The sequence below is a fragment of the Ceratotherium simum genome, chromosome 8, assembly GCF_057802395.1.
Source record: "Ceratotherium simum simum isolate JZ-2026a chromosome 8, ASM5780239v1, whole genome shotgun sequence".
NCBI classification, from domain to species: domain Eukaryota; kingdom Metazoa; phylum Chordata; class Mammalia; order Perissodactyla; family Rhinocerotidae; genus Ceratotherium; species Ceratotherium simum.
Window position 1 is genome coordinate 14,019,074 of NC_141907.1, and position 53,502 is coordinate 14,072,575.

General features: G+C 44.0%; 2 protein-coding genes across 3 annotated transcripts; both read left to right on the forward strand.

Moving 5' to 3' along the window:
• Positions 1-8,849: 8,849 nt before the first annotated feature.
• Positions 8,850-37,388, forward strand: LAP3 (leucine aminopeptidase 3). Its single transcript, XM_004432294.3, has 13 exons — positions 8,850-8,993; positions 12,120-12,235; positions 13,945-13,999; positions 14,450-14,555; positions 15,988-16,147; positions 17,518-17,682; positions 20,387-20,545; positions 25,827-25,951; positions 27,148-27,236; positions 28,340-28,442; positions 34,011-34,090; positions 36,229-36,338; positions 36,817-37,388. Exons 1-13 carry the CDS (start codon positions 8,892-8,894, stop codon positions 37,004-37,006), a joined length of 1,560 nt encoding a protein of 519 aa, XP_004432351.1. The 5' UTR covers positions 8,850-8,891; the 3' UTR covers positions 37,007-37,388.
• A 4,466-nt stretch (positions 37,389-41,854) lies between these two features.
• Positions 41,855-49,298, forward strand: MED28 (mediator complex subunit 28). Of its 2 annotated transcripts, XR_015552880.1 has the most exons (5): positions 41,855-42,051; positions 46,158-46,224; positions 46,921-47,033; positions 47,409-47,593; positions 48,870-49,014. XR_015552880.1 is itself a non-coding variant. In XM_004432296.3 (4 exons), exons 1-4 carry the CDS (start codon positions 41,893-41,895, stop codon positions 49,065-49,067), a joined length of 537 nt encoding a protein of 178 aa, XP_004432353.1. In that variant the 5' UTR covers positions 41,855-41,892; the 3' UTR covers positions 49,068-49,298. The 2 variants fall into 2 exon arrangements, 1 of the variants encoding a protein (XP_004432353.1); XM_004432296.3 differs by lacking the exon at positions 47,409-47,593 and having other exon boundaries at positions 48,870-49,298.
• Positions 49,299-53,502: the final 4,204 nt, after the last annotated feature.

Consider the following 53,502-nt stretch of genomic DNA (forward strand, 5'->3'; position numbering starts at 1 on the left):
GAGCAAAATTACAAACCAGCAGTGGTAGATAATTGTTGTAGAGATGTGAATGAAGGGCCTCCTTCTTGACAAATACAATGAAATGTTCTCGTCATTGTACTCCTTAATTTGGGAGCATTTGAAACTCCTGAGCACTCAATCGGTAGTCATGCTCCTTCCTTCTTTGGCTTTGGTGACATTACACCATTAATGTTATGGAGCTGAGGAGAGTGACCAATGCCAGGGCTACAAACAGGGGTTGTCCAGCCAGGAAGCTCTCTCAGCACACCAGTTTATAACATAGGGGGCAGGGCCAGCTTCGTGGGCGTGTGATCTGTGTGGCTGCACAGGTCCCCACACTTAGCAGGACCCCACGCCTGGTATAATGCTCTGCTGTTGCTATCTTGTAATTCTGAATGATTTTGAACAAGAAGCCCCACATTTTCATTCTGCACTGGGCTCTGACAATTATGTAGCCAGACCTGGTAAAAGACTCCAAAACACTAATGGACCAAATCAGAAATATGGTGCTGTGGAACTAAAACAAAAGATAAAGGAGGACCCCTAAGAGAGAAAGACAAAATGGATTCCGTGTGGCTAACAGCGACCTAAAACAAAACAGAGTCAAGCAGCCGTGCCAGAACAGAGGTGCAGTCATGCACTCTGTTCGCAGAAAAACCACAACTTGGACCCAATACTGAGCCTTCCTTCCTAACGGGTGGCCAGAAGCCTGATATAGCCGATTTTAGAACACCGGTACCTATAAGGGAACCAACGAATCACAGGGCTTTCAAAACAATCCCTGAGGTCTTTGGTTTTTGCCTTTATAAGCTCTCCCCTCCCACACCCTCCCCGCAGCCTACTTTGAATTTGTTCCAGAGGCTGCATCTCCCCAGTTTGCAAACTGTACGAACAATAAAGCTTTCTTAACTAAATTCTTGTATTCCAGATATTTTTTTGTTGACAGTGCCAATTAACTCAAATTCCCCCCACCTTGATTCTCATACATCTGGTGAAATATAAATTGACTTCTTGCTACTAAAGTACATAATACCCTCAACTGAAAATCAAACTCTCCTCATGATGCTACTCTTCTCCGTGGAGTCTTTTTTCTTTTTTTTTTTTTTGTAATACCTATGTGCAAGTGTTAAGGAGGAGCTGCAGACCACGCCTTCCCCCTTGAGACCAGCCCCTTTGACAGTTTCTCAGTCTGTGGTCACCAGCAAAGGAAATCAAATAATGCTGTGACGTAGTGATTTGCTTTATTATCTAAATTTTAACATTTCCAATATGCCCCACATGAATTTGTCCAGTTTGGAAAACAAAGAAGAAAACCAAAGTGAGAATGAGAACCACTCATAAGTGCAAAATACTTCACTAGCTTGAAACCAGGGTGGAGGAATTAAAAACACATTTTGAGCGAAACTTTGTAACATTATCTGTGTATATTAGTTAGAATTCAAGTTCAGCTGCTATAACAAAGGTCAAAATAACAGTGGCCTAAACAAGATAGCTGTTTGTTTCTTTCTTTAGTAACAGTCAGGATATTAGCAGTCCAGAAATGATTCACTGGCCTCAGCAGTTGGTAACCCAGCTTCCTTAGGTCTTGTGGGTTACAATGTTGCTGCTCTGGCTCCTACCATCATGGCTGCACACCAGTGACAGAGAAGGGGAGAAGGGGAAGAGGAAGGTTCACTCTTCCCTTTTACAGAAATCTTAAGGTTTTTTTTTTCAAGGAGCTACTTGTTCAGTTTTCCTCCTGCCCCACCGGTTACCAAGTTTCATTCCCTGTGCTGGTTCTTCTTTGTTCCAACACCTTTGTGTTGGAGGAACCTACAGCTCAGTCCTTGGACCTTTGCTTTTTTTTTTCCTCTATCCTTTTATGGACTGATGACTTTAGGTACAATCTTCATGCCAATGACTCCCACATTTATATCTCCAGCCGAGAGCTTCCTCCTGAACTCCAGACTCATATATCAAGCTACTTCCACCATTTCTCCACCTGGCTATCTAATGGACATCTCACACCCTGACCACCCTGTGCAAACCTTTTCCACCCACAGCCTTCCTAGTTGACGGCATCCTAGTTTCCATCCTCATTGATGGTAACTTCTTTCTTATGGTTGAAGTTATCTTTGACTCCTCTTTCTCTCACATGTGTGGAAATTAATAAAAGAAATAAAAGAAATCTTAACTAAATTGGAGTAGGGAAGGCCTGTAGCGGGAGCTCTCACACCCTGTCATACACTGTCAATTACACCAAACAGGAAGAGACAGAGGCTTGCATCTCTGACAGGAAGTACAGTAAAACTACTTTACTACTGAGAGAAGATTTCTCTCTTTATGTGGCAACAGCCCAGCCAACGAGAAATGCCACAGCTCAGTCAGTGAGAGACCATTGTCACCCTGAACTGTTGCTTTCCCCCTAGACTTTCGTTTAGAACAGCCTCTCCCTACTCCCCCTTTCTCTCTATAAAAGCAAACTCCCTTCCTTTGTTTTCTGGATTTTCCTATGGTTCACCATAGCATGCACATCCTGAATTGTGAGTCTTTTTGGCTATTCCCAAATAAACTCAAACTCCCAAATAAAATAAGAGGTGAATTTGCTTTTTAAGTTGACACACTCAACCTCCAGTCCATGAAGGAGTTCTGATGGCCTACTTTTACAATATACCCAGAATCTGACAATTTCTCGACACTTCCACTTGAGCACCCTAGTCTGAGCCACAGTCAATTCTTACCTACATTATTGCAATAGCCTAACCAGTCTCTCTGCTTCCACCCTTGCGCCCTACAGACTACTCCCAACCCAGCAGCCAGAGTAATACATTTCAAGTTAGACCATACATTCCACTCTGCTCAAAATCCTCTAATGGCTCCCACTGCACTCAGAATAAAAGCCAGAGTCCTTAACATGGCCTGTGGGTCCTACATGATCAGCCCTCCCCGTGCCTATCCATCTGTGAGCTCATCTCCTGCTCTCCCTCTTGCTCAACTCCAGCCACACTAGCCTCCTCACTGTTCCTCAAAGATACCAGCACGGTCCTGCCTCAGGGCCTCTGCACTGGCTGTTCTCTCAGCCAGGCATGCTCTTTCCCCTGATATCCATATAGCTCATTCCCTCATCTTCTTCAAGGCCGTGTTCAAATGTCATTTTCTCAACGAGGCCTAATGTGACCACACTATTGAACACTGCACCACAATGCCCCTTACTCATTGCTCCCACTCCCCCATCCTGCTCTACCTTTTTTCCTAGCACTTCTCGCCTTCTAACATACTATATAATTTAGTTATTTATTATGTTTATTATTTGACTCCCCCCACTAGAATATAAGCACCAAAGAAGCAAAGATCTTTGTCTCTTATTCACTGATGGATCCCAAGTGCCTAGAACAGCGCCTGGCACTTAGTAGATGCTCAATAAATATATTTAAATGAATCGATGAAGAAGTCCATGCTCTGGAAGTCACGCATGCACACTTCACTTCCATTCCCTCCCACTAGCTGGAACCTAGTCACAGAACCACCCTACCAGCAAAAGAGATTGGAAATATAGTTTTAGTTGGATGGCAATGTGAGTGGCTAAAGCTCCCAGTACTAAAGAAAAAGGGGAGACCAATATTGGGGGATAACTCACAGACTCTACCGCAAGGTGGAGGTTACCTCTATCCTCAGTGACTGCGAGTGACTAACATTACCCAGTTATGATTTTGGGAGGAAAATTACAAAATGAAAGAAGATTTCAAGCAAGTTAAAATATTATGCTTATGGTTAGTACATGTAGAGATTCCCTTAATTTGAACATAGCAGGAAATATACAATCCTATTACTAGAAAATGTTCCCCCTCCCTCTCTAAATAAATGTTGATATTTTAAACATGTCTTTAGCTGGCCCAGCATGACCCAGGAATGCTAAATAACCGTTACTCATCGATGTTTATATGATTACATCTCTTCTTGCCTCTCTGGCCACTCCCTGCTTTGCCTCTTTCCCCCATCACTCCATCTCCTGACAGAGGGCGTCTTCCATAGGCTCTGTCCCCTCCCTTTACTCCTCTTGCTCTATGATGGCTCCTTTAGGGAAACCATCACACTCCTGGCTGTTGAACTCACTCTGTGAAAGTCTGCGTCATCAGCTCGAGCTCCTGCTGGACTTTTCTCCACCTGCTTTCCCCTTCAACATCCCATTGGTACTTCAGAGTCACATTTATAATTAAACTCCCCATCACCCATCACCTTCACATCTTCTCCCTTCCTAGGCAAGAAGGGAGCGTTAGGGCCCTTAGGAGTTAGGAGTGTTAGGAGTGTCGGGGAGGAAAAAATTCTCCTCTACCCTTCTAAGTTCTTCTGGCTGGTCTAAGAATTAAATTGACACGAGACAGATTAACAGGAGAAAATCAAAGTTTAATAACGTATACGTCCTGAAGGGGTTCAGAATAGGCCTCCCCAAGACATGCCACTTTGGCATGTAAAATGTTTTGAGCTCAAGGTATCAGAAACCCTGTGGGCTCTAGAGAAATTTCTCTCTCTCCTTTAAAGATTTTAAATTGGGTGCCTTGCCCATAACAAGAGTTGTTATCAGAAATAAATTTTTATGACCTCTCTGTATGGCAGGGCAAACATCTAATTACTGAACATCTGCTGTTCTTATCATCCTTTGAATTACCTCCCTCCTCTCTGAAGCCCCAGGCTCCTATCCCATTCCTTGGCTCAAGATGGTGTGGGAGATCAAGATTTGGCCATCCTGAAATATATCTCTTTACCTTGATTGTTTTCTCTGAGGGACATTTGACCTCCCCCACTAACTACCTAAAGAATTTGACATGGTGGCTCCTTCCTGGAACAGATCTTCTATCATGATGGCTGTAATGATAATGTAAAATAAATGTTACAATGGGAGGGGCACCAAGCCCCTTTTATTAAAAAACCCTATCTCTCCCTGACCACATTATCTATAGATGACCCTGAAAAGAATTGTCTTCTTGCCCTCTGAAGTCCCAGACCACTACCCACCCGCAATACCTTCCTCGCCTTTAGCTACAATACTTAAGCAAGCAGCTTAGACAGAGGGACGAGTTGCTCATTTCTGAGTTTCTCCCATGTATACATGTTATTAAACTTGGTATTATTTTCTCTTGCTAACCTGTCTTGTTAATTATTTGGCCAGCCATAAGAACCTTAGGGGAAGCAGCAGAGGGGGATTCTCCCTCTTCCCCCAACAATGGCATAAATACCTCATTTCACCTTTCTGTCTTCAGCATGTATGTGGGTCTCTGACTCTCCCATGTATGTGGAATTCCCATGTGTATGTAATAAATTGGTTTTTCTCCTGTTAACCTGTCTCATTTTAATTATTTGACCAGCCATAAGAATTAAGAGGGGAAAGGAGGGAATTTTCTTCTCTCCTACACTCTTGTATACATGGGAAAGACCCAGAAAAATTGAATAACTCACCAAAATGGCCAAAGCCACCACCTTAAATACCATCTTCAGCTAAAGACAAAAGAAGATGTTGGGGGTGGGGGGAGTCAGTTATGGGAGGTTACCAGAAAAAGCACAGTAAATAAGGGTAAGTTTGTTATGCAGATTTAAGTTGCTGTCTTCTGCACTGATAAGAGTTTCTAGAGATAAGGTCCTCCCTTCTTTCTGGTACAGTGAGAGAGATATCCCTACACATGGAGATTTCCCTTACAAATGTAAATGTCTTTACAAAGGGTAACTTCTACCTGGTTTTCAGAGCTTCTCCCATGTCTGCTGTTTCTTAAAAATAACCAGCCTAAAATAATCCTTATGCCAAAGAGACAAATTGGGGTGACAAATTCGTTCCCCTACACTGCCTTCCATTTCCCAAATGGAGTCATCTAGCAACTTCTGTCAAAAACTCATGCCTCCCACCAGCCAGCTTACCTGCTGTTAAAAGATAATTTTCCAAAAAAGTTAAAATTGTGACTCTCATACAGATATAAAAATCAATACATTCTAAAGATTTTATTTAACTCATGCAGAAAACAGATAGTTGTTATAACTACAGTCATGCATCGCTCAAAGACTGGGATTCGTTCTGAGAAATGCATCTTTAGGTGATTTTGTTGTGTGAACATCATAGGGTGTACTTACACAAACCTAGATGGGATAGCCTACTACACACTTAGGCTATATGGTACTAATCTCATGAGACCGCTATCGTATATGTGGTCCGTTGTTGATCAAAATGTCATTATGTGGTGCATAGCTACAGTTCAAAAGAGAATTCTGAGATCCCACATATCATAGATCAGGAATATTGAAATGAACGTGCAAATGGAGACAAAACTGGTTTTTCCACAGGAGAGGGAAGGCTGTTAATTGAACTTCTACAAGACAAGACATAATTTGCATATCTGTAGACAAACCTGCATTGCATTGCATAACAATTTACAGAGTTGTGAAAAAAGTTCCATAGAATCTGAATCAGATAACCAAGAGGAGTCTCCTCACAGTCTTTCTGGACAATGCCTAGTTTTCTGCTTAAGCACTACTTTCCCCTACACTGTTCAGTCTTTCTTCACTCTTGACTATAATCTCTATCAGTTGCACTAAAACATAGCTTTTACTTCCCCCAGCTTCTACAGAGAACATTATTGAGTTCACATTGACTCCCACATCAATAATAAACTCTTTCAGCCTTTCAAGATTCTCTTTAATCCAGCATCACTCTTTTATAACCACCTTTTATTCTAGGTGGGTCTGATTCCCACACCCCAAGCCAAGCCAATGCCCGCCCACACACTCCTCCATAACCTGATGTCCTTCTCAATCATCTATATCCTTCTCATTCTACTGGCTCATTTCAAGGTTTTGGTTTTTGTTCTTGCATTTATTACCTGAAGACCACAAGTGGAACCTATCCTGCTCTTTAATTATCAATGCTACATCCCTTAGACTTTGATCATGCTTAAACATTTTATGAACAGCCTGTTTTTGTGCCAGCCACAGTCTAGACTCTAAATCTAGTCACTAGAAATCCAGAGATGAAAACCATGCTTCCCAAGATGCCTTGGGGAAACAGACAATGAGAATACAGGTGATTAGCACTTTGAGACAGGCTGCTTTGGGAGCAAAGGAAGGGCACATAACCCGAATGTGGAATGTTATTGAAGCTTTCCTGGAAGATGTGGCATAAGACCAAAGTCTTGGTCAAGCAAAGAAAGAGGCAGAATGAACTGGAGCATATGCACATATAACTATATGAAACACTGTGTACTTTAATCTCTTTACAGTCATGATATATCTTGCCTCTACTAGATAATAAAGTCCTTGAGGCCAGGGACACTTTTAAATTCTGTTGTACCCCACGGTTTCTAACAGAAAAACACAGTAAACACTTCATAAACTTAGGGTTTGATGGATGACTAAATCTTACATCCCAAAGTGGTCAATAATACTGTTTATTTCTCCCTTATCCCCTTAGGCATATGAAAATGTAAATGGTGTGGTCCTTGAAGCAAAGAGAAAAGTAAATGAGGATATGCCAGGAAGCAAGTTGTCCCTGGCCGGAGCAGCAGATAAATAAAATGAAGGGAACATACTCAGCTGAACGTAGATAGTGACAAGTGTAACCTATAGCTCTACAACACAGTCATCTCAGAAGCTCACAGAGACCCCCTTCACAGGGTTAGGGGACAGGTTCCGGCACTCCATTTTTGGGTTGTGGTAACTGCAGCTTCACCTCGTTGGAAAGAGAAAAGAGCAATAAAGTGAATACAAAGATTTCTCTCTCTTTGAAGTGAATATAGACGAATTTTGGTGAGTTTTCTGAGTTTATGATGCAACTCTGCTTTATCTAAAGGAGATGGAGGTAAGAGCGGACCTACCATCCCCAACTTGCCCAGCCTTCAAGATGGACCATCAAATCTCTGCTCTGAGTCCAGCCCTTGGAGACTGAAATAGACATTCCTTCCTGCCAGTGAGACCAAGGTGGAGACTGCGTACTTCAGTTGGTGTGCTCCACCTCCCATCCCACCTATCAACCCTGCGCCCACAGCTAAAATCAAAGATCCAGCTAAAATTAGGATCAGACACTGGTGTAACATTAAGGATGGTTGTCATATCCCTCCTTGTGCTTCCCATGTGCTCTGAGTATCTTTTTTTACAACAAAAATTTAAAACCCTTTGAAAAGTACATTAAAACATTGAGCACTCTTCACAAAGCTGCTTTTTTTTTTTTTGCAAAGCTCCTATTTTCAAAAATAGTATTTGGGCTAACTGTCTTACGGCGTTGCACCCTTAGACCAAATGGAATTTTCAAAAATAGTATTTGGGCTAACTGTCTTATGGCGTTGCACCCTTAGACCAAATGGAAGTTTCAAAAGAAGGGATAGGAATAAAAATAACTCGGTGAGAGCGTCTTCTCCACCCGGTTACACCTCTGCGATAAAGCCACAAGCATCCTCCTATTTCCCTGGTTCCCCGACGCCGGGTCTCCATCCCCGCCCCTCGCTGTACGTCAAAACCGAAACCCCGCCCCTCTCTAGCACGCTCGTCGGAGAGCCCCGCCTCTTCGCCCTAGTCCGCACGTGCACGCGCACGCTGGCACGCCCCTGAGCCGCCGCCAGAGGCGGGCGTCCATTCCAGGACGGCCCTGTCCGCTGGCGCGTGCCCGCCCGCCCCGGCCACTGGCACCCGCCCCGTCCCAGGCGCACGCACACTCCTTCGCTCCGGAGCCCGTCCGCGCGCCGAGACGCGCCCGAAAGCCCCGCCCCTGGGCACCCGCCCGCCACGCCCCTGGCACCTGCTAGCCATGCTCCCTGGCACCTGCCCCATCCCCCGGGCGCGCGCCCGCTGCCCCCGAAAGCCCCGCCCCCAGGCGCGCGCCCGCCCTCCCCCGGCGCCACGTGCTGGGGGAGGGCGGTGCAGGGGGCCGAGCTGACAACATGTTCTGGCTGTCTCTTCCGGCTGCAGGGCTAGTCGCGGTCCGACATTTCGGCTTGAAGCGCTTCTGGGGACGGGGTCTCGCCACCGCAGACATGACGAAGGTGAGAGGCCGGGGCTGGCTCCGGGCCGGCCTCAGGAGTCCTGCCCACGGGCGACGGGGGCTTCGGGGCGGGTCGAGGCCGCGGTGTCCCGGGCTTCTGCGCCAGATTGCAAAAATCGGCCCAAAAGATAAATTCCTTCTCTTTGCAGAGCTGCGCTTTGGCACGGGCGGGCGGCGCCGGGCTGCCGGTCCCCCCAGGGGTTCTCCAGCCGGCTCCCTGCCTGGGTGCGCTCTCTTCCTTCTCCTGCTTCGAAGAGTCCGAGGCTCCGAACTCTGGGCGAGAAAGAATAATAGCTATAGCTACCGTTACCTGAGCTCCCACTCTGTGCCATGCCCTTATTTTATGATTTAGTTTAGTCCTCGCAGAAACCTAGGGAAGGACGCTGCCAGTGTTGTTCCCACCTTGGCTAGGAGGAGGAAGCCCCAGTTTGGGGAGGTGAAATGGCCTCTAAGGTCCCGGAGTCGGCCAATCACGGCCCGGGGCTCCACACCTCCCTCTCTCGCCACGCCGAAGTGGAAGGCCGGGAAAACTCAGGGCCTCCGGGAGTACGTTGCCTGAAGGGGTTTCTGGGGAAAATAATCTTTCTCTAGGGAAAAGGGCTTTGCAAAGAGTTCCATCTCTTCGTGAAATTAGAAGAATGTCTTCCAGAAGAAAAGCCTTCTCCACCTAATTGAGTTCCAAAAAATTGTGAGGCTCACTGTTGGGACGGGGAGGATCTGGAAAGAGGAATGTCTCGGTGGAAGGAGAACGAGCTTGGGAGTCATGCTTAAGGACCAGGAAGAAGTGACTGTCCCAGGCAAGGAATGTTCCTAGATAGTGCTTGAGCTCAGGCCTCCTGTCGTAGTGCAGAGGGTGGAGGGACCAGACGCCTGTCCAGTGCTCTTTCCAGTACGTGCAAATCCTACCCAGGTAACAGCGTGTCCTTTCTCCCCAGTTCCCCACTTGGTTCCATGGAATTCAGGGCATTGGGCAGCCTTAGGAAAGTTAGAACCTGGAAAAGTTACCAAGGCCAGGGAAGCCTATTTTCTTTGATAAAAAAGACAGAAAGGACACGATTTGGTCTAAGTACTAGTGTGATTTTATGGAAAGGACAAAGGACTGTGAAGGAAGGCATCAGAATTCTCTCTCGGTTCTATTGCATACCGACTAGTATGTCAGACCAGGTTTTGGTTTCATTATCTGTCAGGCAGGAAGGAAACTACATGTTCTTTCCACCTCACAGAGTTGCTATAAGGCCAAAAACATTTTTGAAGTCAAAATGCCATGCAAAGGCCAACGGTGATTTCTTCCTTATTTCAGTTGTCTGAGGGGTAAGCCACTAAGTGCTGGGCAGAATGCTCTGCTCCTGCCCCTCTCTGTGAAGATGCATCCTTTTTCTCTCTTTCAGCCCGTGAGTTAGCCAGAGTTCTTATTAGTATTGGCAGGTGCACCCATTGGCTTTACTGGGATGGCATCTGAGATTTGCATTAGAAGGTTGTAGAGGAGGGAAAACTTCTTTCTACTCTTCTAGGTTCTGTGGCTGAGCCTAAGAATGAAATGGACATAAGACAGATTAACAGGAGAAAAGTATCCACGTTTTATTTGATATTTTTACGTGCATATGGGAATCTTCAAAAGGAAGATGAAGACCCAAAGAAGCATTTAAACCCAAAAGCTTATGTGCCTTTTATCAGAGATATATGATTTATGCACAAAGCAGAAATGCTTTATGCAATTTATCAGAGACTGATAAATTGTGGGGATGTGAGAAGACAAGGGGGCTTGGGCTAGGGGCAGTGAATTGTGAGTAACTAGGAAGTGTCTGGAGGACACTAGTGGAAGACAAGGGTTATTTTAGTAGGTTTCTTTGTACAGGTCCATTTTGGTGTCGAGTCCCAGTCTCTGGTGATAAGAATCTTCTGTTCCTGGTACAGGGAGAGCACCTTTCTCATGGGAAATTTTATGACCTGCTTTTGGGTAGAAAGAGGGAGGTCAGAGAGCCCTTCCTGTGTCTGCTGCTTCTCAGGTGCCTTCAGCTTAAAATAGTCCATATGCCAAAGTGGCATATTTTTGGACGGCATGTTCTGAACCTCTTTGAGGTCTAAATTGGTTACAAATGGCTTTGTTTTCTTAAAACACCTTTCTACGCTTTTTTTTTTTTTTAATTTTTTGTTTATTGCAGTAACATTGGTTTATGACATTGTAAAAATTTCAGGTGTACATCATTGTACTTCTATTTCTGTGTAGATTACATCATGTTCACCACCAAAATACTAATTACAACCCATCATCACACACATGTACCGAATTATCCATTTCATCCTCCTCCCTCCCACCTTCCCTTCTGGTATCCACCAATCCTGTCTCTGTCCCTATGTGTTTGTTTATTGTTGTTATTATCTACTACATAATGAAGAAAATCATACGGTATTTGACCTTCTCCCTCTGACTTATTTCACTTTGCATTATACCCTCAATGTCCATCCACGTTGTCACAAATGGCTGGATTTCATCGTTTCTTATGGCTGAGTGGTATTCCATTGTGTATATATACCACAGCTTCTTTATCCATTCGTCCCTTGATGGGCATTTAGGTTGCTTCCAAGTCTTGGCTATTGTGAATAACGCTGCAATGAACACAGGGGTGCATGTACCTTTGCAAATTGGTGTTTTCAAGTTCTTTGGATAAATACCCAGCAGTGGAATAGCTGGATCATATGTTAGTTCTATCCTTGCTTTTTTGAGGAATCTCCATACTGTTTTCCATAGTGGCTGCACCAGTTTGCACTCCCACCAGCAGTGTATGAGAGTTCCCTTCTCTCCACATCCTCTCCAACACATGTTGTTTCCTGTCTACTCTTTATATAAAAGTGAAGGAAGCCTCTTTTATGTTGTGCAAGTCCTTTCTTGCAAGGGACCGTGAAGACCCAGGACAGGTAGTAATTTCAGTCTTGGAATTAGGAACATTTCGGTGTGATATGAATGTGGCTCACTGCCCAGTACCTACTGCTTTTCGGGTTTTGTCTTTCTGTCCTTGAGGGGAACACGGTTTTGGTGGAATTATTTGCTCCTTCTGGAATTTGGGGACCCTTGAGTCCCTCTAAGGGATCTACTTTAATTATGTTCGCTTTTTTTCCTTGTTCTCAGGGCCTTGTTTTAGGAATTTATACCAAAGAAAACGAAGATGATGTGCCACAGTTTACAAGTGCTGGAGAGAATTTTGATAAATTGGTGTCCGGAAAGCTGAGAGAAATTTTGAACACGTAAGTATTCACCAATGGTGCCAGTTTTTTAAATGCCCTGAAATTGAAAGAGAGTATTTTTTCTGTGCTTTACTGTTAGTAGATAAAAATGCATGGAAGTATGAAGTAAGCTGAACAGGATCTTCTCAATAGAAGTGAAAGTATGTGTCTCTGGGCCACACTTTCATTCTTTGTGTTCAGTGTGGGTGGGTCTGCAGTTCTGGGAAATCAGGCCACTTAACCAAATCACAGACTTATTGTGAAAGACTGACCCAAAGGGTCTGCAGAATACCACATTTCCTCACCCCACCATCCTGGCTCGAGTTCATTTCTGCCCACTTTGATCCTACCCGCCTGCCTTCCCACCAGCCTCTCTACCTTCTTTAACTCCCCTCACTTGTGGGGAACAGCATGTCCCTGGACTTGTTCAGAACAGCCCGAGAGTCCTGCTGCTCTTATTGCATGCCTTGAGTTTCATGGGCTTCTAAATCTGAAAGTACATGTGAATCGCTGATTCTAATTCAGTAAGTGTGGGTGAGGCCTGTGATTTGGACCACTTTTGGATTAACCAGAGTTTGGAGAAGATAGGGAAACCTTGGCGTTTCCAAGTCCTTCTGAGCTTCAGGCCACATTTGGCAGAAATAGAATTGTCAGCATAAGCCACTGCAACTACATGTTATTTGGATTGTAGATAATCGATTAGAATCTAATAGATATAGTCTAATAAGTATAGTAAATTATGTCATTATTGGATAACAGGATTTGCATCCCCTCTCAATTACCAGTCCTTCACCAATAGACAGCCTACTCAAGTGCCTGGGCTAATTCATTAATCCGAAAGCTAACTTGTTAGAGTACAGAACAATCTGTTCCTGACTGATAACTATCGGCTGCGGCACCAGGGCATTCCGTCCTCTGGCTATAATCGTGTATTGCCACCCATTTTGTTTGGAAATTGCCCAGTAGCTCTTCTGTAGATAAGCCCCTGCAAATAACCTCCAAGCTGAACATGCTGCAGTCAAGTCAACCACTTAGGTTGGTGTCTTGTATCTTTTACTAGAAAGATTTAAGAATCAGGTCAGCCCTCATCCAGCGCTCAGGTCTCCTCTGCAGCCATGGATTACCCATCCATGGCATCTCTTTCCCTAGTCGTTTTCAAATAAATATGTATTAAATCTAATCGGGGGGGCTTGCCCCATGGCTTAGCGGTTAAGTGCACGCGCTCTGTTACTGGCGGCCTGGGTTCGGATCCGGGCGCACACTGATGCACCGCTTGTCCAGCCATGCTGAGGCGGCGTCCCACATACAGCAACTAGAAAGATGTGCAGCTATGACATACAACTATCTACTGGGGCTTTGGGGAGAAAAAGGGGGAAAAAAAAAGGAGGAGGATTGGTAATAGATGTTAGCTCAGGGCCGGTCTTCCTCAGCAAAAAGAGGAGGATTGGCATGGATGTTAGCTCAGTGCTGATCTTCCTCACACACACAAAAAAAGAAGATGGTAATTCAAATCTAATCTGGAAGTTTGCTAAATAGTGTTTGAGCTAGAATTAGAAGTGCTGCATCTGAGAAATATGACCTGAGAGAATTGTTTTTTGATAAAAACATAAATGCAGCAACTTCACAGAAGCAGCAGAATATTGTAATCATGCTAAAGGTATGTATATGTCACTTCTCCAGGGAGCAGAGCAAACTGTAATTTTTAAAACAATTATTTCCTCTTGTTTCAGATCTGGACCACCTCTGAAGGCAGGCAAAATCCGAACCTTTTATGGTCTGCATAAGGTATGAGATGCCAATAAGGTTAATTCGGCAAACCCTTAGTGAGCACCTACTGTGTGCCAAGTACTGTGGCTGCATAGTCGTGCAGAAAATTTTGTATTAGATTGTATGTACATTTTTACCCCAGTATTAAGCCATAAGTATTATTTAAGTTTGAAAAGAGACAAATTGCTGTCAAAAAGTCCTGCGTCTCTTGTAGTCAGTTTGCAGGCCGTAGTGGTGGTAATTCTTACATAGAATTATTTGCAGGATTATCCTCACTCTACCTTTCAAACACACACATTATACAATTTTACCAAGGTACAGGGCTGAAAAACCCAACAACCACAATTTCCCAGTGATTTTGTCCTGTGCCAAGGTTAAGGTAGTCCTGCGGGAGCTCATGTTCCATTCCTTGCTGGAAATGAATGCTTTAAAGACATAACTGGCTGATTTTGTGTGTTTGCGGGACAGGACTTCCCCAGCGTGGTGGTGGTCGGCCTCGGCAGAAAGGCAGCCGACATTGATGACCAGGAAAACTGGCACGAAGGCAAAGAAAACATCAGAGCTGCCGTTGCAGGTTACTTTTCTTTTGAACTTTAATCTTGGTAACGATTCCTAGGGATCTACTCTTTAAGATGACCTGTCTCCCCCTCTTCTTATCCTCTTTCCATCACCACCCCTCCCACATACACACAGAAGTGTCTCATCTGAACAAATATTCCATTCCCTCCCCCAGCATGCTTGGCCTTATATTAGATACAGAAGGTTAATTTATGGAACTTTATATTTCTTTGGCTTGTGTTTGGAGGTTTCATATTTGTTCACTTGTGCAGTATTGACCTCAGAGCTCTATTTTATCAGAAAGTTCTGGGGTGTGGATTTTTTCGTTTTTGTAATGCAACCGTGGTGTTGCCCAACTTTTAAATCACATGGAGTCGTCATATTTACAGATCAGAGAAAATGGAAGCAAAGCGTGGAGTGCTTTTCTGTCACTAGTTACCAAAGGTGTGTGCCTGCCCCACTTTGTCACGTGGATGGTGTAAGAGTTGAGGTAGAGGGGCCAGCCCCATGGCTTAGTGGTTGGGTGCGCGTGCTCCGCTATTGGCGGCCCGGGTTCGGGTCCTGGGCGCGCACTGACGTGCCACTTGTCCGGCCATGCTGAGGCCGTGTCCCATATCCAGCAACTAGAAGGATGTGCAACTATGACGTACAACTATCTACTGGGGCTTTGGGGAGAAAAAGGGGAAAAAAAGGAGGAGGATTGGCAATAGATGTTAGCTCAGGGCTGGTCTTCCTCAGCAAAAAGAGGAGGATTGGCAAGGATGTTAGCTCAGGGCTGATCTTCCTCACAAAAAAAAAAAAATAGTTGAGGTAGAGGCCGTTGGGTCCCTTCTGAGCTGAGCGGCAGGATGAAGCCTTCACCGCGGAGGCTGCTTAAAGATGCTTTGAAAGCATTGCTGAGCCGGTGATAATTGGCTTGATTGATCGATCTTTGGCCCCCTATATATTGTGTGTGCTTGTTAAATTTATTTTCAGCATTCATTTTGAGTGATGATTTCATAACTTTTATTTGGGAGTTTTTGCTGACCCGATCTTAATAAAATGCTGGGTTAATAATGGGTTGTGCTCAGTTCGTTGGATATAATTTCAGTGTCATCATTTTTCTGTCATTTTTAATCTGGCAAGTTCTTGGGGGTTGGGATGCTTCATCAGGAAATCCTAGATTTCAGAAGTAATACTTGTAGTAGCAGCCATTTCTGAGGGCCCACTCTGCGAGGAGCTAGACCAGTCACGTTGTCCGTCGGTCTGTCCTCCCACTTCCCGTGAGGGGTGTGCACATCCTCATCTTACACAAAAGGAAACGGGGGCTCAGAATGGCCAAGTGTCACAGCTGAGATCTGAACCCCAATCCTGTTGTTTCCTCAGCACACCACACCTTGCCTCTGCCTTCTGCTATCCGAGCTGTCTCTGACTGACTCCGATTCTCTGGTTCCTCTGTCCTTTTGAAGCGGGGTGCAGGCAGGTTCAGGACCTGGAGCTCTCTTCTGTGGAGGTGGATCCCTGTGGAGATGCCCAGGCGGCTGCGGAAGGAGCAGTGCTTGGTCTCTATGAGTATGATGACCTCAAGCAGAAAAAGAAGCCGGTCGTGTCAGCGCAACTCCATGGAAGGTGAGGGAATGAAACCACGAGCAGGGTTGCATTCCCTGGCGTTCTGACTGAGGGGCCTTTTGGATACGAACTGCCTGCTTTTCAGTCTCAGGCACCGCTGTGTGGCTTGTCTGTGACCTCCTTAGCCATTGTTAGAGTATAACCATCCCCACGTTCTGCTCCTGGCTTTCATTATATGCGTGTTCCCCCATGAGTCCCTAGACCCCTGCATGCATGCTGGTTAGTAGGAAGCCAAACCAAGTTGGCTCCTTGAAGGAGGAGGGAACAAGATGACAGACAGGTCTCAGCAGGTTTTAATCCAGATAATTCCATTTAACCAGCATCTGCTGGCCCTGTGGTAAATGCCAGAGAGCACAGATGGAGGGATATGGTCCTTGCCCTCATGATCTAGTAGGGACACTCATCCTGCAGCAGATTTATTGAGCGCCTACTGCATTCCAGCCCTATTCTGGGTTCTGGGAGACAAGGGACCTGCTGTCGTCAACAGTCAGTGTGAGACCTTCAGGAGAAGGTGCTGTGAGGACAGTGGGGGTCTTGGCACGGCCCGGTGGTCGGCACCTGTGATGTAGCAGTTAAGAGTGAGGGCTCTGTGACCTGGCTTTGAATCCTGGCTCCAGCCTACACACTGGGTAACCTCAGTTAAGTGACTGAAATCTCTCCATGCTTCATTTTCTTCATCTGTTTAGTAGAGTTGTAGTTCTGATTTCATAGAGCTTTTATGATGATTGAAAGCAAAACCTGTCAAGTGTGTGGCACATGATAATCCCTCTAAACAGAGTTGTTGTTTTCTCCATCGCCACGCTGCCCATATTAATTCCTGTTGTGCACAAGGAGAGCTAGGATCATGAAGCGCATGCCTGTATCCTTTCTCTCCGAAAGCTGATCCTTGCCCTCTGGTGGCTTGGAGTTTAGAGCCCTGACTCAGGCAAAAAGAAGGCAGAACGGTCTCCAATTCCACATCAGGATCGTAGGACGCTTGCTCTACTGTTAGCACTGGGGCTGTGCCATTCCTGGAGCAGTGAAGGAGGACAAGACAGGTCTTTCTGTGGAAACCTCTTCCATTAATTTGTGTGGTGTATTTAGTGCTTCCAAGACCCATCAGTCCAACCCCTTTTTATACATATGCGGATTCTGAAGTAAAATGCTTGCCCAGGTCTCCTCTAGCTCGGCTCACTGGGGCCGTGTTTTCTAGCTCTTCGCACCCTGCTGTCTGCCGCCTGGGTCAGATCACCCCAGGTCCCGTGTGTCCATCGTTTTTCACTGGTAGTCTTCCTCTTTTGTTTTTATAAGGTAAGGGCCCCTTTTAGCTGTGACATGGTCAGTGTTCTGGAGAGGTTGTGTGACAGTGACCCTGTGCTTTCTTCTGCCAGCGGAGATCAGGAGGCCTGGCAGAAAGGATTCCTCTTTGCTTCTGGGCAGAACTTGGCACGCCACTTGATGGAGACTCCAGCCAACGAGATGACGCCAACCAAATTTGCCAAAATTATTGAGAAGAATCTCACAAGTGCTAGTAGTAAAACAGAGGTCCACATCAGGTAATTCAGGATTATGTCGTAGACTCATAGGATGTTGCAGCCCGAGGAGCCTTAGAGATCCTACAAGTCCAGCTCCCTCACTCTTCAGAGGAGTAACTTGAGACCAGAGAGGTGAGATGACCCACCAGCAGCCCACCCAAGCTGGGATAAGGGCTCAGTTTGAAGTTCTTTCCATCATACCTTTCCTTTGAGAGCATGCCATGAAGTGTCATGACTTCACACTGCGTACTACAGCTTTATTGAAATGTAATTCCCATACCTTACGATTCACCCATGTAAAGTATGCAATGCAGTGATTTCTAGTATATTCACAGAGTTGTGCTACCATCACCACAGTCAATTTTAGAACATTTTCATTACCCCAGAAAGAAACCTTGTACCTATTAGCAGTCACTCCTCATTTTCCTCTCCCCCACCCCCAGTTGATGGACATTTAGGTTGTTTCTACCTTTTGGATATTGTGAGTAATGCTGTAGGGAGTGAGCATTAGTGTACAAGTTTTTGTGTGGACGTATGTTTTCATGTCTCTCAGACATGTACCCAGGAGTTGAATTGTTGGATCAAATGGTAACTCTTGTTTAATTTTTTGAGGAACTTTGTTTTGTTCTGGTGAATTCTTCTTATCTTTTCTCGTCTTGACACAAGTGAAGAACACAGCATGCCCAGCTTGGCATGGCATGCGAGTTTCTGACTGGTAGATTCCCTGAGCTAGACGGCAGCGCTGGTGTTCCCAGGCAGTCCTGAGGTGCCATGCTCAGTAGCTGGGCTGTTGGACATAAAAGGCTGCCTGTCCAGGTTCCGGTACCCTCTTGGGATCTCTCCACAGCCCTTTAAGCAAACCAAGTCTGAGCATTTGCAGATTTATATTTAAAATAAATTGCCTGTTTGCTTTACCTAAAGAATTCTTCAAAGTTGTTTCTCCAGGGGGCTTCCGTTTACAAGAATTCTTCAGTACCTAATTGTGATTAGAGTTCATATTTTTCTGGAAAACCCCTATGGTCTAGACAGAGTGAAGAAAAATGGGTGATCTATAGAAAACACAGCACTTTGAGCTTGATAATATGTTTGGAATGATTAGCATATATTTAACTGGTAGCAATGTTTAGACTCTATAAAGGTGTCTTGGCAAAAACTATTCCTTCTTTTGTTTGAGGAGACACCACAGCCACTTTGTATCAGCAAACAGTGGCTGTGGGCTTACACATCAGTGACAGCGCCTCCTTTGTGCCTGGGAGTTTGGCAACAGGGATGGATGATGGTGGTCCTTGTCCTCAGAGAAGCAAGGACCTTATAGGAAGGAATAGACAGGTAAATGGGGTATGCAGAGGGTGCTACAGGAGGAGAGAGGCGAGGAGGATTGTGGGAGAGTTGAAAAAGCTTGCCAACAAAAATGGTGCCTAGGCAGAGTCTGGAAGTTTGCTTAAAAGTTAAGAGACCAAGAGAGTGGGGCAGGGTGTTTCAGGTGTAGAAGCCCGTGTGCAGTGACCTCTTGGGGAACTGCAAGGCTAGTGGCTGAGCACAGGGAAGGTTCAGCCAGAGATGAGGCGGGTCAGATGGGAGGAGTGTAACTCATTAAACCAAGACGAGTGTGCCAACCCTGCTCTAGTGTAGGTGGTCATAGATCAAAGAAATACAGACAGTACTTCCAGAAGGGCAGGACTTTAATAAAACATCAAGTACTGCGTTTATGATTAAAAATACCCACGTTATACACCCTTACTTCTTTTGAAGTGATTTTTTTTTATTGTCATACCTTCCATTTTTATATTCTTTTCCCTCTGAAGTTTGGTGGCCATTTCTCCGTGGTGCAATCCTAGTTTAATAGTTTTAACAAATGGATAGGCAAGTGCAGGAGGAGCGTTCCTTGGATGTGGTTGTTGCTGGTCTGTCTGTAGGAGTGTAGAATTTCTCTGCCAGCCTAGTTACTGTGGCCAGAAATCAATACAAAGCCCTTTTGTACCCCCAGCCTAGAACAAATAGCGATATGGCATCTGTTTTCTGTTGGCACCGAGGACTATTCCCATTAAATTACTCCCATTGATCCTGGTCTATTAAGTACTAGCTAATTAGTTTTCTTGCTTCAGGCAGACATCTCAAACTGCAGTTGAAACTGTGACAAATAGTGTCACCAACATTGAAAAGATCGAAATCCAGCAATTCTAAAGAAGCCAAGAAATAGGATATTTTAATCCAATCAGTGGAGGGATGGTTTTGTTGGTTTTTTTGTTTGTTGGTTTTTTTTCATTTTTCTTTTTTAGAAATGTCAAAAATAAAACAAATGGACCCCTTAACTATCTCTAAGCACCCTTTATGGTCTCAGAGCCTTGCTAATTTCATGTTTAAATTAAAACTTTAGAAATATCTAAGTAGATTAGGGAAAAAATCAAGTAGTAATTATTTATTGTCTATGCACTATTACCTGACACTATATTGTGTTCCATGTGTGAATTCTCTTAATAGTTCTATAGATAATCTTTTGATGGATGTATCATTGACCTCATTTTATAGATGAAGAAGTAGGCTCAGAATCAAGTGGCTGGCCCAAGAATATACAGAAGGCGAATAGGACAGGATAATTGATGGCTTAACATGTGTGTATATTTTAAGAGTTGTATACTTTTTTACCCACAGATGAGCTTTTTCTAAGTTATTTGGAAATAGAGATAAGAAAGTGTATTTACTTTTTTCCCTTTCTGCCCTATAGACCCAAGGCTTGGATTGAGGAACAGGAAATGGGCTCCTTCCTAAGTGTGGCCAAAGGATCTGACGAGCCTCCAGTCTTCTTGGAAATTCACTACAGAGGCAGCCCCAATGCAAGTGAACCGCCCCTGGTGTTTGTTGGGAAGGGAATTACCTTTGACAGGTACTTCTTTACTGTATCTGTGCTTTGTATTTTGGTCAGTGCTTTGTATGAACTTGTATCATGTGGTGTAAACAGTGAGTGTGCTGCATAACGACGTTTCGGTCAACAATGGACCACATATATGATGGTGGTCCTGTAAGGTTAGTACCATATAGCCTAGGGGGGTAGTAGGCTGCCATCTAGGTTTGCATAAGTACTGAGGGGAGGAAGAAGTTTTCCTCTACCTTTCTACCTTTTCCTGGCTGGTCTAAGAATTAAATTGACGTGAGACACATTAACAGGAGAAAAACAAACAAAAGTGTAATAACATGTATACATGGGAGAAACCCAGGAAAACTGAGTAACTCACCCTAATGGCCGAAGCCCTCACCTTAAATACGATCGTCAGCTAAAGACAAAAGATGGGGGTGGGGAGAGTCAGGGACTTCAAAGAGAAGGAAGGCAATTCACAGGTAGGTGAAAAGGAACAAACGTTTGGAAAACAAGTGTTTGGCCACACAGAAACAGAAGAACACAGAGGGGAGCCAACAAACAGGCTTCTCTAGGTTCCTCCCTGTCTACCACCTAGTTCGCGTTATGCTAAGGTGATAGCTCGCTTCCTGAGACAGGTTTTTTTTTTATCTTAATTCTTTTAGGCAGTTGAGGAGGAGGTAACAAAAACAACTTTGAGTCTTTTGCTGCTTAAAAATAATCAGCCTAAAATAATTCTCATGTTAAAGAGTTACATTTCAGGATGGCAAATTTTGTTCCTCTTCAATACAATTTGTGATGTTTGCACAATGACAGAATCTCCTAGTGATGCATTTCTCAGAATGTATCCCCATCATTGAGTGACACATGGCTGTAGTTTGCTTCAAAAGCATGGTGTTTGGTCAAATCTTATAGGTTACTTTAAATGTATTAAGCTACCACTATAAAATACTTATTATGTGTCAGACACTCTATTAGGCATCTTAAATATATTAGCCCTGTTCTTACCCCCAGGAGCCAGGCATTGTGGACATTCCACAGGTCAGGAAACTGTGCGTCAGGGGTTAAGTAATTTGTTCAAAGCCCCACGACTAATAAATAGAGTCAGAAGTCGAACTTGGGTCTTTCTTTAAAATGTCTATACTCTTTCCAGCACATGCTTTGATTCTCCTCTGTAGATATGAACGAGTCCCCACGTGGATAATGGGGATGCAGCTGTTTGGATTATACTGTCTTTCCCTTTGCTTGCTTCAGGTTCCTCTTTTTAGCTGACCAGTCTAGCTCCCATTGATCTTGTTAAACCGTAAGTATTCCTTGGAATTGGAAACTCGCTCTGGTTGTTTCAACCAAGGAGCAGCTGAGTTGGAAAAGACGGTATAGCTCAGTATTTCCCATGGAAAGCATTCGCTGCTGAATACTAGTATCAGGGATGCTAATTACGTGTGAGACTTAAAAAGGATTACTTGACCAAAAAACTAGATTACTTGACCAAAAAACTAGGTTAGATAAAATTTATCCTTCAAGTGTTCAGTTCAATGAGTTTTAACAGATGCAGGCACCCCTGTAACAGCTACCGCTATCATGAAAATAGAACATTTCCTTGGCCCCCAAAAGCTCCCTTGTGCCTTTCTGCAGTTGTTCCCTCCCCACTCCCTGCCTCAGACAGCCATCATCATTCTGTTACTCTAGATTAGTTTTTTTTTTTTTTTGTGAGGAAGATCAGCCCTGAGCTAACATCCATGCCAATCCTCCTCTTTTTGCTGAGGAAGACTGGCCCTGAGCTAACATCTGTTGCCAGTCCTCCTCCTTTTTTTTCTCCCCAAAGCCCCAGTAGATAGGTGTATGTCATAGTTGCACATCCTTCTAGTTGCCGTATGTGGGACGCTGCCTCAGCATGGCCAGACGAGCGGTGCATCGGTGTGCGCCCGGGATCCGAACCCGGGCCACCAGTAGCAGAGCGCGCACACTTAACCGCTAAGCCACGGGGCTGGCCCCTAGCTTAGTTTTGACTGTACAGAAATTCGTATACGTGGAACTTTTCATGTTTGGCTTCTTTCTCTCAGCGTAATATCTCAGAGATTTATCCGTGTTGTTGGTCATATCAGTAATCTGTTCTCTTTATCACTGAGTAGTATTCCATTGTATGGAAATACCAAAACTTGTTTATCCATTCATCTGTTCATAGAAATTTGGGTTGTTTCCAGTTAAGGATTATTAGAAATAAAGCCAAGATGGTCTACAAGCCTTTGTGTGGATATCTGTTTGTCTTTCTCTTGGGAAAATATTTAGGAGAGGAGTCACTGAGTTGTATAATAATGGCATGTTTAACTTTATAAGAAATTACCAAACTTTACCAAAGTGGTTATAACATTTTGCATTCCCACCATCAATGTACAAGGGTTCTCATTGTTCTACATCCTCCCGACATTTGATATTGTCATTCTTTCTAATTCTCGCCATTCCAGTGTGTAGTGGCATCTCTTTGAGGTTTACTTTGCATTTCTCTGACTAATGATATTTAGCATTTTTTAATGTGCTTGTTGGCCATTGGTATATCTTCTTTAGTGAAGTGACTGTTCAAATCTTTGGCCCTTTTTTATAGGAGTGTTTGTTTTATGTTATAAGGTTTTTTTATATTCTAGATATGTCTTTTGTCACGCGTTAAAAATATTTTTTCCCACTGTCTTGACTTTTCATTTTTTTAAGTGGTGTCTTTCGAAGAGAAGTTTTTAATTTTGATAAAGTGTGATTTATTTATTTTTCATTTTATAGTTCATGCTTTTTTTCCCTGTTTAAGAAATTATTGCCTATGCCAGGGTCTCTGTTTTCTTCTGTAAGTCTGTGGTTTTAGCTCTTAAGGCTATGGTCCGTTTTGAATTTCTGTGTGTGCTGTGGAAAGCATTGAGGCTTGTTTATTTTCCCTTTCCGTATGGATATTCATTTGTTTCAACACTATTGGTTGAAAAGACTATCCTTTCCCCGTTGAACTACCTTGGTACCATTGTTAAATCAGGTGACCATATAATTGTGGGTCTTCCTCTGAACTCTGTGTCCCACCACCAGGACCTTGTGACCAAGTAGCTTGATTACTACAGCTTTGTCTTGAAATCTAGTAATAGGAGTCCTCCAGCTTTGCTCTTCTTTTTCAAAATTAGTTTGGCTGTGTCCTTTGTATTTGCATATCAATTTTAGAATCTGCTTGCCTTTTTTTTTTTTTTTTTTTTTTTTTTTTTTTTTTTTTTTTTTTTTAAAGATTTTATTTATTTTATTTTTTCCCCCCAAAGCCCCAGTGGATAGTTGTATGTCATAGCTGCACATCCTTCTAGTTGCTGTATGCGGGACTCGGCCTCAGGATGAACGGAGAAGTGGTGCCTCGATGCGCACCCGGGATCCGAACCCGGGCCACCAGCATCACAGCGCGCGCACTTAACCACCAAGCCACAGGGCCGGCCCTGCTTGCCTTTTTTTTTGAGGAAGATCAGCCCTGAGCTAACATCTGATGCCAATCCTTTTCTTTTTGCTGAGGAAGATTGGCCCTGGGCTAACATCCATGCCCATCCTCCTCTACTTTATATGGGACGCTGCCACAGCACGGCTTGGCAAGCGGTGCGTCAGTGCGCGCCCGGGATCTGAACCTGCGAACCCCGGGCCACCGGAGCGGAGCGTGCGCACTTATCCTCTGTGCCACCGGGCCGGCCCCTGCTTGCCACTTTTTACACACATAAAAAAAGTCTACTGGGATTTTGATTGAGATAGATTTTTTTTTTTTTGGTAAAAATTTGGTAATTGTGTAGGTAATGAAATGAAGGGAGTAAAACTGATACAGGAGACCTGAACGTATAGGAGCCATGGCAGACATCCGAATGACAAGTGGTGGCAGACTCAACTGGGATGGATGCAGTAGAAGAGAAATGGGTGGATTCGAGAGAGATCTAAAGGGTGAGCAAAGATAACTGCTGATCTTTGACAGCGGCTACTTTAGAATGATAGCCTTACGAATAGAGTGGAACTCCCAGAACAGAAATGGCCTTGAGATAGATGTGGCGAGTAGAGAGATGACAGCCTCATGCACCAGCCTCCTCCCTTTGCCCCCATGGGGTTATCCCTGGACTTTTTGGACCAAGAGTGTATTTCTTTTCTTATTCTGAGCCACTGGATAATCTATAATTCTGGGTGTAAATGACAGCCATCTAATTACCAGGTGCTTCTGAGGTGAGTGAGAATTAGGATCTGATTTCTAAGGAAAGCTGACCTCGGGCAGGGAGTAGGCTGGCTCCAGGGTCACCAGGGCAAGTCAGCAGCACATCGCAACTAAAACTCAGAGTCGAGCCCCTGGCTGTGCACAGCCTGTGAAGCAAGTCGCTTCTAGACTCTTACAAACCAGAAGCAGAAAAGTCACTAGGTAGTTATAGAAGCTGCTTTGGGGAAGTAGTTGGGTATCTTGCTGATTGAAACCCTCCTCAGCTCCCGTGGTTGAGTGCTGTCTCTGAGGCTCCGGGCCAGCACCCTCCTCGTGCCGGTGCCTGACCCAGGTTGTCCTCGCCGTCGGCAGGATCTACCACACCTTGGGGGTGTCGGAGGATGTTGTCCTCCCTCTGTCCTCCTCTGGGTGGAGAGGGATCCTCCAGTCTTCCATGAGCTTGTCAGCTTTCCTTAACAGTTTGTGACCTTAAGGTTCAGTAAGTTGATCGATTCATAAAATTTGCTGAAAAGACAAATCTGTGTGGCAGTCAGAAGTTAATGAGGGGCTGGCCAGGTGGCGTAGCAGTTAAGTGCGCGCACTCTGCTGCCGTGGCCCGAGGGTTCGCAGGTTGGGATCCTGGGCGCGCACCAACGCACTGCTTGTCAAGCCATGCTGTGGCAGCGTCCCGTATAAAGTAGAGGAGGATGGGCACAGATGTCAGGTCAGGGCCAATCTTCCTCGGCAAAAAAAAGAGGAGGATTGGCATTGGATGTTAGCTCAGGGCTGACCTTCCTCACAAAAAAAAAAAGTTAATGAGCTAATACAGAGATGGAATTTGAGCAGCACTGATTGCATGATGTAGTAATGTTTCCAGTGGCACTGCGTAACTGTCATTCAAATAGAAATAAAATGAGCTAAGACACCCATCTATATTTTTATAAAGACTACAATATCATCTTTTAAAATGTTGAAATTATTCAGACTCTCAGTTTGGAAATTTGAATTTTCTTTGCCAGGTAGATGGTGCCTTTATGTGGTAGTTAACCCTCAGCTTATCTGTTCTTTTTTAAGAAAGTGACTTTGGCCTATTCTTTAGTATTAATATTGCACGTTGTCCTTCCCCCACAGTGGTGGCATCTCCATCAAGGCTTCTGCAAACATGGACCTCATGAGGGGTGACATGGGAGGAGCTGCCACTATATGTTCAGCCATCGTGTCTGCTGCCAAGCTCGATCTGCCCATCAACGTCATAGGTGAGTGGGCGAGGGAGTGTGTCTTGGAGAGCTTCTGGAATCCAGTCACATGGTAGAACAGACAACAAACCTGATTTCCTCTAACCTGCAAGAAATGGTTTTTAAATAGCTTTTCATCAAGCAGAAGCTGTTTAGCTAAATGTTTTCTAGTCTGAGCTGATCGAGTTAAATGTGTTTTACAGTCATGGGCTGTAGCTAGAATTGATTTGTTGTACTTCTGCGAAAAGTGGTTAGCAGTCAGGGGCACATAATGTCAAGTTTGCGGCTTACTCCAGTAAAAAATGCTCAGTAGTCAGGGTGGAACGGCATTGCAGACTCATTTAACAATTACCTCATAGGGGTTATGGCCGATTAAATGGCATGATACACAGAAAATGCCTGGGACAGGAAACATGCTCAGTACACGGCAGCTCTTCATGTAGTTCAGGATGCCAGACACAATGCTGGGAGTTTGCCATGTTTCGGGTGGGAGCTGGGGGATAGGTTAAATGACTTGTCCAGTGTCACATCCATTGCATGGGAAGGTAGACTTGGAACCCAGGTCTGTTTGACATGTGTCTCCCTCCCCCCCTTTACTATCATAGTCCTTTTTTTGCCAAACTATTTGAAAGTAAGTTGCAGGCAGCATGACATGTCATCCCTGAATACTTTAGCATGTGTCTCCTAAGAACAAGGACGTTCTGTGTAACGACAATACCATTATCATTTCCAAGGAGGGATATAGTAACCTAATTCAAACTTCCCAGTTGTCCAAAAAATGTTCATTTTATGTATGTATGTTTATACACATGCACACCTATTTATTTATTTCTACTTATTTTTTAAATCAAGGAGCCAATCAAGGATCACACATGGCATGTGGTTGCTGTGTCTCTTTAGTTTTCTTTAATTAGAACCCTATTCCTGAATCTAGGCTTGTCTTGTGATGTTCCATGATTTGGATTTATTTGATTCTTTCTTCGTGAAAGAATCAGGTTAAACCTCTTTGGTAAGAATGCTACATGGGTGATGTGTACTCCCTGCTGCTGATGTACATAATTTTGGTTGGGTCATTGGTGATGCTCACTTTGATCTCTTGGTGAAGGTGGCGTCTGTGACTGGCATGCCTCTGATGCCCCACCAGTGGCCTCTGTCCCATGGGTGGTGTAGTTGGACCCAGCACATTCCATGTTTCTTCATATATTCTTTTCCAATAGGTTTGGCCCCTCTTTGTGAAAATATGCCCAGTGGTAAGGCCAACAAGCCTGGGGATGTTGTTAGAGCCAGGAACGGGAAGACCATACAGGTTTGTAAACAGAAGACATAGCCCTCCCTATTCTGGTATTCCTAAAGGAATCTCCGAGTAGCCACGTAAACAAACCTTGAACGAGTGCAGAGCACAGGCTCCATGTAGGGGAGGGTGGTGTCTTTATTGCTGGTGCTTTTCATGCAAAGTCAGAAGTATTTCTTTTGTTTTTGTTTCTTTTCTGTTTTTTAAAGCTTCAGTGCATGGTTGTGTATCCTAGTTGTTAGTTTAATTCTCCATGTGAGCTGCCGCCACAGTATGACAACTGACAGACAGGTAGTGTGGTTCCACGACCGGGGGATGAACAGTGGTGAGAGTGCTGAATCTTAACCACTAGACCACTAGGGCTGGCTTCAAAAGTATTTCTTTATGGGAATTTTAAGAATGTCTTTCCTGTCTTATTGTTCCTCCTACTTCGTGTATGCTGTACACACAAATTACCACGAATTTGCAGCCAGCCCTGCAGAGCATGGCAAAGCAGTAGAAGTATGGTCTGTTTTCTGGATACACCTGTGCCATGATTTACTTTTTCCATTTAGGTGCTCAGGTGGAAAACACTGTCCTGAGTCATGGATTCTGCAGTCCTGGGGCACGTGCATGCTTGTACACGCTGCCCATAATAATTGGGCCTCTAGTTAAAAGAAGGGAATATAAGATATATGAAGTTGCAAGAGTTCTCGTGTCTGGAGATCCAGGCTGCCACTTCGCTCCTGCTTCACACCGCACATGCACTGTTACAGCATCTTTGCTGTAACTTTCTTAAACTCTTTAGCCTGTTTGTTTTCAGAAATCTTGAAATTTTTCCCCTTCCTGTTTAAACTTGTTGGTAAAATGGATCAGACATTTTCTATTTATTTCAGCTTCCAAAGTCATCAGCATTCGGTCATCAGCTCTAGTACAGGGATTATTAAATTATATTTGCTCTTCAGATTAAATATATTCCTATCCTAATTGAAGTATACGTATGTTTTTGATACTCCATGACAGATGTCACACTAGCTTTTCTTACTTTTAAATCGAACATTGTCATGAGTATCTAGTTTTATATTCATCACTTGCATTATCTATTATCTTACCTTTTTTCTTTTGATCCTCTTCTGCAGGTTGACAACACCGACGCCGAGGGGAGGCTCATACTGGCTGATGCACTGTGTTACGCGCACACCTTTAACCCAAAGGTCATCATCGATGCTGCCACCCTAACAGGTCAAACAGCGTGCTTTTCCTGCTTTTGTTTGAAGCAAGTCTTATTTGTTGGCATAGAGCGCACACATTGTATTCAGGGCATTATTTTGCTGAATTTGGCTTGCTCCATTTGCATTCAAAGATCCTTCACCAAAGGAAATGCTCTGCAGTTGTAAACTGTTTTGAATATTATGTTTGTTGTTTTAAAACATTCCAGGCTATACCTTTAAAAAAAGAAATAACAGTGGGTCAGATCAGCCCATCCAGGGTGACATCTAAAAATGACACTAAGAGATATCTTCTGGTACAATTGCTATTTGATACAGGTCTGAAAAGATTAGTGATAAATCCCAAAATCAGTAGTTGCTTTTATTAATCATAATGTATCTGATGCCCACTGCGTTTTCTGAACTTTCTGTACTTGATATAAAGAAATAACATTTGGGGGAGGTAGCAAGATCCTCATTTAACAGAGGCAGCACAGTGCATGTGTGGCGTGAAGCAGGAGCTTTATGGCCAACCCTGGGTGACACCCAGCTGTGCCACCTACTAGTTGGTCAGCCTTGGGCAAGTTACCTGACCCCCTCGAGCGTCAATACCTGGGGACAAGTCTGTTTGCCTCGCTGAGTTGTGAAGATTGGAGGGAGTTTTTGGAAAGCCTCTTTAATACAGCGCCTCCACGTGGCAGGCCTGGGGTGAAGGAACGCCATAACACCACCAGCTCAGTAGAGTAACGAATGAATTCCTAAATGGATGACAACAGGTGTTGCCTTATTGCAAAAACCCAAGGTTCATAATCTTTGTCCATCAGTTCTCTTTCTAGGGATTCATTCTATCTCTGCCTCTTCTAAGATTAAAATTCAGGTCATTTTCTATCCTTTGGTTTTAATTCTTCCCCTGGTCATGTGAGCCTTTACTTGAGCAGAAATCAGTTCATGTTTCCCTTCTATGTGGGTCTAACAAAGGTGCACAAAGTTATTGCTGAGTCCTTTTTTTAAGCTAGCGTTAGAGTATTTTCATGGTCTTTTGTCTCCCTTTTCAGTTCAGCAAACACTGTAAGCTGAACGGCTGGTGTCTGGGGGACGGTAGTGAGGTGGGTGGTAGTACACTCTCTCTGTAAATGAGGAGTCATAGCCCACCCCCTTTTTTTAACAGTCTGAAGGGGGTTTGAGAAGGTGGTAAAGTTGGCCCAGAAAACGAAGGGCAACCTGATGGGTCAGCCTTCCAGTTGTCCCTGCCATTGCCCTGGCTGCAGGCTGTCATAGTTCACTTCAGCTCCCCAGATACCTGCTGAGCCCCTTCTGAGCTCCAGGGGCTGGGACCAAAGGGGAGAATAAGAAATAGTTTCCAACCCCGAGTTCATGGCAGTCTTTAGAGATAGAAGACCCGATTTTAAAACTTGTCTTGCCTCTTAATAGCATGTGATTTTGGCCAAGGCCTCAGTTGTCTCATCTGTAAAAGGGATATAACAGCACCTCACTGACAGGAGGTGTTTCTATAAAGATTAAATGAGATGATGCAGGTTGATGTGCCTGGCCTGGCAGACCCGAACCCATGTTACTGTCCTTTAAACAGCGGGCCTGTAGCAGACTGTGGGAGCAGTGGTGTGTTCAGGGGGTGGCCACTCAGTCATGGTACCTCTCTCCATCTTTTTAATGCATGGTTGTGGTTTAGGATGGAACAAGAATGGGGACAGCATCACCTTCCTTGGAGGTTTGATGTTTCTTCTGTAGTCGGAGCCATTCTGGTAACACTGATCAGTTAGCACGTCAATATATGGCTCCAAATGTGCCTTGTAAAAGAAAATGGAAAGTAGGCCTCTGCTACTGGTAATTCTGAAATCGCTGGTGGTACTAGTTCTGTAATTAGGTAGAAAATAGATTATTTTATAAAGTATATGATAAAATCACCTTTAGAGCCATGAACCCTGTTGGATCACATTAAATATTTATGTCTATTGTTTTCCATTCTTTTAAGAGAGGATATCATGTTCTTGATTGAGGTTAATGCTCATCTTTTCTATGAGAAATTTATTTATTTATTTTATAATTTTATTTTATTTTTTTCCCCCAAAGCCCCAGTAGATAGTTGTATGTCATAGCTGCACATCCTTCTAGTTGCCGTATGTGGGACGCAGCCTCAGCGTGGCCAGAGAAGCGGTGTGTCGGTGCGCGCCCGGTATCCGAGCCTGGGCCGCCAGCAACGGAGCACATGCACCTAACCGCTAAGCCACGGGGCCGGCCCTCTATGAGAAATTTAAACACTGATGCAAGACTCTTATGGGGTTGATAGGAATGTTTTGAGGATAAGTGAATAGTATGGAAAAAACCACTAACTTGAAAAATAAAGTATTAATGAGTACAAGAGGTATCCCCCAATCAGATAGGTGGACTATAGGCAGTGAATAACCAGCATCTGTCACAGTATCTGGTATATAGTGGGTGCCAAATGAACGGTTGTTGACACATTTGGCACATATTTAACTCCTGCTAGTGGCTAGGGCTACAGGAGGTGAGTCAGAACAGATGTGAAGCCTGTAGTGTAGTGGAGAGTCAGCAGATCCTCACACTGACAGATTTAAAGTTGCAAGTGACAAGCACAGAGAAGCAGAGTTAAAAGGAGTCTGTAGGAGCCTGTGCAGTTGGGGATTTCATGGGTCCAGGAGGTCAGGCATCTTGTCTGAAAGTGCCGTCTGAGCTGGCTCTGAAGGACGAGGCATCTCTGGGTGGAGGCGGGAAGGAAGAGCATCCCAGTGCAGAGGACACCGCGAGGTGGGGCCCGTGGGGGCAGCAGTGAATAGGATGGAGAAGAGCACAGTGTGGCTGGGGTGGGGACGCACAATGCTGGGAGGTGCCAGACCCTGGCTGGCCTTTGTGTTACAGGCTTTTGTCCAGAGCCAAGTACAGCAGGAAGCTACTGAAGAGTGTTAAGCATGGGGACGATGAGATCATGTTTGCGCCGTGAAAGGGTCCCTGGCCAGCAGTGTACACAGTGCCCTGGAGAAGGGCCCGGGGAGACGCTGGCAGGCCAGTTAGGCTAGTGAGTGGTGTGTGGTTGTTGACTCTTGTGGATCTATAAGTGTGTGTGTTAAGGATGAATATTACAGTATCTGCACTTGGCTTCAAAATAATCTGTTGGGCATATAGATGAAACAAATTTGCCCATGAGTTGAGAATTGTTGATGCTAGCTAGTGGGTACCTGTGCATTCGTTATATTATTCTTTTTGCTTTTGTGTATATTTGAAATTTTCCACAGTGTTTTTTTTTAGACTCTCACCACAGTCCAGGTGATAGATGATGATGGTAGCAGGAGCGGTGGTGGGAAGTGAATAGGTTTGAGAGAGAATTGGGAGTAACAAGAACCAAAACCTGAAGCAACAGATGACCCAAACAGACCCGAGTTGCCCAGATGTTGTGCAGAATCACAGGTTTTCATATATGGGTCACCACCTCAAAACTGTGATTTGTTTTAAATTGTCAACTGTTGGTAATTTCTTACTATTAACTAATTATTAATGTTATTCACTTGTGATTTCTTGGAAAAAATGTACAATCCAACATCCTAATGGTACAGTTATCTGATACTGAAGGAGTGCTGCTCCTTTCCCCAGGAAAGAGTCAGTTTAATCGTTATGGCATTGTGTGGGGTCAGTGACCAAAATTCACAAAATGCAATGATGACTCTAAGCTTTATTTCTTAAATCAGAGATGTGTTGCAAATATTTATCCACAAACATGGAGGATTATTCAGTTGTCATCCAGCGACTAATCCCAACTGCAAAGATATGGAAGGATATAGAAATTTTATATATTGTTAGAAGAAAAAAGAAGTTTACAAAACAGTGTATATAGTACTGTCTTCCAGTTTCAGTTTTCCTTGGGAGAGATGCTAACGAACAGTTCATGCAAAGCCATGGGTAAGGATTAAGAAGCAACCTGGGCCGGCCCCGTGGCTTAGCAGTTAAGTGTGTGTGCTCCGCTACTGGCGGCCTGGGTTTGGATCCCGGGCGAGCACCGACGCACCGCTTCTCCGGCCACGCTGAGGCCACGTCCCACATACAGCAACTAGAAGGATGTCCATCTATGACATACAACTATCTACTGGGGCTTTGGGGGGGTGGAAAAAAAGGAAGAGGATTGGCAATAGATGTTAGCTCAGAGCCGGTCTTCCTCAGCAAAAAGAGGAGGATTAGCATGGATGTTAGCTCAGGGCTGATCTTCCTCACAAAAAAAAAAAAAGAGAGAGAAGCAACCTGGACATGCCTTATCGGTAACAAGTGCCATCTTGCGAAAAGTATAGAACTTCCCTCGACTTCAGTAGTGTCTCCTCTGACGTTCCATATGAGTGTCCTAGAACTGTACTGACCAAGAGTGGGTTTTGCTTTTTCCTGTTAATAAATACTGAGCTGCTATGTGCCAGGCAGTGTGCTAGGCCCTAAGTATATGCCTAGGAATCAGATGTGATCCCTGCCCCAAGCGTACAGCGGGGGCCAGGCAAACAGCAGGCAAAACTGCCAGGAAATAATTCCAGAACCAGTGAAGGCAGCACGATGCTGCCGCACCTGATGGTTGACATGCAGGGGTGTGTGCTCAAGAGGACCTGGAAATCTGGATTTTTAACTTGATTTTTAAAAATGTGTTAATTTTTAAAGAGAGATCAGCCAGTGGGACACAAATTTGTCAGAGAAGGAAATGAAGATGAAACAAATAAATATGATAAAATAATAACAGAAATTTCTTTTAAAGGCATCAAAGTCTCATAGCAGATACTTACTGAGATATGATTAAAAATATTGAAAAATTAGGAATGCCTAAATGTGCAATAGTAAGTAAATTATGATACCTCTACCCAATGGAATTTTTTTGTGTGTGTGTGAGGAAGATCAGCCCTGAGCTAACATCCATGCTAATCCTCCTCTTTTTGCTGAGGATGACCGACTCTGAGCTAACATCTATTGCCAGTCCTCCTCCTTTTTTTCCCCAAAGCCCCAGTAGATATTTGTATGTCATAGTTGCACATCCTTCTAGTTGCTGTATATGGGATGCGGCCTCAGCATGGCCGGAGAAGCGGTGTGTCCGTGTGTGCCCGGGATCTGAACCCAGGCTGCCAGTAGCGGAGCGCGCACACTTAACCGCTGAGCCATGGGGCTGGTCCCCAATGGACTTTTAAAATCATTAAAACTACTTTCAAACATTTGTTTACAAAAGAGGAATAAATGTTTAAAGCATAAAAGGAAGAATACATACTTGGACATATACAGTATGATCCTAATTATGTTTTTTAAAGAAGTTCAGAAGTCTGGAAGGAAATATTAAAAATATATAATGGTTATCCCTGGGATGAGATTATTGGTGATATTTGATATTGTTTCCCTTTTTCCATTTTCCTTAATAATTGAAGGTGAATTCTAGCTTGAGAAACATACAAAGATATTAAATATATACAGTAAGGATTTCCTAAGCTTATCTATTTTTGAAAATGAGGGAGACATCAAAATAGGGTTAAAGGCTAAACTTTGGTTTGAGCAGCAGAGAAATCCATCATGTCTGGAAAGAATGAACACTGACCTAAGGGCTTGTGTCTTGCAGGTGCCATGGACATAGCTTTGGGGTCCAGTGCCACTGGAGTCTTCACCAATTCATCCTGGCTGTGGAACAAACTATTTGAGGTAGGAATAATATACAGAGACCTAAGTTATGGAGGTGGTGAGATTATTCTAGCCTTCTTCAACTCCGGTTTAAAGTGATTTTTATGTTGTAGTTTTGCCTTTCAATTGAAAATTCAGTAAACTCAATTCGTTGTGCTTTGGGTTTTCTATAAATGTTCCAAAATTATGGGTGTGACACCACATTCTTCTCCCCCAGCAGCTTCAGAGGGATGTGAAAATGACTTACAAATACCATGGCCACAGTGTAGAATCCCTGAGGTGGAAAAGGTTATGAGGACAGCTTTGTAAGGGAAGGAATGGCCTTTGTTTTGTTTTGTTTTTTTTAACAGAACAAGGCTTTTGACTTTTTTTATTACTCAAAAAAGCTTCATTTTTTTTTAATTTAGCGTTCTGACTCGGTGCTTGTGCCTTCAGCACTTTCACGATGGTTTTCTGCTCCTCAATAAGGAAAGCATGCTTGATCCTGTCACGGACACATTTAGCACACATGAACCTCCACAGGCCCTGCTGACCTGTTTTTTCGTTTTAGACAGCCTCATAAGAAGGAATGGCCTCTAATGAATGTGAGTTGTGAGTGAACAGGGCTGGCCCTGGTGCACTAGTGGGCAGTGACAAGGACGTCTTCCCACAGCTGTGCTCTGTGCCTCCTCCGTGCCCTCGCCCAGCCAGCCAGCCTCTTCCAGACACCAGTCCCCCATCAGCAGCCCCCATGCTTTCACTCAACACCATAACGTGACTCCGTTCGCCTCACTTAGCCTATCTGGAGGCAGCATGTAACTGAGCTCTGGGTGACACCCCACTCTTGGCTTCTGGGATAATCTCTTCTGGTTCCCATCTTCGCTGACTTCTGTTTCAGCCTCCTTTGTCGTCCTTTTCCTTTGTCTGCCCATTTGGGTGGTGGTCAGTCCTGGGCCACAGGCTCTTCTTACTCTCCACAGCCCTCACCAGGAAGCTCATCTCTTCCCATGGCTTCAGCTAGCACCTCTCTGCTCATCACTCCCATCTCTCCCCTGAGCTCCAGACCCTGTGCGTCCGCCTGGCTACCGGACAGCTGTGTCTGGCACCTCATTCTTTAACAAGTAATTGACGGGAGCTTACTCTGCACCAGTGGGGAACAAACACAAAATGTCCCTGAGTACGTTCTTGATGTTGGTTTAAGGTCCTAAACTTCTTTTTCACCCTAAACTGCTTCCCTTCATGTCTGCCATCTCCTCATTTGTGAGGCCCTACCCTCCCAACCTCTGTGGTACTTGGCTCAGTTGTCTCCTTCCAGGCTGGGTGAGGGACCTTTCCTCTGGCCTGTCGTGCACCCAGTGTCCTCTCCATCATAGCACCTACAACGTTGTTGTTGTTTTGACTTTTTTTTTGTTAAATTTAAACTTCTTAAAAAAATCAAAGTTATATGTCCATAAACCTTATTTAAATAACAGTCAGCAGTCTACAGTCTGCGTTCCTGGAGGCAGCCACTTTCAGCCTTTGGCTGATTCATCTGATAGTTACTTTTGTCTCAAAATAACAGCTTCTGTTGCTGCTTCCTGAGTTTTCACTTTTCGGTCTTATCTTTGACCACAGTGTATTAAAACAATCTGTTTATGTATCTGTTGCTCCCATTTGCCTGTGGGCCCTTTGATGGCTCAGATATTAAATTTCTTTATATCCCCGAAACCTGGTGGTACTCTGTAGACATTCAGTAAAAGATGAATGAGTGTGTAAATGATTGCATGAATGGACGAGGTCACCTTGTCTTAGGATCTGGTCTTCAGTGGCACAGTTCCAGACGTGTGTTTCCCCAGCACACGGAGGTGACAAGCATCACAAAGACTATTTCACCCTAATCAAACCCGCAGAGCCTGTATACACTACAGGATACCAGCTTATTAATTTAAACTGAGACCTGTAATACTTGTTTGATGATTTTAACAAATGCCCTACAAATTTGTGGGACTGTTTTACAACATTCTTGGTTTCTTTTATAATTCTTAAGTAAATCTTTTAATTAACTGAAATAATTCTGGAACCTGTTGTTTAGTTTGTTTTAGAGTAAGACGTCAGAACAGCTCTTTCCTTCATGCATTGAACACGTCAGTGCTGTGAATTTACCTGGAGTCTTCCAACTTTCATACCTATTTCTTCTTTAGGCCAGCATTGAAACAGGGGACCGTGTCTGGAGGATGCCTCTCTTTGAACATTATACAAGACAAGTTGTAGATTGCCAACTTGCTGATGTTAATAACATTGGAAAATACAGGTGTGTAAAGTGAGCTGTAAAAATACATTTTTTATAATCATCACTGGTTGCCAAAATGACCATTTTCAATTTTATCCCCTTTCACAAAACGTTTATCTAATTTCCTTTTGATGTAGTGCTTGTGAGCACTAATATCTATTGCCTTTAATTTTGAAGGTACTCCCAACTGCTTCTCAAAATTTTGCATGTTTTCAAATCTAAAGGTCATTTTAAACAAATGGTAAGGGAAAGAGATAGATAGTACGGGAATTCACTACCATGGGAAAAAGGAATCTAGAATTTATCCTTTACTGTTTAAAGCTGTGTTTGAAAAGGAATATTCTGAAAGTGGTTTCTGGGTTAACTTCTTGATATTTAAGATCTCAGAAGCTTTTGCTCTCTGGTCATAGAACCTACTTACCAAGAACCGAGGATCTTCATGAAGTGTTCGGTGCACATTTACATGGGGTTAAATAATGATTTTTGTCTTTCTCTTCAGATCTGGAGGAGCATGTACAGCTGCAGCGTTCCTGAAAGAATTTGTGACTCATCACACGTGGGCGCATTTAGACATAGCGGGAGTGATGACCAACAAAGATGAGATTCCGTATCTGCGGAAGGGCATGACCGGGAGGCCCACGAGGACCCTGATAGAGTTCTTGCTTCGGTTCAGTCAAGAAGATGCTTAGTTCAGATACTCTAAAATGCCTTCCTTCTGTCTACAGTGAGCATTTGAGCTTCAAAATATTTTTGAATGAATAGATGAAAATCTTTTAAAGGAAACAAAGGATGCTATTGAACAATGTAGAACAAAGTGAAATTTGTATGCTTTGATTTGCTTTTTCATTTTATGCAGATGTTTATTAAGGTAAAGCTAATATCTTGCTTGGCAAAAATTTTAAAGATATTCTATGAATGATGATTAATTTTTTGAAAAACTACCTAGTCACTTTTCAGAGTGTATGTTTTTAATTGAGCAAAATTGTATTTTGTATTTGTGATGCTAGGAACAAACTAAAAGTTACTATGTAGTTGTCAGAAACAATAAATCCAGCTTTTTGTGCTCTCCGATGTGGCTCTGGTATTTACTTCTATTACTGTAAACCCAGTGACTACTATACCATAACTTGGTCTCTTTGGGCTGTGTTATGTGAACTAAGGAATTAAGTCGGGGCATGGTGATATATGTATTTTCTCAATGTTAATAATCACTTAGGGGCACTGAATGAGGAGCTTATCCGTTTGTGAGGTAGGTACTATTATCCCCATTTTACAGATGAGGAAAATGAGGCACAAGAGAGGGTTAGTAACATGCCAACATGTCACCAAGCTAGGAGCTGGGAGAGCAGAGATTTAAACCCAGGTGGTCTGCCTCCAGAACTGGCATTCTTCATCGTTACCCTGTAATGCTTTCTTTCAGTTCAGTGACTTGAATGGATGTGGAGTTTATTTTGAAATACTGTAGTAAGAAACGAAACCATAAAAAGGACTGTCAGTGGGTAAACTATTTGCTTACCACCTGGGACTACAGCCAATCAACAAAATTCCATTTGTGCAGATTTCGAAGAAAGCTCTCCTCTTTTTTACTTTTGTATCGGGTGAATCAAATTACCTGTGTATAGGATCTATGCCTTTTTTTTTCAGACTTTGAAAACGCTTGACAGGAAAGCTCTTTATTGGTGTTATTTTTAATATTTTAAAAACTTGACATGTAAGAGGGTATTGTTATGTGTCTAAACTGGTTTATAGAGAGGAAATGGAAATGGGCATGCATGTTCTTGTTATTAGAATTAAAGAAAATCCAGGCAGAAATAGTAAATACCGGTTCCTCTGGCTATCCATGTCCAGAAACTACTTTGTCAGGAAAGATGGAATCAGAAGGTAGAACTACTGGCTGTGAAGGGAAACTGAAAACATTTAGATTTCTTCTGGGTGACTCAGAAGGCCAAGAAGGGATTTATGGAAGGCTTGTTATCTTTTACAGACCAAAGAACAATAGAACTCCTGTTACTAGAGTGTGGGCTACAAGAGGCTTGACAGAGCCCTGGATTCATGTGCTTAATCTGGTTGAGACAAAACGTAATAGTTGTCATTGCACATGCATCTCGCTGCCAGGTATTTCACAAACCCTTGCCTGATGCTCAGAGCCATGCTCTGAGGCAGGCAGCAGTATCTGCATCTGTATCAGGGAGGACTAGGCGTGGCTGCGGAGCGCAGCAAATCCAAAATAGCAGTGGTCTAGAACACGATAGTGTTAAAGGGCAGCTGAAGTAGGGAATCCAAAACTCAAGCAGCCCCACGGCCATCAGAAACTAGGCTCAGAAATGTGCATCACCACCACGGCCTCAAGGCTCCCTCAGAGTCCCAGGTGGCTGTTGGGGTTGGAAGCTAGAGGAAAATGAAAGGGAGCAATCGCAGTTAAATTAACACATTTTAAGGAGCTTTCACTGAAGTCCCACGTAACACTTGTGCTTATATCATCAACCAGAGTTAAGCCACAGTTACTGCAAGGGATTCTGGGAGATGTAGATTAAGATGAGGTGGGTGCATTTGTCACCCTGATAGAAAAAGAGAGAGGACGGGAGACAGGCAACAGTCTCGGTGACACCATTGCAGAGATGAGGAACCTAAAGCTCAAAGAGAAGTAAATTGCTAATGCTTGTGAACTAGAAAGCAGAAAAGAGGTTACAACCCGCATCAATGGATCTGCGAAGCCCAGCATCTGCAACCCAACACGTAGCCTTGAGCACAAGAAACCATTACTGAATATAAAGCAGTAGATAAGCCCTTGCTACAAAGGGACGGTGCATATTATAAGTGCAGTGAGGGCAGGTACCATATCTCTTGTTTATTACTGTATCTCTGCTCATAGCACAGGACCCAGACCACTGTTGAGGGTCAATATTGGCTGAATGAATGGATGAGAAAGGATAAAACGGGATGGAAAATGAACTTGATGAAATCTTAGCAGTTAAAAGGAGATTTTAAGATTACAGCAGAGTAAATCCAAAAATGCCCTCAAACCCTGCATGAGGTATGCAGGAAATAACAGGAAATGTTACTATTTTGGAGAGGATTAATTCAGCAAATGTTTATTCTGTGCCTACCCTGTGCCAGGCATTGTAGAAGGTGCTTAGGATGGCAAAGTAGACAAGATGTAGTCCTTGCCCTTTGAGAATTCAGTCTAGGGTCAAAGAGAATTCTGAAGCCATGCCCTATCACTTGGTGGTACGTCAATTACAGTATTGGCCTGACCACTTCCTTGGGGCATTTTCTCTGCAACCCGCCATAGTCTATGGCTGCGGCTCTGCCACTCTTGAGCTTTCATCATGATCCTACTGAAATGTCAGCCTAAACCCTGTCTTCAGACAAGTCATAATCAACAAATTCCAGTACACATTTCATTCCCAAACAGTTGGCTTTCTTCCAAAGGAAATCATGGAGTTTATTTGACCACATCTCACCACCTCTGCCTCCTGCCTCAGCTGCCCTAGTACAAATCACCATCCTTTCCCTCTACACTCCTAGATTACTGCCTTGCTGGTCCTGCTTCCACTTGCTTGCCTTCTGTTTCTGTACCAGTGGACAGATGATTTTTAAACAAGTTACATCATGTCACTTGTCTTCTCAGCCTATGCCTGGCATTGTATTCAACTCCCTACATACATTGTCTTTCTCAGTGATCTTTCCAAGGCAGTGTTCTCCTATTTTATAAAGAAGGAAACATGTTTTCAGAAAAATCCAAAAGCTTCATCTGTGCACTATTCTGGGGTGAATCCAAGAGAGATACCACTGACCATGTTCTCAGGCAACTTACTCCTGATTAGGTAAGCATTAGATACAGTCCTTCAATGAGCCAGACATTAAAGAGATTTGCAAAAAATGTAAAGTGATGCCACTCTTCTTACTAATTTATTTTTGGTTTTGGAAAATATTCTTTTAATTAAAATATTACTTATATTAACATGTAATACGTTTATTATTTTTAAATGAATTAATATTTTTCTCAGTTTTAATTAATAGGTAAGTATTTTACCTATTCTCAGTTTTTATAGGTAAATAGCAGCTGACATAGCTCACATAAACAAAAATGTTTGGGGTCCTCAATAAGTTTTAGGAACATAAAGCAAAGGGGTCATGGAATCTAAACAAGTTTGAAAACTGCCAGAGTAGACTAGTTTTCTCCTGGCATTCTATTTTTGTTCATTCAATCAACAAATATGCCAGGCACAGTTCTGGGTGTTAGGAAAACAGGTGAAGAAGACAGGCAGGCCCTGATCTCATGGAGCTTGCACTCCAGTGGGTGTGTGTGTGCGCGTGCGCGCGCACTTGTAAGGCGACTTAGTCAATGAAGAAGAATGAAGAAGAAAACAAATGAACAAGATAATTGCAGATAATGTGTAAGAGTTGTGAAGAAAATTAAACCGGGTGAAGTGGCTGAGAGTGTGGGTCTAACTTAGATTGAGGCTGGGAAGATGACCTCTGATCTGAGACTTACTGGCAAAGGGAAGCCCCTGCTTTTTCTCTGACTGCTCCTGCCTTGCCTCACTCACTCTGGCCCTGCTGCCTTTTCTGCGGTTCCTTAAATATGCCAGGCAGGTTCCTTCTTCAGGGGTCCTTCTGTCCAGAAAGCTTCCCTAGTTAAATTTTCACTCCAGTCACTCCAGTGCAGATCTCCTAGGAGAGGACTTCTCCAGCCCCTCATCTCAAATCCGTCACTCTCTACCTACTTACTCGGCTTCATTTTGCTTCTTAGGACTTATCTTTAGATGATATTGCTTTATATATTTATGTGTTTATCGTCTCTCTCTCTCCCACAAATAGTAAACTCCATAAAGGCAAAGATTTGGGATGATTGCTATAATTCCTAGATCATTAAACAGTGCCTGGGATACGGAGAGTTCAGTAAATCTGCTGGATAACTGTAAAATTAAATGAAAAAAATATTTAGCTTCCAAAAAGATGAATAAGCAATTTATCAAAAGATTAGCATAGTGATTTTCTCTTTGATGTAACATAAATATCTAACGGGAACAGTGTCAGGCACACAGATACGGAGCCTCAGCAATCAATGTTAGTCGTCTTTGTTACCTGTCTCTCCCCAGACAGAATTTAGGGGGATCTCTGTCTCTTTGTTCCCGCTATATCGACAGCGACTGGATTAGTAATCGGTACACACTAAGCTCTCACTAAATGTGGAATGAATGGGTGCCTCCCTCCTTTCATCAACGGGTGAACTGAGCCTGTAAAAAGACTCTTGGCCAAAATCACTCCAAGCGTCAAGGGAAAAGGCAGGACGAGCACGGGAGGATCCTCACTTCCGCGGGAGGGCTCGCCCCACCACAGATGATTCTCCGCCCCACACAACTGTCATATCTGGTCAAACCTTGCAATTTTCAAGAAAAATAAAAGCGAAAGCCAAAAAGCCTGCCTGCCAGTAAAGAGAAAAGAATGAGAGCACCCAACAACCGGTGTTCCGGGCGCCCCGCACCGTCACGTGATCAGGGATGTCCCGTGATCCAAAGGCGCCAACTTCCGCACAGGCGCAGTGGGCCTCTCCCCCGCCATTTCAGAAATGGCGGCTCCGCTGGGCGGTATGTTCTCTGGGCAGCCACCGGGACCCCCGCAACCCCCGCCGGGACTCCCGGGCCAGGCGTCGCTTCTTCAGGCCACTCCGGGCGCTGCGAGAATTTCTAACAGTACCTTGGTGGACGAATTGGAGTCATCTTTCGAAGTAAGATGAAACGTGGGGGCGGGGAGGCCTGTGCTCCCGGCGTCCCTTCTTTCCTGAAACGTAAGCTGCGCATGCGCAGGTTATCTCCTCCACCGATCCCCGCGTCCTGCTTACAAATGGGGAAACAGGCTCAGGGAACTAAGTCGCTTGGTTTAGTCTGCGCGTTGAGTTGTGGCCGGGCTTCTACTCAAGTCTGCTGGCAGGGACATATAAACTTGACGTTCCCAGCCATCTGTTCTCGTCCCACCACGTTCTTGGTCCCCTCCCTGAGCACCCCTTCCCGCGTTCCTTGTGTTTAGCACGGGTTCATCCTCCCGCCGCAGCGCAGCGTTACACCGTTAAGTCTTGTATTCTTTCCGCTGGGCTCCGATAAGTGCTAAAGTAATGGGACTCCTGGAGGTGAAATGGACTTATTTAAAAATTGCTGTGCGGGGCCAGCCTGGTGGCGCAGCAGTTAAGTGCCCGCGCTCCGTTTTGGCGGCCGGAGTTCGCGGGTTCGCAGGTTGGATCCTGGGCGCCCACCGACGTACCGTGGGGCCATGGTGTGGTGGCATCCCACATAAAGTTGAGGAAGATGGGCACGCATGTTAGCCCAGGGCCAGTCTTCCTCTGCAGAAAGAGGAGGATTGGCATCGGATGTTAGCTCAGGGCTGAGCTTCCTCACAAAAAATAAGTAAGTAAATAAGTAAAAGTTGCTGTGCCCAAGAAGTTGGTACTGGGGGCCAGAACGAAGGAAAGCTGGGGGTTGGGGAGAGTTGAAGTGAGGCAGAGATGAGATGAGCCAAATTCCGAGTTCTGCCCAAGGAGTTTATCCTCTAGCAAGGAAGGTGGGAAGTGGTGGTAGACAAAGGAGAGAAAAATAAGTGCTTTAGGCTGGCCCAGTGACTTAGCGGTTAAGTGCGCGTGCTCCGCTGCTGGCGGCCTGGGTTCGGATCCCGGGTGCGCACCGACGCACCACTTCTCTGGCCATGCTGAGGCCGCGTCCCACATACAGCAGCTAGAAGGATGTGCAGCTATGACATACAACTATCTACTGGGGCTTTGGGGAGAAAAAGGGGGAGGATTGGCAATAGATGTTAGCTCAGAGCCGGTCTTCCTCAGCAAATGAGGAGGATTAGCGCGGATGTTAGCTTAGGGCTGATCTCCCTCACAAAATAAATAAATAAATAAAATAAGTGCTTTGGTGGCTTCCAGTGGTCTCTAAAGTGGAAGATGAGCCATTAGTGTGTGGAAATAATATAACTTCTAATTGGAATCACCTTTTCCACATTTTAAATCCTAGTTACATGAGCTTTATATTGTACGTAGTGGCACAGTAATATGTGAATATAGTTTGTAAATGAATGTATTATTGGGGCTGCATGGGCAAAATGCTTTTACTGATAAAGTGTACATTCAAGCCTCTGACTTAAAGGCTAGAGAAATCTCTTCTCTCTGGGAGGAGGGTGAGACGCCTTTGTGGGGTGTGAAGCCATAAGGGAAAGGGATGGGTAAGCGTTAGAGCGGCATCTAGCATTTTTCTTGAGGTGAAGTGGCTGTCGGGGTCATGAGTGCTTGCTGAAAGATTGACCCTGTAGAAGTCTTGGCCAAAGCTGACCACCAGCACCCTAATGCTTAAAACTCCTTAGTGGCTACCTGTGGCTCTTGGGATGAGACCAGGAGGGTTGGTCTGGTCTCCTTGGCTCTGCATGACCAAGTCTCAGCTCCAGGCCCATTTCTTCTTACTCTGTCCACAGGAGCCTTTTTCTGCGCGTGCCATTTGTTTTCTCTTTGGGCTTCCAGGTGCCCTTCCCCAGCTCACACATCACTTATTCAGTGGACCCTCCCTGCCCCACTTTGTACAATTACCACTAAACCAGGCTCCATTAAATCTGAGACCACCTGTTTTGCCACTTTCCTTTTGTTGTATCTGTAGTGCTAATATGGTGGTAGCAGATAGCAAGTACTTGATGAGTATTTGTCAAACGTGAAGGAGCCTGTTGTGTGTCAGGCTCTTTCCTGGGTGCTAAGAATGCAGAGAAAATAGCCCCTGCCTTCAAGAAGCTCATGACAGCACAGTGGAAGAAGCAGATAAATGGCAGGCAGTTGCTGTGCTGTGGGATTAGTGCTCTGATAGAAGAAACCCCGGGGATACTGTGAGAGCACACATGGAAATGGCTGTCAAAGAAGGCTTCCCAGAGAATGTGAAACCCAAAAGGGCATTTGGACATAGCCAGGAGAAAGGGAGTGGGAGAGGTGCTACCTGGACCCTCCTCTGCCCGTGGGTGATCACTCACCTACTCTTCTCTCAAGACTCAGCTCAAAGGCCACGTTTTCATCTCCTGTTTCCTTCCGTGTGGTCTGTGTGGACCTCTGCTCCACAACCTCCAGTGGCTCATGGCACCTGCTTGCCTGCTTTTCATTTCTACTTGGGTGCCACCCCTTGAGGTCTCTGGCTTTCTTGTTCTAGTTGCTGAGTAAATGCTATTTGATGGAATGAGTTTATTGAGGTCATGCACTCTTGTTGTGGGAGGGAACGTTGGAGACCGTCTCCTCCTTTTACAGATGGAGAAACTGAGGCTCAGAGAGGGAAGTAACTTGCCCAAAGACATACCCTCCGTGTGTGGAAATGAGGACTAGCACTTGGACCTCCTGACTGTCCAGGCAAAGGCTCTGTCTGTCCTAGGCATACTTCTAAAAAGCGTATTCTTTTTATACACCACCTTGCATTTTCATCTCCATACAACTGTCCAACTCTCTATAAAGGCCAGTGTATTTAGGTTTTTTTTTTAAGGGGGGAAGAGGGAACTAAAATTCCTGAGATGAGATTTCCTCCCATCCTGTCTGGTGGCCCTGCTGGCTCTGGGGAAGCAGCCTCAGCTTTATTGGCCAGTTTGTGACTAGTTGGCCCCGTGGATGGAGTGTTTTCCAGTAGCCACAGGTTTCACAAAGTGGATACACCCTACCCATAAGCCAAATCCGCCAGGAGTCACCTTTCAAGGTAATACACAGAATAGACAGTCGGTGTTTTTCTAACTTGTAGAGCTGTTACAGGGATTCCCTGGGAGAATCCTGTGATTTTTCTCTGTAAATGAATTGGGGGCAGCCGCAGGCAGGAGAAGGGCCCTCATGTCTAGTTGATGGCCTAAATTTGGACCCAGAGCTGCCTGCCTCACACCAAGTGTAGTTTGCCTACTGCTGACGGGGCTCTGCCTTCCTGAGGTTTGAGGCTTCCTTTCTGACCCCTGCTTCCCCCACCTCCCTTCACCTTTTCTTTCTGGCTCCGCTGCCCTGCACTAAGGCCTTCTTTGTGCATTTCCTGAGAGTTGCCAGTGCACAGAACTCCTTGGCTGATTAACACATGTGTCCAGATTGATGCCCCTTCAGAGGGAACTCCCTCTTTGGGACTTGTTTGTCCACGTGACACCAGCCTTGTCCATCTCTTAGGCCGTCCAGTGAGTAATTTATCTATTGTATTTATTGAACACCTACTTTGTTCCCAACAGTATTCCCACACCAGGAGTGTAGTGAACAAGACAGGCAAAACACCCAGCCGCTAGCAGGGACAGTTAATAATGAACTAAAAGAGTGGAATGATGGCAGTTAACCGTGTGGAAAGCAATAAAGCTGGGCTTGGGGATAGAGTGTGAGCAGGAGGGGTGCCATTTTGAGAGGGTAGACGAGTGGCCTCTCCAAGAAGGTGACAATTGACCTGAGTCCTGAATGGGTGATGGTACAAGTCATGAAAGCATCAGAGGGAGGGCTGCGGGTGGGGCTGGGTTAGGGGTCCAGGCCCTGGTGTGGAATGAGATGGTGGGGAAAAGAGCAGGTGGTAGGGGATAGACCAGATGGGGGTGCTGGCAAATCCCTGCTGCCTCATTTGCCTGCCTTCCCTCTGGGCCCGATGGACTCACTGTACCCACGTTCTCCATTGGCAAGACACCTTGTCATCTCGTGGGCAAACCCAGGTGCTATCACCTCATTGGATGACTTCAAGAGAACTTAATTCTTACTCTGAAGTAATATTTTTGACATATGATTGACTTTTTCTTCTTTTTTTGGCCATTAAATTTTTTTTTTTCCTTTGACTTTTTTTTTTTCTTTTGTGATATGTTTTCATGACACAGGCTTGCTTTGCTTCGCTGGTGAGTCAGGACTATGTCAATGGCACAGATCAGGAAGAAATTCGAACTGGTAAGAGCTCTCTCTTTGTAGATGATGTTCTTGCCTTCAGCAAGATTCCTAATTGCTCATTTTACTCTTGATGTATTTCAGCCCTGCTTGTATCCTAAGAGAGCTTTTTGGGGGAATAAGATTTATGTAAATAATTTCTATATACTGCTGCTTCTTCACTTTAGTAATTGAGAGCCTATGTCACTCGTAATAAACCACTTATAATGAACTTTTCATATTAGTACTAGGACAAAAAGACCAATATGTGTACTGCTTTTAAAAAAGATAAGTTTTTATTATTTTTTGAATAGCTGTTAGAAAGAAAAATCCCTTGTGCTTCCCCTTCCTCACCCAAGTTCTGACTCCAGAGGTGACCACTGCTTCTCATTTCTTTGTACCATATTTTAAATGTCTTATTTTAACTGGAAATCATGATACTAATTGCCAGATCTCTGGATTGATTTTCTTCAGAAGAACTCATGGCTTTTGTGTTGTGTTAAGGTCTCCAATTCACCCTATAAAGACACGAATTATCTACTATTTAATATTGGTTAACATCTGGGGAGTAGGGGGTCAATATTGTTGCTGTGGCTGGGATTAAAATCCCAGATTACATCTTTGAGAAGGTGCTCTTTTGATATTCTGACTGTTCATTTATGAGAGAGGTAAATGTGTCTAATGTTTTTCTTAATATAATATTTCGATCTATTTTTTAAGGTGTTGATCAGTGTATTCAGAAATTTCTGGATATTGCGAGACAGACAGAATGTTTTTTCCTACAAAAAAGATTGCAGTTATCTATCCAGAAACCAGAGCAAGTTGTCAAAGAGGTACGAACTCACTTTTCTCCTAACTTTTAGGAAGAGCACGCGTTTTCAGGATTCTATTTGTACTTTAAATACGATACCCCCTTTTCCAGTCAGTTATGGTAGGGCTTTCTAGCTTGGGTGTAAAATGTTGCTAGTTGTCAGTGTTCATGACAACCTGCTTCATGACAACCAGGTAGTGGAGCCGGGGTGGAGGTGGAAAGCAGACTTTCAAACAGCAGTTTCACACACTGGCTTTCATAGAAGATTTTCCTTAAAGAAAAGGTTCTACTGCTAGAAAAAGGTTGAAAAGCCATTAATGTAGATGATAAGCTCAGTTTGGACAGGAGCTGTGCCCTGTGTGTCCCCCGGATGCCTTACCCAGTGTCTTTCACACAGGAAGGGCTCTGTCAGATTTTGTTCGAGGGATCAAAAGTACAGACATACCTTGTATTGGGTCCCACTTTATTGCGCTCCGCAGTTACTGCATTTTTTACGAGATCCTCTACCAGCAAAAAGATGATGACTTCTTGAAGGCTCAGATGATGGTTAGCATTTTTTAGCAATAAAGTATTTTTTTTAAGGTATGTACATTGTTTTTTTAGACATAATGCTATTGTATATTTAAGAGACATACACAGTATAGTGTAAACATAACTTTCATATACACTGGGAAACCAGAAAATTCTTGTTACTCACTTTATTGTGGTGGTCTAGAACCAAACCTGCAGTATCTCCGAGGTATGTCTGTAAATGTTCTGTCCCAGGCTCCTCGAAACTCAGGATTTCATTTATTTCAGTTGTTTGAAACTGGGGTATTTAGAAGTGTGTTAGGCTGCCATGATGACCAGGAAGATTTAATGGCAGTTAGTGGGTTGGGCCTGGGCCTGCCCCCGCCTGCAGTGTGGAAGAGGGAATCACATCCTGCCCAGAAGGCCAGGGATGCCCCCAATGAGAAGCATGGAATTGAAATGATCATTTTTGGGCAGTTTTTGAAGTAACTACCCTCGTAAGCTGAGCAATTAATCCAAAACATTCTTTTTATTTATTGGTACCAACTGTTGAGAAGGTGAATGATAAGATGATCTTACAGTTCACTGTGTCAGACCATTTCTTGATTTGAATACTTGAGTAACAATACAGTCATGCACTGCATGATGACGTTTCGGTCAGCGACAGACCACTTACAGGGTGGTGGTTCCGTAAGATCAGTACCATCTAGCCTAAGTGTGTATAGGCTACACCATTTGGTTTGTGTAAGTACACTCTGCGATGTTCACACAATGATAAAATCGTCAAATGATGCATTTCTTAGAACATATCTCTGTTGAGCAACGGATGACTGCATAGGTGTGTTCAAGGTCAGGTCTTAATAAAGAATTATAATGCTGGTATTCATTTAAAAAAGCTCTTGAAAATGAGAATTTAACACTTCATAATCTGAAATGATAGAACAGTGGTTGTAGATTCTTTTAAACAGTTATTAACATGTATTTCAGATTCTCAGTGTTTTAGATTCTCAGCAGTAGCCTTTGAACAGAGATACTCGTACCTGGGGACCAGAATGGGAAAGAGATGGATTTCTTTTGCCCACCCTTTGGTACTTTGGAATATTGTAACTTGGGTGTTAATTATTAAAATAAAATGAATTAAAAATAAAAACTCTCTGTGTTAGGCAGTCGTCTTCCATTAGAAGAGTTGTTTTAGGTTTTTCAAATAGTGGAACCAAGCAGAGTAATGGACTTATTATGGCTTAATTGATTCTCTTTGTTTTGGATTTACTTCTTCGTGCTCCTAACTAATCAGGAACTGTATTCATTTTTCATGAGTTTGCTCTGACTTCATCGCCTTCATCTGTAGGATGTCTCGGAACTAAGGAACGAATTACAGCGGAAAGATGCTCTGGTCCAGAAGCACTTGACGAAATTGAGGCATTGGCAGCAGGTGCTGGAGGACATCAATGTGCAGCACAAAAAGCCAGCCGAAATCCCTCAGGGCTCCTTGGCCTACCTCGAGCAGGCGTCTGCGAATATCCCTGCACCCATGAAGCAAACCTGAGTCAAAGCCAGCCTGCAAACCAGCTGGTGGATGAGTCAGCCTCAGCACAGTCTTGCCAAGCATCACTTGTAGACACGATATTTTGGAAAATCTCTTTGCCAGGGAATGACATGATTTTAGTTTTATGTGCCCACCTAAAATTTTTCCGCTATGTAAGTGTTATTTCTTGAGTACTTTATAAAATGCTTACAGCCTTGGTAAACCAAGTAAATTTTTTTGTCTTTAATGGAATTTAGAACTGTTAGTGTGATGTCACTTAAAGATTCCTTTTTATTTCTTTTTTTTGCTTGTTTTTATTTTTTATTTTTGTATGACTGTTAATCTCTTTGTATGTTTCCAGTTTTAGTTTGTATGATTTGAGGGAAAAATAGTTTGTATGATCTGATCTGAGAATCAGACGATGAGGATGTTTGTTGTAGGTCTTTTATGATAATTATCCCTCAGTGGTAGTGTACGGAAATCTGTAAGTTTGCTGTGTTTCAATCTTTGAACTACCTCAGGAAGAGGAATTTCATGTAACTTGAAATTTGTAATGCTTCCAGAGTGCTCAGAAGGAGGAGATTTTGTAAATAGGTCAGAAGAGGATTGTAATATTCTAGGTTAGTGTGGTAATATTACAATAGGATCCTTTAATTGGTGCTCTTATTGGAGTAAGTTTATATTTTGCGTGTTGTTTATTTACCTATTGAGGGGTAGGGTATGTAATAGGAACAGTGAGGTGCTAAGTTTTGTTACGTTCTGAAGTACCGCATCAGTTTGAGTCACAGGGCAGACCCTGTTCTCAATAGCCTGACTTGGGGCGTAGGTGAAGTGCGAGGGTTGGAGCTTGCTGTAGTCATCTCTTTCTGAATTTTGTTTGCTTGTGTCATTTTTGTTTTGCTTTTTTGGAGCAGAAGTTTCCAGTAAGGAAGTTTCTTGCTAATGGATGGTATTGATTCCAGGGGACTGGGTTCTCAAGGTGTGGGGGTGGGCTGCAGGATGACCCCCGGCAACTTCCTCTTCACAAAAAGCACGTGGAACCTTGGCATTTGGGACGATATTTTACCCTCTTGTTGGTTACGCAGCCACCTCAGATTCTCTGTTGAACGGCTCTTGAGAAATACAGACTGGCGTTGTGTCTGGCTCTCCTTGGATGAGGCTTTCCTCTCTCTGTTTACAGTCTCATTAGATTACATCTCTTTACCCAAAATAGGCGCTCCACTGTCTTCTGAACAGGCAGTGCTTCTGTGACTTGGTGTCTTGACTCATTCTGTTTTCTCCAGCCTTGAAGGCCCCCTCCCCACATGCATTGACGTCCACTCGTGGTCCCGTCTGGCCTGGATGCCGCCTGGTCCCTAAAGCCTCCGAATGCCCTCTCAGTCACACCCCCAGGACACAGGACTTCCTTTCTCTTCTGCCAGCTTTGCTTTGTTCTCCCTTGGGGGTTAGTGATCTGAATCTATCTCTTTGCCCCTCATGAGAAGTAGGCGTTATTCCCCTCTGAATATACAGGCACATTTATCTTTTTTTTGGTGTGTGTGAGCAAGATTAACGCTGAGCTAATATCCAGTGCCAATCCTCCTCTTTTTTCTGAGGTAGATTGGCCCTGAGCTAGCAGCTGTGCCCATCTTCCTCTGTCTTATGTGGGATGCTGCCACAGCATGGCTTGAAAAGCAGTGCATCGGTGCATCCCTGGGATCTGAACCCGTGAACCCTGGGCCACCGAAGCGGAGCACACGCACTTAACTGCTGTGCCACTGGGCTGGCCCCACATATTATTTATCTTTTATATGTAATACTTATTACTCATTTTTGTTTGTGTATGGAGGAGTACACAGCCTGAAGTCAATGAATCCCCTCAATCAGAATGTATGGATTAAACAAAACTCTTAAAAGTTGTTTTTAATCTCAACGACAAAAAAACTAACAGCCCAATTAAAAAATGGGCAAAAGACCTGAACAGACGTTTCTCCAAAGAAGATATACAGTTGGCCAACAGGCACATGAAAAGATGTTCAACATCATTAACTATCAGGGAAATGCAAATCAAAACTACAATGAGATATCATCTCACGCCCATCGGAATGGCTATAATTAACAAGACAGGAAACAACAAGTGTTGGCGAGGATGTGGAGAGAAGGGAACCCTCCTACACTGCTGGTGGGAGTGCAAACTGGTGCAGCCACTGTGGAAAACAGTATGGAGATTCCTCAAAAAGATAGAACTACTATATGATCCAGCTGTTCCACTGCTGGGTATTTACCCAAAGAACATGAAAACACCAATGCGTAAAGATAGACGCACCCCTGGGTTCATTGCAGCGTTATTCACAATAGCCAAGACTTGGAAGCAATCTAAGTGCCCATCAAGGGATGAATGGGTAAAGAGGATGTGGTATGTATACACAATAGAATACTACTCAGCCATAAGAAACGATGAAATCCAGCCATTTGTGACATGGATGGATATTGAGGGTATTATGCAAAGTGAAATAAGTCAGAAGGAGAAGGTCAAATACCGTATGATCTCACTTATTAAGTAAGTAGTAGATAACAACAACAACAAACAAACACATAGAGACAGCGATTGGATTGGTGGTTACCAGAGGGGAAGGGGGGAGGGGGGTGAAAGGGATAATTAGGCACATGTGTGTGGTGATGGGTTGTAATTAGTATTTGGGTGGTGAACATGATGTAATCCATGCAGAAATAGAAGTATAATGATATACACCTGAAATTGATACAATGTTATAAATCAGTGTTAACTGCAATAAACAAAAAATAAATAAAAGTTGTTTTTACTTGTGTGAATTCAAGGTTGTTAACCTGGTCATCTCATGCTAATTAGAAGCTCTGATTGGCAGCTTTAGATTTCTTGACTAAAAACGTAAATAAACTGATTAAGTTTTAGGCAGTTTTTCTATGATACAGAAGTTCTTAGTGAAAAGATTGGGAATTCTACTTGGTGCTTAGTGAAAATATTTTGAATTAATGTATATACCAGTTACTGCCATTTATTTATTAAATTCAAAAGTTTTCTGTCTCTGAATAAATAATTTTTCAATCTTGTTTGTTTGTAAACATCTTTTTCCTTGTAGTGACATCTAGCTAGTTGATGATCATAGAACACTCTATGAGCTGCTGTCTCCTTCAATGAGAAGACGACAAGCTGTCAGCTGGGAATTCTGTTACCTTCCCACTCCTTCCCACTCCTGGAATGATAAACCTATCCACATCTTCAGGGCATCTTTTTTGTCCTTCCTGTTCCATCTACTGAAGTACCTTCCCTGTGTAAGATGAACCTTTCCACGAGTGTTTTGGGTCCCTAGGTCTCTAGGACTTAACCCCTAGGGTGGCTTCTGCCCCCCTGCATCGCCCATCTGCTGGATAATTCCCTACAGCTCACTAGAGTTCTTGATCTCCCATCTTCAGCATTCCGCTTGGTGCTTGTGCTGCTGTCCCATTTCCCTGCCCCTCATCCACAGTCTCCAGCTCCTCCCCTTCTCCCTTCCTTTTCCTACGCCAGGCTGTCCCTCCCACATGACCACAGCTGTGCTGGTTACCAGCCAGCCACGTCACTGTGGCGAAATCAAATGGACACTTCTCCATCTTTTTTACTTGAACTCATTCTCTTTAATACGTCTTCCCTTCTTTTCTCTTCTACCCACCCTCTTAAGTGTTGACATTCCTGAGGGTTTGGTCCTGGGCTTCTGGAGGCCATGGAGGACCGCTGCTCAGTTCTCTCTTCAAGAGAGCCACCTTGAGGGTGCAGTTCCCGAAGCTGTTGCCTTTGGGGATCTGCAACAGCGTTCTCACAAAGGCTGTGCTCTTCCGGGGTGTGACCAAGCACAGCGGGGGTACTGGAGCCGGATCATTTCTGCCCAACACAGCATACCTCTAATGGGCAGTCCTTTCTCTGGAGATCCCGTTGGCCTGGCTGAGACTTGATCAGAGCTCTCTTGCTTTCTGAGTCTCTTTTGCCCAAATTGTCCCTGGCCCTCCTTTCACAGGCGTCAACCCTGCATCATAGTCTCGAGGCTCTTCTCTCTGCTTCCCCTCCCCTTTATCTTACACGAGTGTTTCCCCTGAGCAGAGGGAAGAACCTGTCCCTGACATCTGGACGCTGACCAGCACTGCTAGGCCATGTTCTTCTCCTGTTGGACGTAAACAGTCTCGGAATACCAACCTCAGACAAAGTTACTCTGAGACCATGATAAAGTAAGAAAAACCCCTTCATAATTTTGTCTAAGCACAGGAAAAAAAGGTCACTGTGCCACCCAAAATCCTGGCTAAAATGAGTGCTTTTTTTTTCTTTTCTTTTTTTTTCTTTTCTATTTACAGCTTTAGCCTTACTCTAGTCTGCCCTCCCTGGAGATAAGATTTATTGAGACCCCCAGTCATGGAATTGCCCCCACTTTCTGACAGCATCCAATCTAGAGTGACTCTGCTTCCTTAG

Bases quoted from the DNA above. Each gene is read 5' to 3' on its own strand.
- MED28 (XM_004432296.3), top strand. From the start codon at position 41,893: ATGGCGGCTCCGCTGGGCGGTATGTTCTCTGGGCAGCCACCGGGACCC. The intron at 42,052-46,157 runs GTAAGATGAAAC...TTCATGACACAG, and splicing joins AATTGGAGTCATCTTTCGAA to GCTTGCTTTGCTTCGCTGGT. The intron at 47,034-48,869 runs GTACGAACTCAC...CTTCATCTGTAG, and splicing joins CAGAGCAAGTTGTCAAAGAG to GATGTCTCGGAACTAAGGAA.
- LAP3 (XM_004432294.3), top strand. From the start codon at position 8,892: ATGTTCTGGCTGTCTCTTCCGGCTGCAGGGCTAGTCGCGGTCCGACAT. The intron at 16,148-17,517 runs GTGAGGGAATGA...TTCTTCTGCCAG, and splicing joins TCAGCGCAACTCCATGGAAG to CGGAGATCAGGAGGCCTGGC. The intron at 27,237-28,339 runs GTTTGTAAACAG...CCTCTTCTGCAG, and splicing joins GGAACGGGAAGACCATACAG to GTTGACAACACCGACGCCGA.